We start from the raw sequence: 71,500 nt of genomic DNA, 5'->3' as shown, positions 1-71,500 counted from the left end.
ACAGGATTAAGCTGGCCAGTAGCCTTACCATTAGCCCTTATGGACATGAGATCCACTCCATCCCAAAGGCATAAATTAAGTCCCTTTGAAATTGTTATGGGACACCCTATGCGAGCTATGACTACCATTACTCCCGTTCCAGATTTGAACTTTACTCACAGTGCGCTCCTTCAGTATTGCAAGAGACTAATGCAAGCTGTAAGTCACTTCCATTCACAGGTTCGAGTCGCCTGGCCCACGGAACTCACCTCCGATGTTTGCCACAACCTCGAGCCAGGTGATTGGGTCTACATACGATGCCATCATTGAAAGCACGCCGTGGAGCCCCGGTGGAAGGGTCCTCATCAGGTACTGCTTACTACACGGACAGCCGTTAAACTATCTGGCATCGCAGCATGGATACATGCTTCACAGTGTAAGAAGGCACCATCCCCAGAGAACCAATCATCACCTCAGGACAACGCAGAGTCAATTTTGACTCCAGAAGAAGACGTAGAGGAACAGTCTGCAATACCTTACAATCTACGCTCTCGTAAGGGTTGCCAGAAGCAGACACTGTTCCTCGGCTGCTGGTATCTTACGGTCTGGGGAGACCACAATGACAATTATTTTATCCAGCAGCAGGTGTGGATAGCTCAGACCCTTAATATTTCTAATTGCTGGGTCTGCAGCCACATCCCAGCCCACTCTCAAACTGGTGTTCCTGTCCTGGCTATCCCACTCAAGTCCCCAGACCTCACTGGAGGGCCTCGTCCGTTTAACAAAATATGGAACAGCAATGGCAGTTGGGAAGCGGTGGGAACAAATGCATCTAAATGGATAAGTGTGGTGGAGGGAAAAGGTCATTGGTGTTGGGTGTGTAATGGGACAGGGCTGGATCTGGGGAAAAGCCGTTGCCTTCAGCATATTGTGGCCAATGGTGTATGAGATTATTCAAACAAAACTAAAAAGTGGTGGGCCGGGTATGTAGATATGAATTTTTTTCTCAACCTGGGATCAAACAGAGAAATCAATCTCATGTTCCCCCTACAGTAACCTTAGTGAAAACAATACAATCTTTCAATGTCATGCAAATAACACCACTCCGCGTAAGGAGAATTACCCTGTACCCTTTGGGGGATACTCCTCCTCCTTTGCAATCACCTATATGACAAATGGGTGCAACTGACCCTTCCTGGCCTTAATAGGCCATCACTGGGTGTGTGGGACCAGAGCTTATACCAAACTAACAGCTAATTGGTCAGGAACCTGTTATCCTGCCCGACTCTTCCCACAATTCCGAGTGCTAGGAACCTTCCCTCAAGAATGCCTCCGCAATTTCAGGTGAAAAAGAAGGGACTTAACAGATGCCCAATGGCACATAAATAGCATAAGCCCCTTAACCTGGGAAGAGGCCATTGGCAGTTCCTTAATACCATTAGGGGGAGTAATACACCATACAAAAAGGCTCCTAAGGTTACAAGCAGTAGTTGAAATAATGGCAAATGAAACCAGAGAAAGTTTAAGAGCCCTGGCCAAAGAAACAGGAGCAATGCGACAGATGGCCCTCCAAAACCGTCAGGCATTGGACATAGTTCTGACGGCAAAAGGAGGGACTTGTGCTCTCACTGGAAAAGACTGCTCTGTGTATATACCAGACAACACCAATGAGGTAACAGATCGTGCTAGCCACTTAGAACAAATCGCATATCTTCCCCACCAAGAGCCAAGTTCTTTATGGAAGTGGCTAAGTAACCTTTTCAATTTATCTGGCATAGGAAACTGGTTGTTTCAGGGAGCCCTAACTCTCCTGTTTGGAATCCTAATAATTTTTGTATGTTTTCAGTTACTTTCCTGTTGTATCCAAAATTGTGTCAGGCATGCTACACAGATAGCTGCCCCAAACCAGAGTGCTAATTTGATGATTTTAAATATCACTGATGAACAAAGAGATAAAGAACACTTGATATGTGGAACCCAGTCATTGTTGGTCATTGCGTAGCTTGACCAAAAGGAGGGATTGTGAAAGTAGAATGAATTATATTGAAATTATAATTCATTAAAGAAATGCTACTTGAAGGGTTTGTTGAAATATAGTTGTCAGGAAGAGAAACATTAAGGAGTGTGAGACAATGGGTCCTCAAACTAATTAACTTAGAGCTCCTACTGAGCAAGGAGATTGGTAAACGTTAGTATGCAAATAAGATATGTATGTATATTTGTCAGTTTCTGCTTTCTTTTGTCTCTTATGTTAAATTGGCTTTCGCTTAGCTGTATAAATAGGTTATCTTGGGCCTCAGAGAGGGGCTCACATCTGGGTGCATTAGCAAGGCGCTTTGCTAATAAACAGAGTGGTCTGACAAATTATGTGAGTCCTGAATCTGACTTTGACACTGCTTTTGACAGGGGTTAAAAAATGGCAAAGGGGGCGAATCGGAGGAGGGGGGTGGCCAGGGTCTGAGCAATGGGTGGAAATTTACTGGTCTGCGGGGGGCGGGGGGGGTCAAGCAGCTGGAGGCAGGATTAGGAGAGGGGCTAAAGAGCAAAATCAGGGCTGTGGGGAGGGAGGAGCAGGAGTTAAGCCCAGGAGTGAGGCGCTGGCAGAAGGTGACAGAGGGCAAAACCTGGCACAGGCAGGGGCACAGGGGGTAACAGTTACCCCAGTGGGACTGAGATACCAGTGTTTGCCAAAATGGTGGGGGCCAAAGGGGCTTTTTTATTTCCCCTCTCACAGACAGCATCTCTCAGCATCAGCTTCCCAGGGCTGGGTTCTTAAAGTCACAGGCATCCCAATGCCTAGTCAATGCATCTCCTCTTTGTCTGATCTAACCTACTGAGGCTTTGTCTACACTACAAATTTCAAAGCGCTGTCATGGGTACCAGTGCTCCTGGTAATCTACCTCGACGAGGAGATTAGCTCTGAGCACTGGGATCCGAGCCTTTCCACACTAGCGCTTTAAAGTGTTCAAACTTGCACTCAGGGGCGGGTGTGATTTTTCACACCCCTGAGCCAGCAAGTTAGAGCGCTTTAACTTGCCAGTGTAGATAATCCCTGAGACTTAATTCGGTGAAACATTTTACATATATCCCCTCAGAAACAAAGAATCCCTTAGCACTGTATCTGAATGCATAGAGTCTCCAAGCAGTTTCCCAAGTTGGAATTCCCTGAATTTTTAATTCTAATTTTTTCTTCTCATTTTTAGAGCAGACGTTTATTCTGTTGGATCATCTGACTTCCACTCTCTGACTGAATTTCTGGCCTATTGTCAAAACTTTTTTTTGAGTCAATCCACCAATGGTGTAAATATTGGCAATCAGACCAATAGTCTGCCTAATCTAGTATCCTGTCTTGTGACCGTGGCCAATGCCAGGTGCTTCTAAGGGAATGATCAGACCAGGGAATGACTCATTGAACCATCCCATTGTCCACTCCCAGCATCTGGCAGTCAAAGAACAGTTTAGGGACATGCAGAGCATGGGCCTGCATCCCGGATTATTGTGACAAAGTGGGAATTTTCTTAACGTTTCCTCTGAATACTGTAGGGGTGCCTCAATTTCCCCTTGTGGGGGCAATTGCTGTAGACCTAACCCCCTCCCATTTCTGCAGCTCCATCTATGCATTATATGCAAGGGCTGTAACGCAAGAGGCCTATAGGCCTGTATCCTTGGCTTGAGCTAAAGCATTGACGTATACTAGGCTGTGGCACTTGACACAAATAATGGACTAGGCCAATTTCTAACTAAATAAGAACCAAAGGGCCTCCGAAAAGTCCCTAGCTGTCCCTGGTATTCACCCTCCACCCTGCAAAAAGTCCCTAGTCAAAATGCTGCCACAGCAAACTGCAGATCTTGATAATGACAAGGTGCGTCAGCACTGTGCTAATTATGAAGCTGTTTTTCTATTTTCCTTATAAGGCTTTATTAATAATGCTTGAGTGGTGGAAAATTACTAATCGGTTCGGCTTGAACATGGACCTATATAAGACTGGTGTTATAGGGGCAGGGCAGAGAGAAATCAGGCTGGCACCTGCGAGTGACCATCTCTGACTCTCTCTCCCTGCATGCTTGTACTCAGTAAAAGGCCTCAGACTGTTTGAACCAAACAGAGGGTGTGACTCGTTTTCCACAACACCCTATGCATTTCTTTTGTCTCTAGGTAGTGGGATAAGGGGGTGTAATTGTTGCAGAGCAAAGGGCCAGTGTACATAAATGGCCGACACTGTCTCCTGACAACTGATGGCCTGGGCCCTTCCCCCCTGCAAAGTGATAGCTAAAGGGGTTGGAGAACAAAGGAATCAGGTGACCTCCTGGCCCGGGAAAGGGACAAAGCCCAGAGGAGGAGGGGCTGGAGAGTGGGTCAGTTTGGGCTGGCTGGGGACGAGGAGAGAAGTACAGATGTGGTTGTTTGGCTCACTGCCCCCCAAAATGGACCCGGCTGAGGGGTCCTGTTCTCTGTACCTACAAGCTCTATTTTAGACCGTGTTCCTGTCATCTGATAAATCTCTGTTTTACTGGCTGGCTGAGAGTCACGTCTGACCGCGAAGTTGGGGTGCAGGACCCTCTGGCTTCCCCAGGACCCTACCTGGGCAGACTCGCTGTGGGAAGCGCACGGAGGGGCAGAGGATGCTGAATGCTCCAAGGTCAGACCAAGGAAGGTGGAAGCTGTGTGAGCTTCTTGCCCTGAAGACAGTCTGCTCACAGAAAGGAGACTTCCCCAGAGTCCTGACTGGCTTCATAAGGAGCAGTTCCAGAGCATCACCCGGGGACTCCGTGACAATTGTCTTGGCTAATAGCCAATCTACTTATCCTGAGGGACTGATCTAATTCTTTGTTCAACCCATTCATAGTTTTTCCTTTCAATGATGAACACACATCTACAACCCCAAGATACCTTTATGACCCCCAGAATTCTAAATTCATGAGTTATACACCCTCCAGTTAAGAAACTTTAATAAAGAAATTATATCTTTTTTTGTGCCTCTTTGTTCCTGAGCCTGTAGGGTGCAGTAAGGCCAGTTCCAATGCCTTGAGCCTAAACACCTGAATGAATCTTAGTCTACCCTCATACTGTTCCTGTTTCCTCTCCCAAACATTTCATATACCTAAGGCCATATCTACACTTTAAGTGTGGGTTAACTCAAGTTATGTCAGCATAGAGTCACTACGGTTACTATGGCACCTGTGTGCATGCCTCCTGGAGTCCTTGCCTCAGCAGTCAGGGTACTCACCAGAAGCACTTGTATAGATTCAGAGTGAGGTGCACCATGAATAGATATCCCACTGTCCACCCACTGTATTTTGGGACGCTTTGGTTTTGCAGTAGATGCTGGGTACCAAACAGGTCAGACAAGGGTGGTTGCGGCCATGGGATCAAACTTCTTATAATGCATTGTTAACTATCCACCAATTTTATATGTATCCCATACATAAACGTATACATAATGTTTACACCTTTTTTTCTAAACCCACTAACCTGCCTGGCCCTTCTCACTGTCTGCCATCTCACACAGAATCATGGAGCTTGCATGGCTCGGCACTGTTGTCATGAGCGTTTTCACCCAAAGGTGCATGCTCCTTTAATATTTGCAGGTCAGCAAACATACATGTGGGGTCTCAAACACGCGGCCCGGGGGGTTCTTTCGTGCGGCCCGCCAAGCTCCCACATGCCCCAACTCCCGCGCGCCCCTCTGCCTACCCCCTGGCACCACGAGCCCCTCGCCGCTCCCTGAAGCGGCCGGTACCATGCTCCTGCGGCCCTGGAGGGAGGGGGGAAAGAGGGCTCCATGCGTTACTCTCGCTTCCAGGCACCGCCCCTGCAGCTCCCATTGGCTGGGAACAGGGAACCGCGGCAAATGGGAGCTTCGGGCGAGGTACCTAGAGGAGCAGCAAGAGCAGCACATGGAGCCGTGTGCCACCGCCGCCTCCCCCCCCCCCCCCCCCCCCCCCGGGATGTGGTTCCGGCTGCTTCCTGGAGCGGAGCAGAGTGGCGTGGGGCCAGGGGGCCAGGGGCCAGGGCAGGCAGGCAGTGAGCCTGCCCTGGCCCCGGTGCGTGCCACTGCCACCCCAGAACCACTCTAGGTAAGCAGCGCTGGAGCCCACATCTCGAACCCCTCCTGCACCCCAACTCCCTGCCCTGAGCCCCTGATGCACCCCACACCCCACCTGCACCCCAACTCCCTGCCCGGAACCCCCTGCCACACCCTGCACCCGACCCCCTGCTGCACCCCATACCCCAATTCCCTGCCCTGAGCCCCTGCCATACCCTGCACACCTCCTGCACCTCAACTCCCTGCCCTGAGCCCCCACCACACCCCATACCCCTCCTGCTCCCCCTGGGGGCAAGGAGGGGGCAGGGTTGGGGTGGGGACTTCGGGGAAGGGGTGGGAAGAGGTGGGGCGGGGTCTTATGGAAGGGGTGGAGTGGGGGAGGGGCCAGGGGCAGCAAGGGTGGGGTGTCAGTGATGCGGCCCTTGGGCCAATGCACTAGTCCTCATGTGGCCCTCATGGTCATTTGAGTTTGACACCCCTGCTCTACATTCTTTGTGAAAATATGCTTATGATATGGATATGACATAGCTAATATATACTTTATGCAAGATGGCTGATGTGGGGTATCATTGCAAAACTTAAGACCTATTGACTGTGTTTATCCAACCAATATGCACGTAATGTTTGTATCTGAGGCTAGAAATATTGACCATGTCTCTGTATCTCAAACGTGCTCTGTTGGATGAGGCCAGACAATGTTAGTGGCTTATTGAAGGAACACACAAACACATTACCCCAGGAACTGTGTGCAATAGAAACCTCTGAACGATAGTGCTATACAATGCGGACTGCTCAACCAAGATCCGATACCTCTACATAGTGGCTGTTTGACCCAGGTCACAGCAAAAGAGCCTTCTGGAAAGTGGGGGAAAGAAAGAAAAGGTGGACAATGGACAGCCTACAAGAACAACCGGAAACACCTGAGGTACAAAGACTGAACAGTGAGAAGTGATTGTCCCAGCAATCTGGATGATGGGAAGACAGACACTTCAGCTCAGCTCAGCATGCTGAGAACAAGAAGGATCTGACATTGTCACCCGCTGAAGAATAGTCCAGGTGAGCCTATTGGCCTCCTGTTCCATCAGCTTCTGGGCATGGTTAACCCTCCCCCCGGTCCTCCAGGCTCACCTCTGCCAACAGGACAGTGGAGGCCATGCATTTGCCCTCCTGGCTGGCCTGGAGGCTGGACAGGAGGAGCCACGGGATGCTCTTCAGGGCCTGCTTTGGGTGGATCACCATGGCCCTGGGAGAGAACAAGAGCTTGTGTTTATGTGTGCATGACAACCCTGCACATGCCGGAATCCGGCCTGGTCCCAGCCACTCCCTCCCATCTCTGCCCCACTAGGCTCCAGAGCGAGCACGTGACTCCTCCAGCCCCTGTCCTCACCTGCTAAGGAGAGCGAACCGCTCAGGCTGGGCCTCCTCTAGCAACTGCCAGCCTCGCTCCTGGTCCGTGAGCTCCACAACTGGCTGACTGTCCTTGAGGTGCAGCACCCGCGCCAGGGCCTGCACGGCCATGCTGGGAAGAGAAGGAGGCAGGAGATGGTGATGCGGGGATGCCTGCTCTCTGGGTGGGGTGGCGGGGCAGGACTCCCTTGATGCAGCACTGAAGGGATCAGGGTGGGAATAGAAGCTGCTCCACTTCTGCCTTTGGTTCCCCCGCCGCCAACTGTGGAGGTGGGGGGCGAGTGTCTGCAGATGTGACCTACACTCTCCTCCAAAGATGTGAAAATTGCCCCCCACCCCAGGAAACTGACCCTGGGGAGAAAAGTACATGCAGTGCCCCCCTGAACACCCTGCTGCCCTGAGCCCTGCCCCCATGAGCTGCCCACTCCGAGGAGCTCTCTGGCTCCCTGAGTATCCGGGGGGAGCTCTGCCCGCTCCTAAGCGTGAGAAGCCTGGCTGATCTGAACCCTTGGTCTCCCGAAGGCGTCAGGGGTCCCTGGACAACAAAGGGTCCAAGCAGGAAGCTTCCCCCAACTAGGGGCTAGCACAGACACTGCGTGGGTGCTGGGATCCATCAGCCCCACACATTACCTGTGGGGACTGGCGTCACTGGACAAGTCCTGCTGGGCTCCCGAGAGGTGCTGTGCCAGGGAGCAGGCGATGGCGAGAAAGCAAGAGGTGAACAGGTCGTCCTCGAGTCCATCCAGCGTGTCTGCTTGCCCCAGGGCCCCGACCAGCTCCCACAGGCTGCGTGTGGTCTGGAAGGGAACAAGATACAGTCAGAAGACCGTGACCGTGTGCAGAATGCAGCCGGGAAAGAGGGCTGAATGCCAGCACTGGGAACTTACCACCGGGGGGCAGCTGGGCTGGCTGGCAGCAGCTCCTGTCCTGGGTCTGTTTAGCATTAGCCCGGCCCTTCTCCGGGCTGTCATACAGCAGGATGTGCAGTACCTCCCTGATCAGCGTGGGGTCTGCACCTAGGAATCTCCAGATGGCCTTGGCCTGGCTGTGACGGACAGAGGGATGGCAGGTAAGGAATTAAACACAGAGGACGGGCCCAGTTGGTACACACCGGGGATGATGCCCTCCGAGGGGTGACGGGCCAGAAGCAGCAGATTGAGACTGCTCATGGCTGACCTCAAGGCCTTTCAGGCACTGGCCAGTCCTAAGGGGTTCATACCCTCCTGCCTGGGCACTGCCAGGGGGTGCTGTGTCACAGCAAGGGATGGGCGGAGATGGCCAGACTCACTTCTCCCAGCTGGGTGGCCCCCTCCCTCCCTTGCTGCCTTCTCCTGATGGGAACCAGAGGGGCTGGGGTTAGAACCCCCATGGGGGAAAGCAGTGACTCCAGGCTCAGGGGTGGGGGCTGGTGTCCAGAGGTGCTAGGGCTTGGTGCTGAGCTGGATCTCCTGAGCTGGGGGGGCACAGAGTGGGGACTGCGGGCAAGGAGAACAGGAGCTCCTTCCCCATGGGGCAGGGGGTTCAGGAGGAACAAGGCTCCAGTTCTGGCCACGCCATGGCTCTGGGGTGGGGGATTTGGAGAAGGCTGTAAAATGGGTACTGTGCTTGTCAGCTCTGGGCAGGATGCCGGGAAGGCGCTGCTGGCCCGGGGGAACCTGGCAGGCTGGTGAATCGGAGAAGACCAGCCCCTAGGGGTGGCATGAGGCGTCTAAAAGCGTGCGGCGATGGGGAAGATACCAGGCTGGGATTTTGGGGGGGGGGAAGAGGGCATTTCTCAGCTCGGGGAAGTGGGTGCCCCTGCGGGGACATGCTCAGTGTAGGGTCATCTGTGGGGGCGATGCAGTTAGGCTGGCCCCTCTCCTGCCTCAGCCTGGAGGGATGCCCTGCTGGGAGCGGAGGGCCATGTTGACAGAGGGGGTGACCCTGCTCACATGGGGTCTCTCCTGGTCTGTGTTGTGATGGGTCCCTGAAAGACTGTTCTGGCCTCCAGCCAGCCAAGCCATTGCACAGCCGAACCGGGAGGGGGTGGACTGGTTAGCACAGAACGAAGTGGGGGTGGGTGACAACTGTGTTAGGAATAGCTCAGCTGGCAGAGCCCTGAGACAGGGGTCCCAGAGCACACGGAGCCCTCCAAGAGACAGGGAGGCTAATGGTGACAGCATGCCAGGACAGGGCTGTTCCCTGGGGGCCTGTGTGCAAGGGGAGGATCTGTGCTGCGTGTAACCATGGTGCTGTGGAGTGACCCCATTAAGGGGGGGCTTGGAGGCTGGAGGGGGGTGTTCTATCCTTTCCCTGGGGCCAGCGCTCACTGCTCATGAGGCCAGGGCATCTGCAGGAGGATGCTGACCGCCGCCTCGGTATGCTGTTTCCCCCACTGCGGGATGTGTCTGGAGACCAGACACATTTCCCAGAGAGTGAGCCGGGCAAGCCAGACTCCTGGGATCAATGCCTGGAAATGATTACAGGGCTGTGCCCAGCGACCGCCCTGCAGACAGGGCATGGATGGGTCCCATTGATCAATGATGGTGAGAAGGGACGTCTCCTCTCCACATCCTCCCTTGTGCCCCAGGAATTCTAGGCATGGGGCAAGATGGAGCGGCCCAAGATGGCCAATGCCGAGCCATTACTTGGCCTTGTAGCTCTGATGCTCTCTCTCAGCACTGCCTCCATGATGCCCGCCAGCTGGTCAGCACACTCCCCCTTCTCCAGGAGGGTGAAGCTGAAGGGCATGAGGTCACGCGACGGCAGGTGCTTCGCGATGAGCTGCAGGGAAAGGCACAGGCTGAGTGTGAGCAATGAGCCCCAGCCCGGGGAGGTGGGTTTGCTCTTCGGGGAATGGGGACAGAGGCACTGGCAGCCTGCGCGCAGGGCTGTGTGAGTGGGCATTGGAGCCCATACCCAGGAATTTCCATCTGCCAGCTCCTCATCGAGGGAAGGAGAGAATAACACCCCCTTTCCCATGTGCGTGTCTGTCTCTCCAGCCACAGTCTCTTTTACTCACCATAGGAACATGGGCAGGGCTCTCTCTGCAGCTGGCATCCTTCTGCGTCTTGCTCAGCACGGTCGCCACCACTCCTGTCTTGGTGTACACGACGGCTGCACAAGAAACCAGCAGTGCTCAGGCAGAGCTCTCGGGGCCAGATTCTTCCCCCTCCCCGTCAAGCCAGGTCAGAGGTGCCAAAGAGCCAGACTCTGGCCGCAGCTGGGAACGCCCAGCTAAGGTGAGCTCTCAGCTGGCTCCTGGGCCAACTGCCCACCTATCACCCTGATGTAGAAGGTGTGTTTGGGCTGGGGTGGGATCAGAAGAGGTCCCAGATGGTTCCAGGCACCTGGTGAAGGGCAGATGCCAGGTCAGCCCGGTAGGTACCAACCCACTTTTACTCTGTGTCCCTCTGGTCAGGGATGGGATGAAGGCACCATGTTCTCTCTGCAGCCCTGCTCACTAGGTAATGGCTGGGGCTGTGGGGGCTGAGAAGTGGTGACCGCTTCCGCTCCATCTTACCTTTGCAAGGCATGAAGAGCCAGTAGACAGCCTGAGATGCCCAGTATCTGATGGCCCCCTGAACATTGAAGGCCTGGCTTGTCAGCAGCCCAGCCATGTAGCCCTGCTCTGCCATGGGTTTCAGGTCCTAATGGGCCACTGAACAGAAAATCAGGGCATGGGTTGGGGCAAGCCCAGCTCTGTCTGTGTCACCGCCCCGCCCCCCCACCATGAGTGCTGTGGGGGGGCAGCAGGGTCTGTGCTGCTCACCTTGGTGATGGCTTTGAAACGATAGAACATGAAGAGACCGGCGCTGGCTCTCACAGCTTGGCTCCTCTCCTGGGCCCAGGGAGAGCAGATCCACGGCTGCAAGTGCTGGGGAGCAGGGAGAAAGCCGTGTGAGCGGCAGCAATGCCGGGGTGACCCCCAGAACCTGCTTCCTGCCCCAGCAGGGAGAGGACATGGAGCATTTAACCCCTTCTCCTCCGCTTCCGGACACTGGAACTCAGCGCTCCTCTCCTGTCTGGGGGGCATTGGGACAGGTCTGAGGGTTTTGGGCTCAGCGCTTTGAGGATTCTCCCCATTGATCCTGTGGGCTCTCAGGGCTGTTTCTTTCAGGGGCAGAGGGGCACCAGCCCAAATTTAGGAGGCCAAAGTGACACCCCCTGGAGCAGGACTAGGATTGTCTTGCTTGATCCCAGGGTCGGGTGTATGCCCCGTGGGGACTGGCTAGTTCACAGCAGCTGGGAGGCCTGCTCAGCCCCCTCGGGATCAATTGGAGCCTTCCCTCTTGTGGTTCGGATAGAACCTGAACACCCGGCCCATCCCCAGATGGTCAATGCAAATGGGCCCCTCCCCCTCCTCATCATACCAGAAACAGACGCAGTAGCATTGTGGTGGTCAAGTGCAGCTCCAGGAACGTCTGCAGCACAAGATCCAGGCCATCCCAGGGCAGTTGTTGGAGAGACTGAAGCAGAGAGAAGCAGGGAAGTAAATAGCAAGGGAGGTGGGGTGCACGAGGCAGGGGAATGAGTGGATCCCCCATCTGGAGCCAGGTGCTGTTGCTATTCGGGGTTCCTTCACCCAGGTGATACTGATCCCCCTGCACATAGACATGGGTCTCACCTGGATCACAGGCTGCCCTTCCCCAAAGAATCCTTCCTCCCACCTGGGCTCCCCAACACATGTACTGAGCAGGGCTCTGGAGGGAAGGCCTCCTTCCTCCCCTTCTGGAGGGGTCCCAGCTGCCCCCCAACACCCCGCTGGCTTGCCAAGGGCTGAGCTGGTCATCCCCACTCCAGCCAATCTCTGTTTCTGTGGCAGGGCAAGTCATGGCCTGGCCATGTGGCTGTCCCGAATCCATGCTTTGCTCACTCTGCATCAAATGCTATTTAATGCTCTGGCCCAGATCCTTGGCTGGTGTAAACTGGGTGTAGGTTGTAGCTCCCTGTGCCAAGAATCCAGGGTAATTCTGTACAGTCTCACAGACATTCACCTCTACAGCTGTCCTCCCTGCCAACCCAACTGCAGAGTTAACTGCATAGCCACTTGTCACCCGCCCTTTGGAAAATAAACCGAGGGACTGGATTCGGCTGGACATGGAGCTCTCTGTATCAGGCCAGGGTCCAGCTCCTCAGCAGGGGGTGGCTGAGTTTCCCAGCCAAGGAGGCAGGTGGAAGCTACAGCTTTGTCCAGGCCTCACTAACCTCTGCCCGGATAGCAGAGCTTCGTGCCACCTCAGTCCCGCTCAGCTTCGCCAGGGCTGGGCACTGAATCATGGCGCTGGCGATACAAGGGCTGATGGTCTCAGCCTCCTGTTCCTTAGACAGGCGAGGCTTGAATTTCCTGATTGGAAGGAATGGAGCAGATGGGGGCATTAGAACGGAGACAGGTCCTGGCATGAGTCAGGTTGGGTTTGATGGCACGAGGGACAGCAACCCTCCCTAAGCAGCAGAGCTCCCGGGGGCATCTCCAGCAGAGCCACCGCCTAGGGAATGGTCCTGTCTGGAGGCGCCTATGCCCCCTGGGCCCAGCCGGCAGGGGCTCTGCGGCTGCACCCATTCACAGCACTCCATGCTGACAGGAGGGGCTGCCTCTTACCAGGCAATACGCAGAGATGGAGACTGGATAAAGTGACCTGGAGGCCAAGGAGGATATGGCCCATTAGTGAGCCACCAGGGAGGAGCATCCTCCGGTTCTTATTGCAGCTCGTCCCACCCCCACTTCCTCTCCCTCCATCTGCCCCTCCCTGGCTGCTGGGCTCTGCAGGTGAGTCAGGCCCCAGGGACATACCCTAAGTATGAGATGGCCAGCAGGGCATGCTGGTGATGGGGCTCTGCAGCCGAGCCAGGTCCTTGCCTCTGAGGATCTCCTGCAGCACAAAGCAGAGAGTCAAAGGCAAGAGAATTTGGGGGAGCCCAGTTACTCAGCAAGATGTGGAATCTCCAAATGCTGTTTGATGCCTACACCGACCCTCAGCCCCAGCGTGCAGTGGACTGGGGCATGGAGCTAGGAAGATGGCCTGGGAGCGGCCACATAGCCAGAATGCAGGGGACATTCACAAGAGCCCCTATTTTGCCATTCCTGACGGCACATCTGGAAACTTCAACATCTGCCATGGAGTAGGGAAGGGGTATCTGGGCAGAAGCAGTTTTGTGACGGGGAGCATTAGAGTCCTGAACAGCTGAGGTGTGATGTTATTGACATGAACTGGGACCGTATAGATCATTGTTGCAACCAAAGTCCTGTAGTGGCACCAAATCTTGTATAAAGGGGGTCAAATAGGCTGTCTAAGACAAGGTTATGGTTCGCTGGTTATAAATTAGCAATAATCATGCCTCTGTTCAACCTCACAGACTATGATACTAGTTATGGTTATGCTATCTGTATATGTGTATCATTTTTGTAGTTGAAGTTATGAATATTGGCTCTATACTGTCTGTATTTCAAACTTCTGCTATGCTTCTGGATGACACCCCAGACAAGTTGGTGTCAGCTCTGCCTAGCCTGCTTGATGGCCCATTAAGGACCATCAGCTATACAACTGACCCATTGAGAGAAGGCAGATATGCCTTGGGACTCAGCAAAGTATGCAGGGACTTGCCCATGTGACTCCAAACTCCATTTTGCTGTAATTTTCCACAGTAAGAACAAAGAGGTGTTCTTACACCTGGAAAAGACTATAAAAGGCTGATGCCTCTCCTCCATCTTGTCTTCAATCCTGCTTCTTTCCTCTGGAGCGACTTTGCTACAAATGGAAGCTCTACACAAAGGACTGATGACCCATCCCAGCTGGGTTTGTACTCCAGAGACTTGATTTGAACCTGCAATTTATTCTATCACTGCTACAAGACTAAACCAAGAACTTTGCCATTACTGTATGTAATTGATTCCATTTAACCAATTCTAGCTGTCATCTGTATCTTTTTCCTTTTATGAATAAACCTTTAGATTCTAAAGAATTGCCAGCAGTGTGATTTGTGGATAAGATCTGATTTGTATATTGACCTGGGTCTGGGGCTTGGTCCTTTGGGGTCGGGAGAACCCTTTTTCTTTTACTGGGGCATTGGTTTTCATAACCATTTGTCCCCATAACGAGTGGCACTGGTGGTGATACTGGGAAACTGGAATGTCTAAGGGAATTGCTTGTGTGACTTGTGGTTAGCTAGTGGGGTAAAACCAAAGTCTTCTGTTTGGCTGGTTTGGTTTGCCTTGGAGTGCATAGAAACCCCAGCCCTGGGCTGGAACTGCTCTGCTTTAATCAATTTGTCCTGAATTGGCACTCTCAGTTGTGTCCCGCCAGAACCAGCATCGTTACGAGGTCAAATATTTTCCTGCAAACCCAGGGAGGGCTGCACCTGTTAACTCCTCAGGATCATGTCCCAGAGTGAAAACCCTTGGAGTTAATCCCCAGGGCACTTTCTGGGTGCCGGGAAGATCTCTCAGAAGTGGGATGGGGAATCGTCCCAGGTGTAAGCAGCATGAATCTGCTCATGGAAAATAGTGTCATTTAATTCCTTGGGTTGGAATTGCACCAGAAGAATCTGGCATCAGCACTGGGTTTGCAGCGCACGATGTAGAGCCCTGGGCACCCAGTCGCAAACACAGCACATGGCCTTCAATGCCAGATACTCTGGCATGTGCATCTGACCTAGGGACCCCTCCCAGGACCCCAGCATGCTCACTCACCAGCAGGGGGTACAGCATGGCATATGTGTCCTGGCCCACCAAGGGAATCCTGCTCTTTTGGAGACAGCTTCACCCACCAGCACGAGGCTTCTCACAAAAGCAGATCTCACCAGTGGGTCCTGGGCTCACAGGCAGGAGTGGGAGAGAACAATGAGGAAACAGCCACAGGCAATGGAGAGCTGAGACACAAGGCTACAGGGCACGCCTCTACAAGGGAGCTGCTGTCCTAGGCTGGATTGCCCTCATGCCCTGAGGGAAAGGATCTGGCTTGCCGAGTGGAACATCTTTGCATTCCCTAGGTGAACATCTCTGGAGATGGATGCAAGGAATGGGCTGATTTCCGGAGGTGCTGAGCACTTGCAGTTCCCAGAGCTGTCAATGGGCCCTGGGGCTGCTCAGCTCCCCTGACAATCAGGTCATAATTGTCTGATCTGGGACAGGAATCTGCTGCTCTCTGGAGCTGGCTGGGCTCTCCCTACCAAGGCGTCCATTCTCCAAGGAGAACATTCAGTTAAACCAAACTAGCATCCCCTCTCCTTTTTGCTGGGATGCGCATATGGGCATTGTAACCAGCATAGGACTGAACGTCGGCCTCAAACCTCTAACGGCAAAAAAACAACTGAGAGTTATCTCAAAAATCCCCTTCGGCACCAGAGCCTGTCAACCAGGCTAGGGGCCTGAATCACACAGTGCGCCTTTCGTGCCCAGCTACACCATCGACTGCAGTGTGTGGGGAAACAGGCCCTAAATCTTTATCTTCTGATCCCTGAATGCAGCACAAGCCTAGAGGTACCAAACAGGGTACAGTCGTCTCTGGGACAATAGCGCCAAGTGATGCTCAGTTACACTCTAACAAGGCCCGGATGGGAGTCCTTCCATGGGCCTGAAATCAGAGATGAAGCTAATTGAGATGGGGGAGTCACGGCAAATAGTGCTCTCTTCCCATGTCTCCTGTCCCTCCTGGGGCAAAGGGCCAGCCCTCGGAGCTGAGTTTATGCAGAGACATAGCTCTGTGCTGCTGGGCACAGCCCAGGTAGGTGCTGCGTGGGCGGTCAGGGGAGGGCTCTGACTTACGTGTGGGCTCAGAAAATAGTGTTGCCCCATGGGAGACAGGATCTTGCAGCCTATGCTCTCTCAGATGAGATCCGTGGGGCCTGCGTGGACCACGCGCCCATAGGTGAGGAGCAGGAGGCTTCTCAGCTGCTCAATGGAAGCTGGCTCCTGAGAATTGCAAAGGAAAGAGTGAGGAGATGGGATGGCCCCCAGCTGCTCCTAACTCACAGATGGGGCCAGGGGAGGATTTTTCACCCAGCCGGCTTAGCAACCAAAGGCTATTCTGCTGAGCTGAAATGCCTGGACTCGGAGGCCCTTCCCAGCTCCCCAGGATTGGGTGGTCGAGGTGACCCGGCAGCCAAAGGGGACGCACTAGCAGTTGCTTTAATTCAGCCTAGCTCCAGAGATGTCACTGGGACTACAGTGGATTGCACTGTCCCAGAGAGTTACTGGGAAGCTGGTGGTGGAGGTGGGGAGGGGGGGTTGGGGGGGCAGAATGTCAGCCCTGGTGAGTCTGCCAGGAAGGTCTATGAAATAGCCCAGTTCAGGGGAAGACTAAGGGTCTGTTCTGCTGAGAAATGTGTCAGCTGGAGCTGATGGCATGGCAATGTCTTTTGGGCCCTCTCTGAGCCTTGTTTATGGAGCTGCGTGGAGCATGTCTGAGCTCCCCAGGAGATACCCTGAAGAGCTTATACAACAGGACCCACTTTCCCCCCTGGATCTACCCCATTGTGCTGTGATTGCAGCTCCATGGAGGAGTAAGGAAAGGGCTCCCTCCACGGAGGCTGAGCCACTGCTTGGAAATTCACCTCTTTGCTGACCAGGCTTCTGGGAAGCAGGGTCCTCCCTGGCAGGTCCCTTTACCTGCAAAGGCTGGTGAAGGGATGGATGAAAGAGCAGAGATGTTAGGTGGGACTGTACCTCCAGAGAGCCACCAGCAGAAGGCTGGAGCTGCACCCTGCTGACGAACTCCTCCCAGTGCTCCAGGATGGTGAAAATCTCACCTAGGTGTTGCCTGGCACACAGCCCAAGCGTTCGGGCAAATCTCTGAGAGACAGAAAGATGGAGGTTGGGAATGCTGAGTAACAAGCCAAGGGGCCAGGATGGGCTCTCAAAGTCATTGCCATGGGCATGGGTATAAGGAAGATCTTTTCAATCCACTGGACCTTGTCCAAGGCAGAACATACACATGTAGCATCAGTGGACTGACAAGGAACGAGGGCTCTCTTTCCTCTTCTTCTCAGACAGTGGAGGAGCAAAGACTGCCCCTCTCTTTCCTCTTCTTCTCAGAAATCGACCCTCTCCACCAGAAGCCATAGCTGGGGCTTGATGCTCTCTGCTGGAAAAAACATCAGCCTGGTGCCCCAGCACTTGTAGAGAAAGCTCTGCGAAAGAGACACCATCATGCTGGATGCATTGGGCACGGCCTGGCATGCACAGAGCCCACTGGGTATAGTTGTCTGCTTCACTGGCCCCAAGCTGCCCCTGGGTAGCAACTGCTGTTCTGAACTAGGCACTGAACCCCAATTCCTTCCAGGACACTGCACTTGTCATCAGGCTGCTTATCACTGTGAGCCAGCTGGCGCCTGATACTAGCGATGAACCAGCCCAGCCAGGTATGGTCCGAGATGAAGAAGAGAAGGTCTTCCAGGAACTGCCAGGGAAAGAAGAGCCAGTCAGAACCAAGAGGGGCCAAGAAACTGGTCCTCTCAATAGCTCCAGCCAGGAACCCACCACAGCTGGGAGGGGAGGGGAAGAGGGAGCATGCACTGTCACCCCCCACGTCTCTCCTAATGCTTGTGAATCCTTGAGCTGCCCCTGGTGCTTCTCCAATTGTATCTGCTGGGCTCAGCCACTTCCTCTGTCCCACAATGCAGTGCTGCTGAGGGGCCTCTTAATCCTGCCTCAGCGTGGGGGGGGCTGGACTAGATGACCTCTTGAGTTCCTTTCCAGCTCTCCATTTCTCTGACTCTTAACTGCAGCAGCTGCTGCTCCCACTCCCTCTGGCAGAAGCAGGAATTGTGATCTGGAAGGGATGGGCAGGTCAGTTTCCTTTGTGTTTAGACCCTTTTACTGGGGAGCAGCCTACAACATGGCTCTTGTTTGGTGGCGGGTGGGGAGGAGCTGCCGGCTCACGGGCCCCAAAGGGACCCATGGCTCTTTGCAAATCGCTGATGGACAACAATGCTCCTCAGACCCAGACCCCTTGATGTGAAATACCCAGGAGCTCTGCTTGCCAAGATCCTTCCCCAGGGTGTGAGGTGTCAGATGAAGGTTAGATACGGTTCTGGAAAGAATCCTTCCTGTCTAGGCATGGGGGGCTGGGCTAGACGAACCAAGGGATATGCTCCTGACGTGATCCTCTCTGATTCCAAGGTCACAGTTGTGGAAGTAGATAAAGGGAATTTGGATGCAGGCCTCTGTATTGAGCAGGAGTCAGGCTAACTCTAGCTTCAATATCGCGAGATTTGTAGAAGCGGGTATGGTGCGAAGTGAGTGGGAAATAACTGTGAAAGAGGCTGTTGTGACCTTGCATTAGATAAGACCAGAATGCTGACTCTATGAGAAATGGTAAGAAAAATAAGATATCATGAAGGAATATGTATAAACAATATGCAGTTGTTGCTTATTATTATCTGTAATAAAGGTATAAATACTTGAGAGAGACCTGCCTAGGTGGGGGAAACGCTGTGTCCTAGTGCACTCTCTCCCTCTGTGCAATTGCTTGAGGTAAGAAAGTGTATCTGATTTGCTGCACCCAACCTGAGAGTGAAAACTGTTTTTCTCCAACACAGCATCATATTATCCTGGATTCAGAGGGAGGCCCTGGCCTCTCCCTCTCTGAGCCCAGCACCACAGTGTCCTCTCCCTTCGCTCCTGCAAGGGGAGACACTCCCTCCTCACCTTCCACTTAGAGGAGCATATACATCATGCAGTTATCAAGAATTGGCCCGACCCGGCCTGGAACATGCTCATCAGCTGGAAGAGGAGGAACATGGCTGCCCTTCTGACCTGCACCATCATATACGAAAATGCACCGAGCACCTGGCAGACAGAGAGGCAGAGGTGGCTGTACCCCTCCCTTGCAAGGCAGTGTGAGAAGGGAGCTCCCTACAGGTGCAGGGGAAGAGCTCAGTGATGGAGGGAAGGAGACAGCAGGGAGGTGGAGCTAACAACCAGGACAAGACTGAGATGGATATTTCAGTTGATCAGGGACACTCCATGGACCAGCTATTGCTCCTTCCATCCTCTCACTCCTGGGCTGGCTCTAGCTCAGATGAAAGGAGACAGGATTATCCAGAGGTCATCAGGCAGCTGCTGGATCAGATCCTTGGCCTAGGTTAGAGCAGCACAAGGGGAGCTTGAAGCAGCCCAAAAGAGGCAGCTGGGCCATAAAGGGAATCCCCAGTTGCCCCTTGGTAAGGGAGGATGCTGGAGGCCAGGGGGCAGGAGGGGGCCTGCACAACAGTCCCTAAGGGCTCATTCCAGCTGGCTTATGTTGGAGCTGTCCGAGGGCTGCACTAACTTGTGCTGGCTCAGAGAGCTTGCTGGTTCTCTTAAATGCTGAGAGGCGCTGGGTCGATGTGCAATGAACGTGAGGAATGTGACTAGTCAGCTCCTCTAGGGGCTGCGGGAAGAAGAGCCACCACGCATTGCATGCCAGCTCCAGGAGTGGCCCCTTCCCACTGTGGATAAGGAAACCTCCTGGCTGCAGGTTACTCACCAGCAGCCGAGCCAGCAGCTCCTGTGGTAGAGTGGCCCTGGGGCTTGACCGACACCCTGTGAACAGAAAGGGGGGACATCCCATCAAGCTCTGAAGGGATCTTTGCATTCGTCTCTGAGCTTTACCTGTGCCCTTGACGGCTGGCTGTGTCCTTGCAGTGAGCCGGAACCAGAGCCAAGAGCTGATCCCCACCCCCACCTGGGGGAAGACGCCTCTCGCTACAGAAGGACTAAGGGAGGGTGGATAAAATACGGGGACTCACCTCTGTTCTCCTTGCCAGACCTTCTGGCCAAGGGCAGCCTGCCTTCCTCCTGCATCCTCTTTACCACCCTAACCGATGTCTGCAGGAGGAGAGGCAGGGCTAGCCCATGGGCTGCTGGGCTCAGTTGAAGCAGCAGCCCAGGCCATAAAAGCTGCAGAGCAGAGAAAAGCCATCTCAGTACGGAAATATCCTCTTCCTGCACCAGCTCTCTCTTTCCTACACTAGACAGGACCCCTGGCCTCGCCACCGCCAGCCAGACCTCTCTGCCCAGCCTGAACCATGCAGCGATCCCCACCCCCTCCCCCTTCACACCTGTCAGTGTCTGCCTCCAGCACCAAATCAAGTGACACATGACTGACCCCCCACCTTTTGTTGAGTGTAGCATCATCATTGACAGCACAGTATTTCATAACTCCAGTCCCACTTGGAAAGGCTGTGTTCTCACAGCGTGAACGCAACACACCAGCTTGATAAATAAAGAGGAGACTAGGAAAACCAATACTATCAAGTAAAACCATAACAGGCGCTCAGGGAGGTTTGAGCTCTGACCTTCACATCCACACACAGACCTGCGCCATTTGAACCACAGACGCAACTGCTGTCTGCTGTGTGGACAGGAGGGGGACTTAACACACACTATGCCAGAGGGTTACATTGCTAGACAGTATAGAATAGTGGAGATCAGGAATCCCCGGGGGTCTGTCCCCACCTGTAGTAACTAAAGCACGTATATTTGGCATGCTCAATCTGAAAGACAGTGTAGCTGAGTGCACAATACTTGGGTCTGCCTTATTAGAAATGTGGCTTCTAGTCTCAGCTCTCCCTGAAGTGACCTTGCGCAATGTCACTATTAATTTGTTCAGTGTGGGGAGGGGGCTGGCTAATACTTGACTGCTTAGGCTTCCGTTCTGAGGCCTGGGTCAGTAATGAGGTTTGTGCAGTGTGTAGAAACATAAGCAATAGTCAGCAGAGATGAGATTTGGATGTAGTGTCTCCCAGTTCAGTGCCTTAGGCACTAGGGTAGTGTGGCTGAGAGGCAGGAAATCCTGGGCTAGGGTTGGCTTTTGCAAAACAAGAATGTGATGGGCTGTATCAGCCCTGTAACAGCCAGGAAAAAGTTAACAGAGGGACCAGTGAAGAGGGACTGAGCTATGGAAGCTGCAGAACCAGCATGACTGACCACAGGGGATGCTGGAGCGGAAGAGCCCCTGTGACACCAAACCCTGGCATGCAGGGGCACTCAGCCGGTGAGTGTTCCCTGTTCCAAAGAATCAGGTCTGGCTCAGATCCGGGGTCCCTTTTACCCAACCCCATGATGTTCTGGAGTGGGAAGGCTCAGATAAATAAGTCTGATTAGGGCCTGTCTCATCTAAAAGCTCAGACCCAGAGAGGCCTGCATCCAATGGAGAGGGGGAGGGTCACTTACATTGGCCATTCTGGGAGAGTCACCCAGGGACTGCAGGGTGTTGGAGCAGAGCTGGCGGACCTCGAGCTCCATGGTGTGCCTCCCGTCTGCTTCCTCCTGATGGTGAGAAATAAGGGAGACACACTAGGATGGCAGAGTGAAGGGGTGAGGGTGGAGAGGCAGATTCTAATTCCCATCTAAAGAACAGGCCAGCAAACTGGATCAGTCTATGAGTGATGCCGAGGCTTTGGGGGCCATGGCTCACGTAGAAGCAGTTTGATGGGTCAAGAACCGAAGATGTGGAGCGTTGGAACAAGGTGTGGGATGCTGATGTTCCCAGTCAAAGGGGTTGGGGTGGGTGGGAGGAAAAGAAACCAAAGGATCCATCACCCAATGGGAACAGGATGAGGCAGGGACAGCAATTCCCACAACCTACCCAGTTTAAGCCAACAGGCCCCGGCATTTTGCCTGAGTGAGCCCAGCATCTCTTACCATGGAGTGGAGTGCTGGGAAGCGGCTGCCAATGTCCTTCCTCAGGGCAGTCTCATCCATGTCCCTCACGCTTGCAAGGCTCTGTGCAAGAGAAGAGACACAGGACATGGCGATGACGTGTCAGGCAGACAAGCCCCAATGTGTAGAGTCTCCATCAGCAGCTAGGTTACCACAACCCAGACTTGGAAGGAATAAAGTTATGGCCCTTACAGAGAGCAGCTTCCAGCTGGTGCCGGACTCACCTGTCTCTGGGAGGGGCATTTGACCCCTTTGTTTGCACTAGGCTAGTACCACTTATGGTTGATTCAACAGGATAGTTGTACCTGGTGCCAGCTGGGGTGGTGTGTGCTGAGGGGATGGCGGGGCCTGGTTTGGAAGAGTGGGGCCTGCCCTGATTACTTATCACTACTGATGTTATGGCAGTGCCCAGAGGCTCCAGTCAGGATCAGGCCCTGTTGCACTGAGTGCAGCACAGTGCAGACAGAGACAATCTCTGTCCTGAAGGGCTGACAGTCTAGAGACCCACACAGACAGGTCAGGGATAGGGAGACAGCATCCAAGGGCTCCTCCCTGCCCCCATGCTGGGGTGAGGAAACCACGGGGGAGCTTGGAAGGGAGAGCTTAATGTCCCTTCATGCGGCCTTACCAGGGGCCAAGGATCTGGCCCATTGTCTCTGCCTGCTCAGCTCGTACAATGGTCACTTCCAGAGTGTACCAGAGATGTATACTTCTGCTTTCTGGCCTTGGGCCAGCCACTTCCCCTCCCAAAACCTTGCTCTCTGCAGGTATAGGCTGGGCTAAAAGCTAACCCTGCCACGGGAGAGGTGAATGCACAGGACACTTTGGGGAGAGGTGAAACTCATGACGATGGTTATTTCTCTCCCTGGTTCCCTAATGCAGCCCATTGCTGACTAGCCAGCAAAGAAGAAAGAAAACAGAGCCAGGTGCTGGGAATGGAGTAGCCTCTCTCCTCCCATCTGCAACACCTGCCCTGGCAAGGGGGGGGTCAGAGCATGTTCTCTACGGCTAGAGAATGGCAGTGAATCTGGGAGCAAGCAGATGGGGAAAGGGGGTCAGAGCCTTAGAGGGTCAGTGTGTCGTGGGGAAGGCAGTAGGGGGCAGGAGTCCAGGCTGAGTTGGTGATGGAGGGAACCTTGTACCATCTGTGCCATGGGCACTTCCCCAGTGTGCTGTGCATTTCCCGCTCTCTCCTCACTCACTCTGGTCTTCCTTGGCCTTTCCTCGTCCTCGCTGATTGGGGCGAGCTGTCCCCTGGGTGACGAATAGGCCTTTCGTTTGGTGCCTAAAATGGACAGAAGGAAACTAAGTTTGCTCTTAAGCAAAGTAACCAGTCATGCGATTAGAGGGAAGGTCCTCTCATGGACTGTAGCTGGTTAAAAGACAGGTAAGAATATATTTTCAGTTTTCACGATGAGGTAAATAGTGGGGTCTCCAGAGATCTGTACTGGAGCCTTTGCTGTTCCGGGGTAAAATGGTGAGGTGCCAAAATCTGTGGATGATACAAAATTACTCACCATAGTTAAATCCAACGTTCCCTCTAATTTTTGACAGGCCATGTGTGCAAAAATTTTCTTCTGTGCAAATTTTTGAAGCAGAGTTCAAATTTGTGCACCATGAGGCAAATGCGCCCAAGCGAGTAAAATGCTTATACATTTAAAAAGTTTTAATTTGCAATTTGTGATAATAGTTTTACACCATGTTATTTTATAAATGTCATTTTTAAATACTTAGAAAAAGGAAATTTAACCATTCTTCATGAAGCAGAAGTTAGTTTTAAGCATTACGTTTTAGGATCTTTTTTATAACCAATCATGAGCATATATCAAGCACATATTAATCATGATCATTATCAGTCCATAGGCTTCTGCCCGTTGGTGTCCACTTTCACCTTTCATTCTATACACGTCCGAAAAGATTTTGATAAACATATAATAAAGACAATTTAATAAGTATGCCATTATGTCAATTTATATGGGTTTTCAGATAGAGACATCATAAGTAAAAAAAGAAAAACATGAGTTTCTATTTTGAATTAACAATTTTCCTAAAAAATATCAATAAATGAGTATCAGCCAAGAATAAGATATGTAATTACAAATGCATTTTAATTTCCTTATTGGTTGAAATGTCAAAAACTGCTAAACTAACCTTACTGTTTTTCCCTGTCATCCTTTTCATTTGCTCATTCAGTATAAACTCTGTCCATATCTATCAGTCCTCCATCCAGTTGGTAACTCTTAATACACATCAGCATGTCCAAATGATCTACTTGTAAACGATTCCGTAGTTTGCTTTTTAGCAAGTTCATTAAGCTAAAGCCATGCTCACAGTCTGCACTTGATGCTAGGAATGTTCCTCCAATATCCATCAACTCCGCAAGATCCTGAAACTGTTCGCTCTGGTGAGCAAATGTCACCATATTCAGGAAACTTAAAACCAATTGGCTTTTGATTCTTTCGGCTACTGCAAACTTGAAGTCATTGTACTGACTGATAACAATATCTTCAGCAAGAAAGTCTTTGTATTTTGAACATAGGGATTTGACCTGATGAATTACAAATTGAAGTCACACTTAACTATTGCTGCACAATCAAAAGTGGACCACTCCTGGACTTCATCCTCTGGAAACCTGTCTGCTAAATGTGCACACAAGATGTTTATGGAAGTTATTATGGAACCGGTATCAATTTCATTATTTTCTTGAGAGCTCATATCTAAGAGAGCCTTAACTTTGTCACTCCATAAGACTGAATCTCCAAGGTACTGTCTTCTGATCTTGTTCAGTTTACCTCAGGCAAGGTGAAATGCTTCAAGAGGTGTAAGACACCATTTCTGGAGCAGCGTGGATAGTGAAGCCAGCTCCAACAAAATATCATTCAAAACTTCTAATGTTATTTGGTATTCCATGGTATTCAGCTTTTTGTGGCACTATTTAGAAACTGGATCAGTATCTTTGTCTTGCTCAAAATATTCCAGAAGAGGATTATAGTTGCGAATAATTGCTCAACGTGTGAAGTGCCTAGATAACCAGCGCACTTCACTGAGTGGCCTGAAAGCCACTGACTCACATTCAGAAGCATCCACTATTTCCTGAAATTTGCATTTTCTCCTGGATGACCGACAGAACACCGTGTAGACAGTTCTCATTAAGGTTTTGATGTCTCTTATCAGTTTGACCTCTTTCCATGCATCAGAAATCCCCAAGTCTTCCTGGTGTGCAACACAATGTTGCTGGACTAAGTGTGGAATATCACGTTTCAGCTGAGCCACCACGCTATTGAGTTTGCCCAACATCATGGAGGCACCATCAGATGTGAACATCACCATTTTCATTAGATCAAGTTGGTGTTTTTTTATAAAACTCTTTGATTGCAGACACTATTGAAACAGCATCACATTCTTGCAATCATAATAGTTCACCAAACAAAGTTTTATAGTCTGCAGAATTTATGGATCTATATTTAAAGTAGAGTATCAAGTATCTGTTATTGGATATAGCAGTGCTTTCATCAACAGCTAGAGTATCAAACATTGCCGATGCTATTTCATGCATGAGGTCATTTTGGACAATGCAGTTGATAATTTCAAGAAATTCAAAAGCATAATTTTTACTTCTCCAGCTCACTGGTATGCACACATACTTTTCCATATGGTCATTAATATCCTGAACAGAAAACACTGAGTTGTTCATTTTAATAGCCAACAACACATTGTCAATAAGTACTGTGACAAAGCTCTGCCCTTGCCTCCATGGGTCCCGCATTTCCTGGTGGATTTCACTACCCTCAGAGGCTCACTGTGACCCTCCACGTAACCCTTCTCTCTCTAGAGAGAAGGGTCACAGTCTACTGAGCCATTTTCATCATAAGCCAGCAAGGGAGGTGAGGAGAAGTTATCCTTCCTTGCACAGTCTCTGTTGTCTCCCAGTCTCAGTGATTAATCAGGGGGCAAACGGGGGGGGAGCCTGGGCCCACCCTCTTCTCCAGGCTCCAGCCCAGGGACCCTAATAGTATCAGCTATGGTAGCTGACCTTTTAGAAACATGACATACACAATTCCCTGGACTACTTCCCCCACAGCAGCCCTCACTTCCTCAAGCTCCACTTCACCCTTACCTCAGGGCCTCCTTCCTTGTGCCTGATATGGTGTGGACTACTCAGTTTCTCTAACAGCTCAACTTCCTCCCACAGGTCCTGACATGCACACCCACCTGACTAAATGGGAGGCTTTTAACTAGTTTCAGCCAGCCCCGATTGGCTTCAGGTGTCCCAATCAACCTAGCCTTCTCCCTGCCTTCTGGAAAGTTCTTAATTGGCCCCAGGTGTCTTAATTGACCTGGAGCAGCTGCCATTTCACTTATCCTGGTACCAGGGATTTCTTTAGCCTGGAGCTAATATATCTATCTCCCACTACTTTTCTATAGCCAGCTGGCCTTGCCCCATCACAGTACATTGTCAATAAGTACCTTGATTTCTTCTGGGTTTGAGTGCTTGTGTTCAAGATTAATTTGCCTCCTCTGCTTTTCAACTGGACTTTCAAGAATCATGCTAAGCAATCCGCTCCGTGAGGAAGGGTTTTTGTTTCTAAGCCCGGTCTACCCTAGGAGTTTCGCAGCCACTGGGAATCGTCCCAGACCTGCAACACTATGCGATCCCACCAATCTGTGCTTGTTTCCCGGGCCCAGAATCGGCGTTCCACGGCATGAACCTGCCCCATTAGCACCATGATGCCCACATTGCCAGGGCCCGTGCTTTCAGAAAAGTCTGTGTCCATGTCCTCATCACTCTTGTCACCACGCTGACATTGCCTACTCGCCCAGTTTCGCTTTGGCAGGTTCTGGTGCTGCATATACTGCTGGATAAAGCACATGGTGTTTAATGTGCTCCTAATTGCCAAAGTGATCTGAGCGGGCTCCATGCTTGCCGTGGTGTGGCGTCTGCACGGAAATAGGCGTGGAACGATTGTCTGCCGTTGCTCTGACGGAGGGAGGGGCGACTGACAATATGGCTTACAGGGCTGGCTTATAGGGAATTAAAGTCAACAAAGGGGGTGGCTTTACATCAAGGAGAAACAAAAACAACTGTCACACAGAATGGCCCCCTCAAGGATTAAACTCAAAACCCTGGGTTTAGCAGGCTAATGCTCACCCACTGAGCTATCCCTCCCCCTGGTATTCCAGGTAGGACTTAATCTCCATTAAACTTTTCAAGGTACCCCTGACACACCTCACCAAAATGATTGTCGGCCATTGAATTCACGGAGGGAGGGAGGGAGGGAAGGGGGGAGCAAATGAATACAAAACAAATCTGGTCTATTTCTTGTTTTGATCCACTCCATCCATCTTTTACATCTTTGGCTGGCAGCAGACGGTGCAGTAGGACTGCTAGCCATCCTCATCTCCTGGCTGCTCGGCAGAAGATGGTGCAATAGGACTGCCGGCAGGACTAAAGAGAATGACCTGGTCGAGTCACTCCTATTTTAGTCCCTGCGCCCATGCCTGCCCAGGTGCTCCTGACCAACCTTACCGAGGCGGCCAAGAGCACCTCGGACATGATGACGATGGTTATCAGGCCTATTGCACCGTCTGCTGCCACAAGGCAATGAGCTGCTGCTGTGTAGCAATGCAGTACCGCGTCTGACAGCAGCCAGGAGACGTATGGTGACAGTGAGCTGAGCGGGCTCCATGCTTGCCGTGGTATGGCGTCTGCACAGGTAACTCAGGAAAAAAGGCGTGAAATGATTGTCTGCTGTTGCTTTCACGGAGGGAGGGAGGGATGGAAGGAGGGCCTGAAGACATGTACCTAGAACCACCCGCGACAATGTTTTTGCCCCATTAGGCACTGGGATCTCAATCTAGAATTCCAATGGGTGGCGGAGACTGTGGGAACTGTGGGATAGCTACCCACAGTGCAACGCTCCGGAAGTCGATGCTAGCCTTGGTACTGTGGAAGCACTCCACCGAGTTAATGCACTTAATGCACTTAGAGCATTTTGTGTGGGGACACACACAATCGACTATATAAAAACAATTTCTAAAAAACCGACTTCTATAAATTCAACCTAATTTCGTAGTGTAGACATACCCTTAGTCTTGTTACACCATCTACATGAGACTTACTTGACGGGTGACGCTTTAAGAAATCCAACTTCCATACATCGTTCCACATTCTTCCTGTTAAAAATTCTCCCGAAGCTCTGGCATCTCAACAATATACACAAACCACTCCGTTGTCCTTATCATATGTGAATATTTCACAAAGTTTAACAAGCATTACACTATGTGACTTCGGTGTAACCGTGTCAATAGTCTCATCCAGCCATCCAGATTTAAATGAAGTCTCTGGTTTTTTACGCTTTAGACCTCTAGACAGTGACATTTTGGGATTGATTTTTTTACCAAATTGGTTTATTTAAAATTAATACTTTTATTACATGACTACTATTTCAATGCGCTTAACAGTGTGACTGGGCAAAAGGGAGATCATTCAGATCAGGATACCAGAAGTTTGTGCATACCAAAAAAAAGCGGTAAAATGGTAAAACATCACGAGTAAATGTATGAAGTCCAATGCCTTTGAAAGATTTCAGTCACGAAAACAACACTTACCTTTGTTCAGTTCTGGGAAATCTTTGCAGTCCTTAGCAACTACGGCCAGGCATTTGACTTGAATTTGACAATTCGCACGTAATTGAGTTTGTACACAGCCAAATGAACAGACTACAAGGAGATGTGTGGATCCCGACAGTCAGCATTTTGAACGTGGAACATTGATCACATCGGGACGGTCGGGACCCACACATCTCTTTGTAGTCTGTTCATTTGGCTGTGTACAAATTCAAGTACGTGCAAATAAGTCAAAATGCCTGGCCGTAGTTGCGAATAATGTCAAAAGTCACCCACAAATGATATTTCGGCCTGGCTCCTATGTAGTATTTCATTTTTTGTGCGTGCGGTGTTTCACCGTGTGTGTGGGGTTTAGGATCTGTGTGCGCGCTCACACGCGCACAGCTTAGAGGGAACAGTGCTTAAGTCCCAGGCAGACTGCAAAGAGTTACAAAGAGATCTCGCTAAACTGGGTGACTGGGCAACAAAATGGCAGATGAAATTCAGTGTTGATAACTGCAAAGTAATGCACATTGGAAAACATAATCCCACGTACAAAATGGCGGGGTCTAAATTAGCTGTTATCGCTGAAGAACGAGATCTTGGAGTCCTTGTGGATAGTTCTCCGTAAACATCCACTCAATGTGCAGCGGCAGTCAAAAGAGCTAACAGAGTGTTGGGAATCATTAGGAAAGGCATAGATAATAAGACAGATAATATCATATTGCCTCTATATAAATCCATGGTACGCCCTCATCTTGAATACGAGTGCAGTTCTGGTCACCCTATCTCAGAAAAGATATAGTAGAATTGGAAAAGGTACAGAGAAGGGCAACAAAAATTATTAGCGGGATGGAGCAGCTTCCATACAAGGAGAGATTAAAAAGACTGGGAGTGTTCAGCTTAGACAAGAGACAACTAAGGGGAGGCATGATAGAGGTCTATAAAATCATGACTGGTGTGGAGAAAATGACTAGGGAAGTGTTATTTACCCCTTGACATAACACATGAACCAGGGGTCAGCCAATGAAATTAATAGGCAGTGGGTTTAAAACAAACAAAGGGAAGTATTTCTTCACACAATGCACAATCAACCCGTGAAACTCATTGCCAGGGGATATTGTGAAGGCCAAAAGTATAATTGGGTTTAAAAGAACTAGATAAATTCAAGGAGGATAGGTCCATTAATGGCTATTAACCAAGATGGTCAGGGATGCAATCCCATGCTCTGGGTGTCCCTAAACCTCTGACGGCCAGAAGTTGGAACTGGATGACAGGGGATGGATCCCTTGATAATTGCTCTGTTCTGTTCATTCCTCTGAAGCACCTGGCATTGGCCACTGTCAGAAGACAGGGTACCAGGCTAGAGGGACCATTGGTCTGACCCAGCATGGCCATTCTTATGAAGAGCCACTGGGGAGCTAAGCTGGTAGAGGGAGCTGCCTGGTGGGTCAGTTCCCCCTTTACTGGCCCCCAGGCTGCCCGGTGGTGATTCCAGTGCTGCCCTATAGCAGCAGGCCTTTAGCCCAGAGTGGAGATGGCATGGAGGTGGGCGTGTAGGGTGGAGCACAGGGCAGTGGCTTATGTGCATGTGCAGAGTAGGGCACAGAGCCTGGGTGGAGTCACTTCTTGCCCTCTCAGCACTGGGGTTTTGCTGTCACTGTGACTACTTTCCCCCCTTTTATTCCTGGCACTCAATACTGAGCATGGGCCTACCTGGATCAGGAGGCTCAGCACAGAAAGTGCTGCAGTGGCTGCCCACTCCTGCAGCTGGGGTTTGTGGTCCCGGGTCTTGTTTTTGGGCCTCCTTCTGCTCCTCCGTGTTTGTGGATACAGGCAGAGAGTGGGTTAATTTCCTGCAATCACGGTCACTGATAGAATGCCCTGGGGGTGACAGGGACGTACAACTGTGTGGGAACTGTCTGCACCTTACAGAACCCCTGGCAAGGGATTTCCACCAATCACTGCCTGGAAAGTGTCATATTACTTAACACCGAGATTGGGCATTTCCTCTTCCAGTCCCTTTACAAACATTACCCACACCTTCCAGACCCCAGTGAAGATTGTGAGTCTTGTTAGCCCCGTTATGAAGCTAGGAAAACTGAGGCAGTGAATGACCCTTTGTGCACTGGGATGGAACTTCCTGCCGGGACAGAAATAGAAATGTGGTGACTTGTCACAGCGAAAGGCTGCTGACTCCTACCTGGGGCAGAAGAGTCCGTGGGGCCTGGCTGGCTGGAGTCCAGATTTGTCCTGTCCATTTGGAGAGGTGTCCATCCTGTCATTCAGAAGGGCAGTGGTGGGGTGAGGTGTCATGTGACTGATTCTATGTAAGGGCAATAGGAATCAGAGGGGAACTGGGATAAATCTGTATTGTGCAGGACTCTTCTGGGCAGAATTCCTACTCACCAATAGTCTGAGTCAGCCTTTGTCAGAGACGGTCCAAAAGCCCCATATTGACTCCTAAGACAAGAACCAATGTAAACAGATCACAGGAGTTTCTCTTCTACTGCACAGACCTCAGAACATTCACACCTCCCTCTTGGGAGGCCAAGCTAGCGCTCTGGAGCCCAGTGCCCTGCATTGCCACGTGGAATGAGACCCAGGCTCAATTCTCTGTGCTGGTCTGCGGCTCCCAAGATGGCTGGAATTGCTCCAAGTGGGGGAACCTCCATTTACATGGGGAGGCTCTCTGCTTGATTAGGGGCTTTGAAGGGGATTCCGTTGGGTTCCCCCGAGCCAGAAGGACGTAACCCATGAGCTGGAGAGCCCCAAGGAGCCAGAGACATTGCGAGGCTCAGCTGGAGGTAGATGCAAAGAGCTGCAGCACTGAAACGTGGGATCCCCCTTCCTTGGGGATAAAACCTTTGTGGTACCTCTCCTCTTCCTTGGGATTCAGCACGGCGGCACTACCATCATTTGGTTCCATGAGGTATTTGAGTTTATGAGGTATGTTCTGACCAAGAAGTGACCTATTCTGGCCCACCGCATTGCACAGCCACCAAACCAGCAGTGCTTGAGACAGCATCTGATCATGACTCACAAAGCCGTTTGTAATATAAATATGAAAAACTCGGGCATCTCAGTCATGAAAAATGCATTGGCGTCTGTTTCCAGCAATGGCACGTGTGGGGCTCGGTAGCACCCACAGTTCCAGCCCCAGCCGTGGTCGCTTGACACACAGTCAGCCAGTTACAGATCACAATGATCATTTGCACAAGCAGTCACCGCAACTGCTTGGATCATTGCTGCAACCATGCACACAAGTTAAGAAGCAGTTGTGGACATCCTTCTGAATTTTGAGGTTGATGAGACATTTACTCTCATAATAACAGTAGTGATTCTCTAATATAGCACCCTGCGTTAATATACCACTGTTCACCCAGAAGGATCCCACAGGAATTATACTGACAGGTTTCAGAGTAACAGCCGTGTTAGTCTGTATTCGCAAAAAGAAAAGGAGTTATACTGTTTGCACAAGCTAGAACTAAACATTATATTCGTTTATGTGTCATTATATAATGCCGGCATCTGTAATTTTCACTCCATGTGTCTGAAGCAGTGGTTTTTTACCCACGAAAGCTTATGCCCAAATAAATCTGTTAGTCTTTAAGGTGCCACCGGACTCGTTGTTTTTGTGGATACAGACTAACCCCTGATACTAAACATTATGTTGATTCTGTAAAAGACATTGCAGATGAACAGCAACTTTGGCCTTGGAAAGGAATTCTGGCTGTGTATCACGCCGCTTTCTGCCTACCTGGACCAGGAGACTCTGCGTCAGGTGGCTTGCCATCTCTGGCTGACACTGCAGTCTCTTGCACTGCTGTGTCTGTCAATAGAAGAGAAGGGTTCCATTTCTGGTTGAACCCCCAAGGGAATGCTCTGAATGATAGTGCTGAGGGGAGGGGACTTTTCTGTACCCAAAGCAGCAGGACTTCCCCAGCTCTGCTTGTCCCCGCTTCTCTAGTTAATAACAGATCTCCCTCAGGAGACAAGGAGAGTGCAGACAAGCCCGGGATGGCCCATCAGAGAATTCCCTGCCAGTCCAGAAGGGCTAGAAATGTCTTGTGACACTTCAAAGAACCTGATTTCCCTGAATAACAAATACAGTCACACCTGGGTCACCAAAGAACTTTCTCAGTTACAGAGAACACCTGTGTGACCCAGAAAGGAGCAATTCTCTAAACAGAGGCAAAGCCACCGCAGCTCTCCTTCTCACTGTCACAGGTTGGTGCCAACAATCACAGCCCCCGACTCCCACACAGACTGTGCAATGGGGTCTCAGCAGTGCAGGGGGTGGGGACTAGCTTGCAGCAAACACAGCTTGGAGGGTTTAGAAATCTACCGCATGCAGTGCCTGGGGAGGGAGAACTGCAGGGAGATGGAGACTCCAAAAGCCCTCCTCATTCAGGCAGTGCAGACCACAAGGCCTCTGGAAAAGTTGAATGCCAGGCAAAGCAGAACCTCAGTAATGGGAAGGAGGGGGCTGACCCACTGGAGGGAGTTGGCAAAGGGCAGGTATAGCCTATAGGTAGCGCCCTACCAAATTTACGGTCCATTCTGATCAATTTCATGGTCATGGGATTTGAAAATCATTTTCAGGGTTTCAGATGTTTACATCTGAAATGTCACAATGTTGTAGTTGGGGTTTAGCCCCAAAATGGAGTTGTGGAGGATTCGCAAAACTGTTGTAGGGGCGTTGTGGGATTGCCACCCTCACTTCTGCACTGCCTTCCAAGCAACCAGGGTATGTACCCGGAGGGGGGTCTGATCTCTCCCGCGAGGCTGGCCGTGCAGGGGAAGTGCAAGTTCTGTCCCTCCCCAGCCCAGAGGGGACTAGCAGCTGGAGCCAGGGGCATGGTAGCCTGCCCTTCCCCGCCCCTCCAATAGCCAGATTTCATGGGGGAGGTCTGATTTCATGGTCCACGACTTTTTCATGGTTGTGAATTTGGCCTACCTATGGGATGGTTTAGGTTAAGAAATAAGTAGAAAATAGGTTTTTGGCCTAAGTTAACTTAAGTGTAGAAGAGTTTAGAAAACTGAAGTTGTTAGTGTGAGGAAAGTTAGCAATAAGTTGGAGATCCTGTTATGGGAAAGTAAGAGTTAGCAAGGACATGGCCCGGGGTTATGCTACTGTTAGGTTTTGGTTATAACTGGCTTAAGCAGGGTTTTTAATGCGTGTTTTTGAGAATTGTAACTGTTTTATTAAAATGTTATCTATACTAATAGTATGGGAAGGATATTGGTGCAGATGTTAATGTAAACCACGTGTAATGTAAAGAGTCAATAAGGAGGCGATGGAAATATAATTAGTGTAAGGGACAGTTGCACGTTCAATAGTATGAGAATGGCTTCTACTGGGAGTTGTTTTGTTAATTCGGTGAGCACTCCAATTAACACTCCAAGGATACCGTTATGTCCCAGGGTTCTAAGGCTATATTTCACGCTGTTGTCAGTGAACTGATCCCGCATTGATCCACAATACAACAATTATACACACACTCAGTGATGACAATGTAAGTGGTAATTGTGCACCTGTTTGCTTGACTAATCATTTTCCTTTTGAATGAAGTTTGGTTTTATCATTCATAGTGTTGCCTAAACACATTTTCTGTAACCGACCTAGATGCTTGAACCTGGGTTTTGCTGCAGCCTTTCTGTAACAACTTACTATGAATTGGAAACATTTCAACATCAAGGTTACAGAAGGTTATGCAGGGAAAGGGGTGAATCTGAGGAGTCTATACCCCTGTTTCCTACTTACCTGAAGCAGCAGGCCCAGACAGGGAAGGGCTGCAACTCCCAGTGGCTGCTGTATCTTCCTTCCCCTGGTCTGTGGCTGTGGATAAGTGCAAAGGGGAGGGGGTCATTTCCTCCTTTCCTGGTCACTGATAGAAACCCCAGGGGGTGAGGTAGACAATACAGATGTGTGGGGAACTAATCACACTGCACGGAACCTCTGGAGAGGGACTGCCACCAGTCACAGCCCAGAGCATTTATATTGCACACCCATCTCCAAGGCATTTGACAAACAACTAACCCCACAGGTAGGGAGCCAAGATAACATGGGCAGGGGCAATAGGGGCCAGGGGGAAATCTGGGAAGAATCTGCCCCAAATTCTTCCCAAACCAGCAGGATTCCATTAGAGATTTTAGCCCAAGAGGCCAGGACTTCCCCAGCTCTGCTTGTCCCCGCTTCTCTACTTAATAACAGATCTCCCTCAGGAGACAAGGAGAGTGCAAACAAGGCCGGGATGGCAGTGCTGCATTGGGGTCCCATCAGAGAATTCCCTGCCAGTCCAGAAGGGCTAGAAATGTCTGGGGGTTTAAATAAAGCTAAAATGCTCCAAGGAACCTTGGAGAAAACAAACCTCCTCCATCAGGAGACCCTGACTCCCCAAGCACATGGAGATTCCGTATAGATTCCCAGTAGTCCCCTGCAGGTACCTCTGGAGAGGACAGCAATGGGGGGAGAGGAGGGTCCATTTCTGGGGAGAATTCCTACTCACCTCCAGACTGGACCAGCAGTTGGCAGAGGTGGCCTTAAAGATCCATATCGGCTCCTAAAACAAGAACCAACATGAATGAGTCCCTGGGGCTTCCTTCCCATGACACAGACCCCACCCTACTCACACATGGTTCTAGATGGGCCAAGGAGATCCAGATTTAGTTTTTTTGCTGCCTGCCTGGCTGGAGAGGCAAGATCGCTATGGCGAGACCTCAATATTGATGTAAAATTTTTATTAATAGCATTATTATAACTTATTTTTATAATGTTAGGTCATTACAAATATGTTTGTGCCTTTACTGAACATTCAAATATACCTATAAGTATATTATCACCAGGATGCTTGAAAATATAAGAGTAGCCCAGTTTTAGTTAGCTAGGTTATAAAATGTTCATGCTAATCAAAGAAATTGCAGAAGGCTTCAGCTTTCTGTCATCCAGAAACAAGCAAATGTCCGGAAAATAACATCTCCTTGACCATAAAACTGTTTATGCCCCGCAAGAGTGTCTGTACAAACTTTAAAAGGCAGCTGTCCTCATTTTAATCTGCTTTAACTTTTATACTATTTTCTTTTTGTGCTATGTTTAAAATATGTGTTGATTATAGGCATTTGTGCTTTGTACAAAATATTTTAATAGAAGTTTAATTGCTATAGCAAACCACTTGTAACTCTAAGGAACTTGGATCATGAATCAAAGCACCCAAAAGAGTGTTTTATCTACACCAGAACACCTCCCTCTTCTATAAACTGCCAGTTTATTATAGATCTAATCCTTTACCTCAATAAAATAAATGTTATAAAGAAAAATGTTTTAGGAAAGATCTGGCCCCATAGGAGAAAGTGAGGATGTTATTTATGTTGGATATTCCAAAATGAATTTAGGAATGTGTTAGAACAATAAATCTAGGCTGTAAAGTGGGCTCTACCAGCCCCTCTTTGCAAGAAAACCCTCTGCTTGTGTCCTTAAATTTTTTAGTGAAAATTGTGTGTAGTTGAGAAAAAGTTTTGTAGAAAACCTTAGTTGATTTCTAAAATATTGAAATGACAAACTGTTTTGGAGGGCATATTTGCAAAGTATTTTAACTGAATGCAAAGTATTTAATGTGGTTTTCTAATATCATTGCTACGTGTAGTAAAATGCATTATGTACTAACATGAAATCTAATGACCTTGCTCAGCTGATTACCAATATAAGAAGACATTTAAGTCTAGACCATTTATTATATTAATGGGGAAGTAATTAGTTACTGGCAGAGCTCTAGCCACTCCTTCCCCCAACTCAGAAAAATAGGAAGAATCATCATCAACAATTGTTCTAGAGAATCAACAACTTCTTCAATCACTATTTAAGCTAAAGACTCGTTAAGAATGATTTAATTTTAAAAGACTGCTTCAAGAACTAAAAATCTTAACATAAACCACAGGTTTGGACTTTTTAAAAACAGAATTTCATTTCCTGTTGAACCCTAATGAAACTGAAGAAATATCTCAGAAAATGAACTGAATAAGTTAAGAGTTAAAGACTAAATTTGAAGATGTTCTGAGAATCTCTCCAACAAAAACAAAGGAAATATAACTGTCAAGAAAGACTTACAACCCTAACACATATATACATTAACAAACTACCTATCCATAAGATGAAGAGGCTCCATGAATGTACGGAGCCAATGAAAGGGCAAGAGAGGTGTGTTTTTCTAAACTTGCATAGAAATAGGGAAGAGACAAGCATAAAAACTCTAAGTGAGCACCCTGCACATGCTCTGCTACCCTCCTCAAACTCAACTCATCTTTTCCCTCTCTACAAGCAAGCTGACACAGACAGAAGAGAGAAGACTTGCGAAGAAACCAGCCCAAGGAAACCTCCCCAAATCTTCAGCATGTGTTGCTAAGAGAAGTTAACTAGAACCCTGCCAAGGGATTAGAGTTATAAACTCTTATAACAGTTTTGTTGTGATATGGAAATGCTGTTGTAATTTAAGATGTTAACAGTTTCTCCTGTTAACCACTAAATAGTTAGACCATGCATTTGGGAAAGAGACAAAGGCTAAACATTGGGAAATGGAGAAATAGTGGGATTTAACTGAATTTAAGATTCTAAATATTTTGTTAATTGGCCACTCTCAAGACAGGTCCTTAAATGGTTTCTTCTAAGTAATTTAACTACTTTCTTCTTTTTCAGAGGATTTAGTTAAAATTGCTTACTTTGCCCATCTATATAAACAGTCTGGTTATTAATAGGATCCGCCTGCTCTTAAAATTAGTTTGCCCATCCATAAGCATTCTTAGTATCTATGACTCACAAAAATTTGGGGAAATAAGACCTTGGTTTCAATTTACCAAAAGAAAAGTGTCCCATCAAAGGCAAGCCTGCTCACAAAGGTGTCATCTGTTAAAAGCTCTCCAGAGAGAAGCATACAGATGAGACTGATCAGAAATCAGCCTTTTATCATTTGTGTTCTGTCTTTTGTTGTTTTGTTTAGTGTTTTCTTTTCAATAATAATAAATAGTTAATAACTGTGATTATTTTGCTTGGCTTTAATCATGGTGTCCCCTAAGGTATGTAAAAGAACCCCTGTGACTAAAATAGTGGAGTAACACCCTGAATTTTCAGAAAAAAAGATAGTAAGAGCTAGCCTAGCATTTCTTGTTTCTCTAAACGAAATATTTTTACTAAGTTGCAATTCTTCAACAAAAAACTTCAAATACAGACTCCAACAAGAGACTGCTGAATTGGAATTAATTTGCAAACTGGATACAATTAATTTAGGCCTGAATAGAGACTGGGAGTGGATGGGTCATTGCACAAAGTAAAACTATTCCCTCCCCCATTTCTCAAAGGTTTTTGTCAACTGCTGGAAATGGCCCACCTCAATTATCACTACAAAAGGTCCCCCGCACCCCCGCTCTCCTGCTGGTAATAGCTCACCTTAAGTGATCACTCTTGTTACAGTGTGTATGGTAACACACATTGTTTCATGTTCTCTATGTATATAAATCTCCCCACTGTATTTTCCACTGAATGCATCCGATGAAGTGAGCTGTAGCTCACGAAAGCTTATGCTCAAATAAATTTGTTAATCTCTAAGGTGCCACAAGTACTCCTTTTCCTTTTGAAATGAAGAAAATATTCTCTCTGAATCTGCAGAAGAGGCTACTGCCATCAAAAGAGGGTTTAGCATTTCAGCAAACTCTGGTTCCTTCCAAGTGGTTAGTCAGTGACATCTACCAGATCAATGTTTTTGAATTTCTTTAAAACTCTGACAGCAAGCACAGACGTCTAGAATATTTGCTTATTTAATTTCAGTTATGTTAACAGATTATATTAAATTTAAGCCTGAATATAGGTTGTCATACTTTTTACATTTAAATTTTAAATAGATTTATCTGTAAAAATGTATTTAATTTGAAGAAAAAAATCTTTTTACAATAAAAATAGCCAATATTTTTTACTTTTTAATTGATTTTTTTATCCACCCTCATTCATGGAGGAATCAGGAAGAGAGAGGAAGGGGGCACTGAGGGAGAAGAACGAGGGTGCAGGGAGATGGAAGAAGGAAGGGAAGAAGAGGAGAGCTCAGATTCCTTTTCCCAGCCCCTCACTGGAATGTTTCCTCCAGATCAGCCTGCGGGAAAACTGGAAGATCCCCCCTTCCCTGTGTAGTATCTGGAAAGGTCCCTCACCCCTGTGCTGGGATGGTCGAGCCACAGAAGAATTTTGATGTCTCACATATAATCGCAGATGACAGTGAGGATGTGGATTCCTCCGCGAGTTCTGTGTAAACAGGTGCTGTACACTCCAGAAAATGCTCCCAACTGGCTGAAAAGCAGAGCCCAGACAGCCGTGTGCTCCCTCCTCCAGCTCCCAGAGCACACTGAGCCACAGGGCCTACCCCCTTTGTGGCACAGGGCCCACCCCCTTTGTGACACAAGGCCACTGCTGACATCACAGAGGCAAGGTGGGCTGGGGCTGTCTGGCTAGGGCCCTTGGGGTTTGCATCCCCCAGATTGGATTAAGGGAGGATTGCTCCTGGCTTTTGTTGGGAATTTTAATCCAAGGGAGCCCCAAGGCCTCCCCACAAACCCTGTCTGTATAATGTGTCATGAGAAAAGGAGATTCAACCACAAGGGATCTTGGGATTTTGGAACACACAGACATTGGTCTGCTCAGTAGCACAGCAAACACCCAGTTAAAAATCTGTGTAACCTTTTATTAAAGACACAGAACAAGAAGGAAACATTTCACACATTTGAAATGTAGCATATTGAGTGAGGCTTTTGTTTTAACAATATTCTTTTGCTATAGAGAGTTTTTAGAAGGGAAAAGCCCTGTCTGAAGGTCTCTTTGATGGTATTAAAGATGGTAATAACTGTCTTTTGTTTTTCCCTTTGTTATTTTGGGTTTTTGTTTGCTTTTGTTTGTTTGTTTTTTGGTAAAGAGAAGGGGTTAGCTAAGATGGGCTGGATCTGTTGTTGCAGACGGATGCTATTTCCGAAAAGATGGAACAAGCCAAAAAGACACAAAAGGGAAGATTGAAAAAGCAGCTTCAGTTTCCGGTGTTGACTTTCACTTGCAGCCTTACTGCTGGCGAACTAAAGGCACAGCACACAGTCCGATCAGCCACTCTGAGACCTGGCAAACTTGTACCAGCATTGGGCTGCTTAGAACATTGCTTTTTGCTGCCTCTTTAGTCACAGGATCACAGCGGTGTAGCAAAGTATGCAGTCTTGGCCAGCTCAGCCAGACTCTTACTAAACAGAAGGCAAAAGGAGATGGAGAGGAAAGAGGAGAAATAGGAGGGAAGGAAAATGACACACAAAGGTGGGGGCGGTGGTGACATCAGGAACCAAAGTCTTACATCCCAGGTGGTGTTTGGGATTTGGCCGGAGCCAGTGGAGGTGGCCGTGTCATCTGGGTCCCTCTGTCTCAGGCCTGGTCTGGACAGGACATTTCTCAGGATCAGGATCATGAAGGCCCAACAGCATTACAATAGATCCTGAGGTCCCTAGGACATTGTGGATGTGGCAGCCATGCGATGAAGCTCACTTCTTCCTGTCCACCCTTCTCCCAGCTAGTCAGAGCACTTCATTCTCCCCCAAAGGTCTTTTTTCTAATGGACCCCAAAAGGAGCGATGGGTGGAATAGTCCTTCCTCTTATTATTTTGTCCACCAATTAGACCTCATTTCCGACACACCAGTTTTCGTCCCTTGATTTCCAGCCCCACAGTTCTCTTGTTGACCAGGCATGATCTTAACACTGTCCTTGAGTTACTAGTTGGCCTTTCTGTTTGGGCTCATTCGGTCTGTTTCCCTTTCATCAACATTCCCTGTTATGAGTTATTGGAACATTTAATCAACTTTTTATCCACTTACCCAAAGTTAAGCTTACAATCGGGGTAGGCGTATGAGGCCCAAATTATTACAACAGGCTCCACTAGCCCGGCTGGATCATAACGTGGTGGCTTGTCTTGCTCTCTCCTCCCCTTGAGCCATTTCTTTATCCCTTCTTCTCTCTATGATTTTCATTCCCCCTTCATCTTCTCCCTCTCTCTCTCTCATTCTTTTCTATTCTCTTCCTCTGCACCTCCTCCAACCCCTTTCCCTGGGGCCTGTGAGCTCTTCCCCTGAGTTTCCCCAGCTCTCCTTCACTCGAGGCCTCCCTGTTTTCTCTCTCTTCTCCCCCCACCTCTTTCTTTCCTTCTGTCCCTGTTTGACTCTTCCTCCCCTAACCCACTTGCTCCCCATTCCCCATGGGTGTCTTTCCCTCGTGCATGTCTCAGCTCCCTGCCTCCTCTCCCTGCTTTTTCCTACCCATATAGGTACACACCCATCTACTTTCTCTCTGTATCCACACACTCACACAGAGTGACTGAGGAAGAGTCTAATTTAGAATGAATCAAAGCTCTTGACTCTCTTAAGGAAAAGTCACCCAATTATAGAATGGTCCAGCTTTCTGATCATCTCAATGTTCCCTTGTAACAAGAGTATCTTGTCCTCCCAACCCCAGGCAGTATTGTCAGGGGCATCTGCTCTTCCAATGTGCCACTGAGGAGCAGTTTAGTGGCCATGAGAGATGCAAAGGCAGTCTAGAATTGTTCAGTGGATGCATATTTTCACTGGGCATTCCAGGGACTCAGTCAAAGGGGTGGGAAGCAACATGGCTGCTGATAGGTCTCTTTGATCTGTGTGTGAAGAAATTTCCTCTCTCTCTCTACAGTCTCTCCAAAAAGCACTACCAAGTGTTCATCATTCAAACTGCTTTGGCAAGGTGGGTGAGGAATATTATCTCCATTTTACAGGCAGGGAAATTGAGGCACCGAGACAGGGAGGTCAAAGTTCTCAAAAGCAGCTACTGATTTTTGGGTGCCCTCATTTCTTGTGCCCAACTGGGGGCTGATTTTCAGTGGGGCTGTGGAGCCAGTGCTCCCATTGCCTTCAACTGAATTTGGGGCTAGAGCAGGTCTGGAGGTAAAAGGCCTCTGCATGGAGAGCCCTGGCTTTCTGCAGTGCTCTGGGGATGTGCAGGGCTTGAGAGTGGGCCTTGTGGCTTTGTTCCCTCTTCACCCACCACCAGGATGATGTGGAGGTATCTCAGCTAGGGTCTCCTCATGGAGATTTCCTCCCCCAGAGCCTTCTACCATGGGTTTCACCATGGGGGTGGGATGACTTAGCCCCAGAATCCCAAGAAACTGCATCCAGAAAACAATTCAGGCCAGATCAAAACCCTCATTGGACAAAGGATCACAGTACAGTATGAGTGAATGGAGAGAACAAGCAATGGCAGTGTGAAACTTTCCGTATTCTGCTACTTTCGGGAAGCCAAATTCTGCAACATGGGAAATTCACAGGGCCCAAATTCTTCTCTTACAGAGATGTGTCTTTAAATGACTCCCCTTGTCTGATTTCTAGCCACATGATAGCCAATGCTTATTAAATTCTTAGGGAACAATGTGCATGCCTATTTAGCACATTTGCAGAAGTGCAGATAGAGAGTGTATATTTTAATACATGATTGAATTCAAGCTTCTCTGGCTGCTCGCATTTCTGGGAACAATTTCAGCAACTGTTTTGATCATCAGAGAAGTTGTCACAATGAAGGCCCCGATCTTACAAGCTGATCATTGTGGGTGGCTCACTGCACCTAGGATGAAGCTCACCGAAGACTCCGCAGGCATCCACCTACACGGAGCTGCTAGCAGGGTTTGAGCCTGAGTGTTTGAAATGGGGTCCCCTTTCTACCTATGATTCATTTACAATGCAGCTGATGTAACAGTGACAACATAGTGGTGTGAGTAAAAATATCTGAAGGTGTAAAATTGCCATTCAGTGGGGTCAAACTCAGTAGAAGTCCCAGTGCTATCACTAATTAAAATGGATTAATCATCTCTCTTGCATGCAGTGGTGACTATAAAGTAGCACATTAAAGGGAGATGTTTGTAAATGCTGAGATGAAAAAGCTGTATTCTTTCAGAGGTCCCAGTTTTACAATGAGATGAGTGTGGGTGGACCCCTGTGGCTGTACGGAGCTCAGACAAGTTTGGGAGCCAAAGTCACTGATCCTCTAACTGATCCACATGGAAGGACTTTTGTGCATGTGCAGAGCCGCAGTGAAGTCAAATAGACTAGTCACATGAGCAAACTCATGCAGAAGTGACACAATCCTGCAAACGGGTCCACTTGGGTGGATCCCTGCATGCATGTGGCAGACCCTCCTTGGCTTCCATGGAGCTCCTTGTAGGTGTAAGGACTCAAGTACATAGGGTAGCTTGTGGAATCCTGGCCAGAGTTTGCAAGGACAGGGCCTGATTTAAAACAAGATGCAACAAGTGAATTATCCATGCATACCTCATTCACACACCTGAACTAAGTTAATGAGGTTACAGCAGGGTTTTGTAAATTGAGTAAGAATTTTAAAATGGGGTTTTAGTTACAATATGGAATCTTATTAAAACAAGTGTAATGAACAATTTAGAATGTGGGCAGGCAAACAGGAGTTACAATGTTAGAACAGTGAAGTTTGGTTTGTTCATTTGATACAAAATAAAGTCATATTAATAATAGTAATTAAAGAAAAGAAAATTTCATAAATTCAGCTCTACACTGACCCGCAAATGACCCGTCAATCCAGAGGTATTGAATGGGTCACACTTTATGTAATGATCTCAAGGCTATATAATTTTTTTGAAACAATCTGAGCTGGTGGTTTCAGCATGCAACAGAACATACCACACATTACAATTAACATTAAATTTATCAGCATAAAGAAAAGAATAATTGGCTGTAACAATTTTTAAAGTTGAAGACCAAGAGGGGGCCCATCCTTTATGAATATCATACCAATAGTGTGTTATAATTTGTTCTGCTGGTGCAGATACTCTTTATAGTTCAGATCCCTGATGTAAAATAGCCAAACTGCGTGTCTGAACCTGGGCCTGTGTGATTTCAGTCAGTTGGATAATTTGGTTATTTTTCTTCATTAGTTTCTACAGACTTGTCCAATTGACCCACAAAGAAAAGTTAAAAAGTTTATAATATTACTGGTATCCAGTGTGTTAGTTCTTTTATCCTCATGAGTTGGGAAGTAATAGGTTAAGGTGGGAGTTTTTAACATAGTTATATTACACATACATTGCTCTACTGGTGGTTCTTGCCACAAAAGCTCCTCTAATCCAATGGCACGGTAGCAAGGTTGAGACTCACCAGTACAGCGCCTCCTGCTGGTCATCTAGGGAATTAGCTCTCCAGTGTACAGAGCGCCTCCTACTGGCCAGTGTCTCGCCTGCTGCTGGCGCCCATGTCCCTGCTGGACCCTGGTGCCCTTTACCTTGGGGTGCTGCCCCCTCAGTAACCCCGTATTCTGGGTTTCCCCTCCCAGGGGATCCCCCCAACCCTCTAAACCCACCTTGCATCAGTGGCTACTGCCACTCATCATCTAGTCCCCGCTCACTGGGGCAGACTGCAATGTAATGGCCACTCATCATTGGCAAGGTGTTAGGACCTGCTGCCTTTGCCTATCCCTGGGCTGCCCCTCTGCAGCGCCAGTACCTTTTCAAAGGCCTTCATCAAGGCCTGCAGCCTGGGGGTTTAACAGGCTGGAGCTCCCCAGCTCCCTTTCCCAGGACTGCTCCACTTCAGGTACCTTACTCCCCTTCCCACTCACTCCAGAGATAGAGTGAGACTTCTCCAGCTTCTGGCCCACAGCCCTCTTATCAGGGCCAGCTGGGCCCTAACTGAGCTGGCCACAGTTGTGTACCATCCAGAAACGTATGTAAGGAAAAGGTTATTTTCATGTTTTGTCAGCAGAGGAGTTAAGACTGTCATATCTTTAGCTTGTACCCAATCCATCTCACTCCGTTAGCATAATAGCTAATGTTGTTCAGAACACCACAAGGCTAAGAGGTACGGCCCTTCGCAGCACTCAGGAACTGCTAATGGTAAGAATTCACTAAGGCCATTTGATGTAGCTGATTCCTACAGATAGCAGTCTCACATCCCGCTGGTGCGAGAAAGTGCTGTCTGCAGGAATTCGCTTCATCACATTGCAGTGTCACAGGTAGCACATCCCTATAGTTTGCAGGAGCAACAGGTCCAACTTTGCTAAAAAAAGGTGTTTCAAGCAGTCTCACGTGTAAAACCAACCTGATAGCTTTCTCTGACAGTGTAAAAAGCCTACAAGCAGTAGATGGGGTATATCTTGCCTTTAGCAAGGCTTTTGATACTGTCTCCCATGACCTTCTCATAAACAAACTATGGAAATGAAACCTAGATGGACATGAGGATAAATAAGATGGGCATGACGGTGGGGTTCTCCAGGGACCAGTTCTGGACATGTTTCTATTCAAAATCTTCATGATTGAGATAAGGGCATAGAGAGTACACTTCTAAATTTAAGGTCTAGAAAACATGACCTAGGTAATGGCATAGAGAGTACACTTCACAGAATATCAAGGTTGGAAGGGACCTCAGGAGATCGTCTAGTCCAACCCCCTGCTCAAACCAGGACCAATCCCCATTTTTTGTTCCCGATCAACTTAACAATCCCCTCAGGGATTGAACTCACAACCCCGGGTTTACCAGGCCAATGCTCAAACCACTGAGCTATCCAAAACACGACCTGTGAGAGAAGACTGAAATATGACAACGGTTTTCAAGCATGGACAAATAAAGTAGCATCTTTTTGCAAAAGCTGTTTCTTACAAGCTGTATGTGTCGCTAACTGCTACACGTAGCAATTTCACATCCACTACCGTGCAAGAAACTGCTATCTGGAGGCATCTGCTACGGCAGGCAGCAGTTTAAGACAATAGCCGTTTCTGACCATGGGCACGTCTCGAGAAGTGCTGGTAGCACATTCCTACTCGCCGGGCAGGCAGCGCCGCTTCCCCCGGGAGGCTCCGCGCAGGTCCCGGCTTCCGGGAGAGCCCCCGGGCCGCCTCTTTGCTCGAGGTCCTGGCGCGGCGCGATTTCCCCCGGAGGCTCCTGGGGTGGAGAGTCTGAGGGGGCCCCAAGGGCTCCCGCTGCACCGAGGTAAAGGCGAGGCGGGGGGCGGCATTGCAAAATAGTCACCGTGCCCCCGGGGCGGGGGGCTGGGCAGCCACTCAGAGAGCAGACACGGGGCTGGCGCTCCCCAGACCGGGCGGGGGCTGCGGGGTGGCTGAGCTGGGTTGCGCCGGGGCTGCGAGCGGGGACTGGGCCGGGCCCTGCTCACGCCGCGCGGCCTTGGCGCTGCTGGGTAAGTTGCGCTCTGGACTTGGGGGCGGGCGGCCTGTGAGAGGGGCCGGACCCAGCCACTGCCCCCCCCCCCCCCGCCAGTTCACAGCGCGGGGCAGGCAGGAGCAGAGCACCCCCGGCACCCCCCGAGAGTGTCCCAGTCACTGCCCCCCGGCAGCACCCCCTGTGCCCCCGAGAATGGCCCCTCTCCCCTGACAGCGCCTCGGCAGCCCCGCCCTCGGGAGCGCCCCTCTTCCCGCTCTGGGAGCGCCCCATACCCCCTCCTGAGAGTGCGCCATACCCCCACCCTAGGGTGCCCCCCCGCCCAACAGCGACACCGTGAGCGCGTCCCCTGTGCCTCCCCCAGGAAGGGTCCCGTACCCCATGCCCAACTGTGACACCGGGAGATTCCCCCCACCCATACCGCCTTGCCTGACAGCACCCCACCTGACAGGAATGCCACCAGACAGCCCTTGTACCCCCGCCATCCAATAACGATGCTGCGAGAGCAGCCTCATATCCCAGCTTGATAGTGCCCTGGCTGTACCCCCCACCCAAGAGCGCCTCCCATGCCCCCTTAGAGCATTTTCAACTCCCTTGCCGAGAACACCCCCCCCCCCGTGCCTCCTGATAATGCTCCCCTAACCCCCACCTGGTAGTGATGGCAGAGGAGTGCCACTGTGCCCCCTGAGAGCACCTCCTGTGCACTTGAAAGCAACACCGTGAGAGCAACCCTGTATCCCGATAGTGATACCATGAGAGTGCTCCCCGTAGCTCCCCCCAAAAAGTACCTCCCATACATCCTGCCCAAAAGTGCCCCATATACTCAGAGTACCCCGTGTACCCCCACACAACAGTGATGCTGCGAGAGTGACCCCCACATCCCCTACCTGACAGTGGCACCACGAGAGTGCCTGTCCTCCCCGAGAGCACCCCCATTTCCCCCACCTGGCGGAGATGCTGTTAAAATGTCCCCCACACTTGCCCTGGGATGCTTGGAGACGGTTGCTAGAGCAGGCTCTATCCATGCTGTGAGAGGGGTTCTCTCGGGGCCATGCTGGCAGCCGTGGCACTCTTTCTACATAAATTGCATGGATTGGATTTTATTTTCATTCCATAATCTGAATTTCAGAAGATGTCCGACCCACAGGAGCAGCAGCGACAGTTTGGAATTATGTCCGAAATCCCTGGTGAGGTCAGGGGCCTAGCCAGAACTAGGTGCCCATTGTGCACAGAGCTCTTCTTGGCCCCCAAAATCCTGCCCTGCCTACACACGTTTTGCATGGCCTGTCTTGAACAGCTGGAACCCTTTTCAGTGCTCGGCTTCCAGGCGGAGGATTCTGACTTAACCTCAGATGGATCATGGCTCCAAGATCATAATCAACCACCGCTCAGCGTCCTTTGTCCTGTCTGTGACACAGAGGTGGATTTGCCACCCGGCGGCATTAATGACTTGACCACTGACCACCTGGCCATGAATGAGGTGCTACTGGAGACCCTGCAGGCGCAAGGCCCAGGAATGCTGTGTGACCTCTGTGTGGATGGGGAAGCTGTGAAGCACTGTCCTACCTGCAAAGCCAATCTCTGCCACTTCTGCTGCCAGGCTCACAGGTATGGGAGGAAGCACCAGAGGCAGAGAGCAGACGTGTAATCAAGCCCTTCCAGGCATGAAGACTCCATTGCTGTTTCTGGCCTTACACAACCATATGTAATATATATACGGTGCCATCTGTCCACCTATGCATGGTAACCCCTTAGGCCAGAAGTGTCCACTTAGGTGTTTGGTGTCTGATCTGAGCCTGATTTTTTGGAACCTGTTGAGCACCCACCACTCTAAAGGAAGTGAATGGGAGTTGTGGTTGCTCAGCATCCTTGGGAGTCAGGCCCTGGATGTCTGAGGTGGGTTCCCAAATATCGAAACACCCAAATTAGTGAACAATTGTGAAAGTTGTACGGTGCCTCGCCCATTGTGGCCACGGCTGTCAGGAACCTGCCCACACATTCTCTTCCTCCTCATAGCCGAGGTGGGGACAAACAACAGAGTGGACCGTGTGGGAGAGCTGCGCTCATCTACCTAGGCTGATCTGGTCCAGAGGCACCATCCGCCAGTCAATAAGTCCAAACTTTTGGGGGATGCTCCAACAGATATTGGTTTATTTTACATTTAAATGAATGTAGCACAGCAGAAAAATAAGAGATTGACAGCCCTGGAGACTGAAACCTGCTGTTCCCAGAGCAGGTATAGCCAGGACAGGGGCAGTGCAAACTCCCTGCTTCTTATCCAGCCCTGTCCTGGAGAGACCCCAGCTCGAGAGGAGAGAGGGCAGTTGAGCCTCCATTGGGGCCTGTCTACTGAGGTTGCCTGCAAAGAGGCAATTTTTAAAGCAATAATTGTTTGTGTGTATGTTTTAAAGTTACTTCTGTGTGAATTTGAGAACTGGTGTGGAAAATTTCAGCCCCAGAGGAGAAAAGGGTAGTGTTGTGCAAGTCCTGATGTTAGCTTAACTACAGGGCTTACTTCCAGTCAACTCAGTCCATGTACCCTCTGGGTGCCCACAAACATTCATGAACATATCCTCACGGTGCCCTGCAAGCCAGGCAGCCAGTAGCTGTAACACAAGCAAATTTCCCTTTGCTTTGCAGCATTTAAGGCAGTTGTAGAATGAAGCTGCGGTAGAGCGAGCGAAAACTGAAGAGGTGTCAGCAGGGGGGAAGAGAGATGTTTCCAGGTGAGGTTTGAAAAGAGCCAAGAGGTGATGAGGCAGAAGTACAGCGTGGCTGCTACAGATGTAGGTGCTGCAGAGGAGGTTGTTGCATCAACAGTGGTGTGACTGTGTGAGGAGACAAAGAAGTGCAGTGCTAGGGGAGAAAAGAGATGAGATCTGTGAGGCCAGCTGGAACATGTATGTACATGGTTGGTGGGGACTGGAAAAGGACCAGTTTAGAGCCATTCTGGCAGCTCTAGACTGGCCAGGGAATTCCGCTGTGCTGGAGTAGCGCTCTGGGCCTGTTTCCTCCTTGTTTAGTGCCCTCCAACATTGCCAGAACGTTTCAAAGTGTCTTTTGCACTACCAGAATCAGGCTAGATTCTCTACTGCCTCGCCAACATGTAGACACTTACACCTTTGCAACAGGATCTTGATTCCCAGTCGCCCTGCACTTTGTACAATCAGTTACACCAGGGCAAAATGTTACTATTTCTACATGGGTAACCTCTTACACCCAGTTTGACTACACAAGATGCTGGACAGCAAGGAATTGAGCCCCAGAACAGCAGCTTTTCATACTGATATAAATAGCCATCCAAGGTGCAAGGCAGTAGAGATTCTAGCCTAAGGGGCCTGACTCCAGTCTCATCTTCTGATATCACTTGTACACTGGGGTCACTCCATTAATATCAGTGAAGCTGCTCCCGATCTACACTGGTGTGAGATCAGGCCCAAGGAGGACCACTGGGAACTGGGTCATAGGGCGCCAATGGAGTTTTGTGAAGATGGGAGTGCTGTTGCCATGCTTCTTGGTATTACCGGTGAGGGATTTCAGCAGAGGTGACATCCAGGGGGTGTTACAGAAATGCACAAGGTAGCTGTGCAGACATAACACAAGTAAGAGGAAGAGAAGAGTTCAAAGAATGAGGCAAAAGGAGAAGTCTGAGAGCGCCCTGCTCTGCCCTGTGGTGGTTTTGTGCGGCTCGGGTGGTGCAAAGCAGCTCTCAAGCTATCCTACTGTCTCCTGCAGGATTTCCCCTGCATTGGAGAATCCTTGGCTGGTATAGAGCCACCTTAGCATCTCCTACCCCTCCTCAGACACTCACAGCCATTGGTGTAGGGGGTATGGCTAGGACTCCGTAATGCCCTATGGATCCCCCAGCTGCTAAATGTCCCCTGGGGGCTGTTGGCAGGCAGCGTAAAATAGAACAACATTGAGACTGCTTTGCCATGTGTTTGGTACTGGCCTGGCAGCTGGATAGCCCCGGGAGCTTTCTGCCGTGCCCCCACCTCAGCTGTGCTAAGCAGCCACAAACCCTGAGCCTAGAAGGGAGATGGCATTTGGATTTAAGAATATTTAGTATGTTACCATAGGTCCTTATTTGACTCTTGCCTGGTCCTGATCTCCCATCTCCCTGTCAAGGGTATACGAGTTTGTGTTTGAGTGAATAAAAGGCAGGTAAAAAGAGCCAGATTGACAGGTAAGGAGCCTGAGATCCCCTAGTCGTCCACGGAAGAGGCAGTGGCTGAGCAAACTTATCCATGCTGCTGCCCGCCAGCCCTCACCTGGTGGCACCCACCACCTTCCTGCTGCACTCATCACAGTGGGCTCTGGGGTCATTGCAGCTATCCTGCTTCTGTCAGGCTCTGTAAGGAGAAACTACCTGCACCAATGGTGTGACAGTTACCCCCCTGGTCCTCATATAACATTCTCCCATCTGAGAACAGCATTGCCAGCATGCAGGGAGCCAGAGAGCAGCTAATAATTAGCACAAAGTGAAGGCAGGTTGCAGATGATGTCATCTTTCATATGGAGGTGTGACTCAAGGAGATTAAAGATCTCATCATGTAACATCGCCATCTACTGAATCAGGCTGGAGTATCATATGTTGTGGCTTGTGGTCCATGAAGGTCACAATGTGAGGGGGTCATTGACTGCTCTATAGGAATCTGCGGGTCACATGTTGCAAGCCCAGGTTTATCTCTTATACTTCCTTCTAGGAGACAGAAGAGAACAGCTTCCCATGCTGTGGTGGATCTAGAGGACCTGAAGGGCTACAGCCGGACTGAGAAGCCAATTCTGTGCCCTTCCCACCCTTCAGAGGACCTGACGCTGTTCTGTGAGCAGTGTGAGCAGCCTGTGTGCCGGGATTGTGTGGTGGGCAAGCACCGGCAGCATCCATATGCCTTTACTGCCAGTGTCATCCACAAGCATGGAGATTCCATGCGGGACCTCCTCAAGAGCACCCAACTGCACGTGGACACCCTAGAAGGGGCCCTACACCATATTGAAGGAGTCAGCAGTGCCATCTGCAATCATGTGGAGGCAGTGGCTGGGGAGATCCGCACATTTGCAGATGGATACATAAGGGCTATTGAAGAACACCGGGACCAGCTGCTGAAGCAGCTGGAAGGCTTGAAGGTGCAGAAGGAGACCCTGTTGCACTTACAGAAGGCACAGCTGGAGCAGCTACTGATGGACATGAGGACTGGGGTGGAGTTCACTGAGCGCCTGCTGACCAGTGGCTCAGACTTGGAGATCCTTATCACCAAGGGGGTGGTGGCGAGCCGGCTGAGAAAGCTGAACAAAGTGGATTATAGCATCCACCCTGGAGTGGAAGATGGGATCCAGTTCTCTCCCCATGAGAAGGCTGGCCAGTGCTGTGGCTATGAGGTTTTTGGGACCATTCTCTATAAGGCAGTTGATCCAGCCAAGTGTGTCCTGCAAGGGGAAGGTATGGGGACAACTTGATTCTGATTGACCAATGATAAAAGTGGGGGGGATTAGGGTGAACCCTAAAAAACCCTATTATAGATGTCATTCCTTAACTGAAGGGCTGCATAACCACCCTGGGGGCAGCCCTGGAGACCAAAGACCATAGTTTATCCAGGATAGGTACAGAGCATGCAATAGTAGGTCAAACTTCTTTACCATTGCTTCTTGTCATTGTCCCTCATCTCTGAACTGGATAGACCAACTCTGGCTGATCAAGTAGTTCGGTCTCCAGGGTACAGATAGTCCTTGGCCTCTGCTGAAACTGACCACAAGTGGGGACCAGTTAGTACATATTGTAATGTAGACAACTGTCCACCAAGAACTTTGTGAGACTGTCAGATGCCTTTCATACAGGCCACTGAGCATCTGTCAGATAGCACTAACTTTGGGTCACTCATAGCCTGGGCTAGATTTAGGAAGAAAGGTTCCTTGTCCCATTCAGCCTCTTCCGTATTGACTGCAGATGGAAGTGTGGCCTGCCAGGATGACAGTTCCCAGTATGCAGTGCTCTGTCTTGATCGGAGTAGAAGGTCACATTGCACAATGGGACGTAACATCTGCAGTCCCTGCCTCCATGTTAAAGATGGGGAAGGGGGCTGTACTCGGCCCTGGATAGCAGTTAAGCTATCACTATCCTATAGGTTTACTTCACTGTACATCTCTAGTGTCACTGCTTTTTAAAAGAAGAAATAACCGCTATTACGTTTCCTGAAGCAAACTGGTGATCATTCTACACTGGTAAGTCTGGGGTTATGTTCTTTAGTCTAGGATCCCCTGGCCTCTGAGCTGTAACAAGTGAACTCTTTCAGGGAAAGGGAGGGAAAGAACCATGGCTGTCCCAGCCCTTTGCAGTCAAAAAGCCACTCGTGTGCAAGGCCAGCATCCTATAGAGGCAGCTCACCCCAAAAGCCCTCGTCTCTGCTGCAGCCCCTTTACACCAACAATGGCCCTAAGGGACTGGAAAACCAATGGAACCGGCTCTTGGAGAATATCTCCATCTCAGGAGAAAATCCTGCTTCTGTAGAGCAGTGGAATGGCTCTGTATCCCTCTCTGCCATGCAGGGGCAGGGTGTATATTGGGGGTGTAGCTGGGTAAGGGGATGAGACTGGAGTGTCCGTGCACTCTGGCTCTTTTCAGCTGTCACAATGTTTGCTTCGGAGCTGAGCCTAAATTAGAGCAATGCTTGTTCTGAGGACTGAAACAATCGCCAGCCCAATTCACAAACCAAGGGACTGCAAAGGGGCATACAGCCCACTTCTGAGCTGCACCTTCCAATCAGGGCACGCTTGCCATCTGTGGGAGGGCTTGGCCAGCAGGACACTAGAAATGTGTTTGGTTTTACTTTTCATGGAAGGGGCTCAGCGAAGGGGAACCTTGTAAAATCCTGGTTAGACAGAGTGAAGTACAATGGGATGGTTGGGAGTTGGAAAGCTGCTGGCTGATGTCAAGCCAGCAGCTGTATGGAACAGTAAGGGACAGTTTGCTCTATCTTTCAGATCTCCACAGTGCCCGTCAGAATCAGCTGGCCAGCTTTACTCTGCTGTGTAATGACACATCGGGAGAGCAGATGGGTAGAGGTGGAGAGCCCATCTGGGTCACTATCATCCACAAAGACAAGAAGGACTGGTTGGTACTTTCCGTGGGATGACCAGAATGGTTTTGTTTGCCTTCTGTCTTGCTTTAAAATCTCTGCTACACACTTTCTTAGCCCCTGTCTCTATGTACCTCCATGTTTGCATTCCCCTGTAAGTAAAGAGCTTCCATGGGCAGGCCAGGATTTACAGAGAGAATGACATAATGGTGCTTCACCCAAGAGCTGTGGGCCCAAGTACAGCCCTGGGGTTAAATATGACCTTATGGAGGTCTAAAACAGAGCTACCTCCTCATGATTTTATCACAATATATGGGCATTTTTAAAGGCATAGTGGGTGTAAATCACTCTGATCTGGCAACATTTTACATCTACTGCACACTGGGTGTTTGCACATGATCCAAGGCAACAGAGAACGAGGACTTTTGTTTCTGTTAACACCTATTTAAATTAAATGAGTGATTAACATTTTGTATACAAGATGCCTTTGTTAAAGCATCAGTAATCTCTGTCCTTCAGTTAAGGTGACTGAGCTCAAAGGAAGCTTGGAAGTCTTCCATGAAAACCAGGGAAGCCGAAACTTGCCATTCCAGGTATTACTAAGGCAAAAACACAAGCAAAAGAATTTCTTTTGAAAGATGCTTTGAGGCCATCTTTTGTATCAAAAAGCAGCAAGAAAGGACACAAGCCCAATTTAAAAAAAGCTTTTGCAGGTCACCTTTAAGAATGTAATCTGTTCCATTTTATGAAAGTTAGGTACAAGCAAGGGCAAGTTGCCAACATGGCCATTGTTTTGGTGCCCTGATGTAGAAGAGAACATAATGCTAAAGTTCTCTGTTATAAGGAAGAATAAAATAATTTAGCATTCAGGACTCCAGCTTTTGCCATATATAGTCTGATGTGGGGTTTATGCCTTGGTACAGGGCAACACCACAACAGTTGCAGCATAGTCAAAAATCAGATAAAGGATAGGGAAACAACACTATATACATAGCTATCTGTTGATCAAGGAGCATTGTCAGAGGACATGTCTCCAGTCCTTCCTCCTGCACTCTGCACCATTCAGGATGAATGAGATGTGTATGCCACAATGCTTAGAGGGGAGTAATTTTGTCTGGGGACAGAGATGGATGAAGTCACATTAGCTTGGTTTCTCATTTCTGTGTATATATGATCACTTCATCCACTGCTGAAATCCAGTCAGCCCTAGGGTGAGACGTAACAGCTATGTAGTAACATAAAGCAACACTTATAACACAGTTTATGACAGGAAGTGAGGTAGGCCACTGTATTCAGTTGAACCAATAGGGGAAAACCAAACCAAGATTTCAGAAAGATTATAAACGGTCATGCTTCAGGGCACAATCCATTCTAATTGATGGTGGTAAGGAAGAAATTTTCCCCCGGGCAGGCTGTTCCATAATTGTCTGCTGCTGGGTTTCTTGCACCTTCCTTTAAAGCAGAACAGTACTGGCCACTAGTAGAGACAGGCTACTGGACTAGTTGGAGCACAGGTGTGATTGCGTATCGCAGTTCCTATGTGACTACCTCGTGATTTCACTGGGATTTTCACCACCCTGGTTCCCTGTGAAACCGGAATTGGGTTAATTTCATAAAGGGACAGCCTGCCAGTAATGATCAAAAATAGGGTCACAATGTTAAAGATAAGAGTCATAGCCCACATCTTGATTCTTAAGTTAGGTGACTCAGCCCTCTGCCCTTCTTGTCCCTGCTGCTTCCTAACTGGCTTTTCTGCAAGCAGCTACTCTTTGAGACAGAGGCCTGGTCTATACTACAGAGTTAGGTCAATGTAAGGTGGCTTACAGCAACCTAATTATGTCAGTGAACACACTACAGTTTTGCTCCTGCCGATGTAAGTGCCCTACTATAATGACTCCATTTCCATGAGAGCCATAGGGCTTATGTCGGTGTAGTTGGGGTGATGGAGTGTCTGTGTAGACATTACCTTACTTACATCCGCTGTTGGCTAAAATTCTTGTCAATTCCGCGGCTCCATGCTGGTGCCATGAAATTGACAAGAAAACCGCTCACAGGGCTGTCACCCTGGGGCAGGTGGGGACTCCCCAGGCTCCCCACTACCAGCTGGGCTGCTGCCCAGGCTCCCTGTTTAGAGCCAGGCTGCCCCAGGGGTCCCAACTCCCTATTCCCAGCCAGGTTGCTGCCTGGCGCCTCACTCCCCATTCCCCACTGGGAGCCCGAGTGCTGTCTAGGCTCCCCACTGGGAGCCCGGCAACCACCCAGGCTCTGCTTGTGGAGCTCCCCACTGAGGCAGCTGTCCCACTCCCAGCAGGGAGCCAAGAGCAGGGTGGGGACAGCCAGGCTCCTGGCAGGGAGTGGGAGCCGAGAGGGGGAGGAGCAGCTGGGTTCCTGACAAGGAGCTCCAAACAGAGCTGAGAGCCTGGGCTCTCAGCCCCCCACATTGCCTCTCTTAAGTCAGTGGAAGTGCTCTTGGTGAGGATGCGCACCACTGACAGAAGGAGGGCAGGGTGGACGTGACTCATCACAGTAAGTGGTGGCTGTAAGTCGAGCGAACATGGGTCCATTTATTTTGTAGTGTAGTTATGCCCTGAGAAGTGACACTGTGTCCAATGCGTCTTATCTTATGGGATAAGCTGCCTTTCCTTTTCTCTTGTATTTTTCCTCTGATCTCCTCTCTGTCTTTGTCCCCTCCCTTCCTTAGCTCCCTTCCCCAGTTCTTCTCCCACTCTCTCTCTTCTATGTTGAGATGGTAGTAGTAGTTGTAGGGTCTAATTCAAAGGTTTACTCTGGCTGCTTTGTGCCACTTCAGTGATTCAAAACAGCTGTAAACCAGATTAACTGCAGAGTGTCACAAAGCAGCAAGAGTGCACCAGTTTAACTGGGCCCATATGTCTCATGAATGATGCACTGCCAGCACTCAGACATCAGATGCAAATAGAGTTGCTAGCAATCCCACTGAGACAGCATGTGCCTTGCTGTCCCAGGTGGTGGGGGGCAGTTATGCAGAGTGAAATGATCCTTACAAGATCATGGTCTGAGAAAATTAATAGATTCAGAGTTTTCAAGACCAGAAAGGACCATTGTGATCATTTAGTCTGAGCTCCTGTACAACGCAGGCCATAGAACTTCCCTAAAATAATTCCTAGAGCATATCATTTGGAAAAGTATCCAATCTCGATTTAAAAATTGTCAGTGATAGAGACTCAACCACGATCCTTGTTAAATTGACTAATTAGTCTCACTTAAAAATTTGCACCTTATTTCCAGTCTGAATTTGTCTGCTTCAACTTCCAGCCATTGGATTGTGTTATATATTTCTCTGCGAGATTGAAGTGTTCTTTATTAAATATTTGTTGCCCATGTAGATTCTTACAGACTGTAATCGAATCACCCCTTAACCTTCTCTTTATTAAGATAAATAGATTGAGCTCTTTGAGTCTATCACTGTCTGGCATGTTTTCTAATCCCCTAATCATTCTTGGGTCTCTTCTCTGAACCCTTTCCAGTTTAATCAACATCCTCCTTGAATTGGAGACATCAGAACTGGATATAGTATTCCAGCAGCAATTGCACCAGTGCCAAATATAGAGATAAAATAACCTCTACTCCTGCTCAATAATCCGTTGTTTAGGCATTCAAAGATTGCATTAGGCCTTTTTGCCACAGAGTCATACTGGGAGCTCACATTGAGCTAATTATCCACCACGACCTCCAAATCTTTTTCAGAGCCACTGCTTCCCCGGACAGAGTCCCCCATCCAGTAAGTATGGGATACATTCTTTGTTCCTTAAGGTGTACATTTACTTTTAGCTGTATTAAAACACATATTGTTTGCTTGTGCCAGTTTACTAAGCAATGCAGACCACTCTATATTAGTGACTTATCCTCTTCATTATTTACCCCGCCCCCAATTTTTGTGCCATCTGCAAACTTTATCAGTGATAATTTTATGTTTTCCTCCAGGTTATTAATAAAAATGTTACAGCGTAGGGTCAAGAACTGATCACGGCAGGACCTTGTTAGAAACACATCTGTTTGAGGGTGATTCCCTGTTTATAATTACATTTTGAGACCTATTAGTTAGCCTGTTTTTAATCCATTTAATGTGTGCCATGTTAATTTTACATCTTTCTCGTTTTTGTTCAAAATGTCATGTTGTACCAAGTCAAATGCCTTACAGAAGTCTAAATATATTACATCAATGCTATTACCTTTATCAAACTTGTAATTTCAACAAAAAAATGTCAAGTTAATTTGACAGAATCTGTTTTCCATAGATTCATGTTGGTTGGCATTAATTATATTACCCTCCTTTAATTCTTTATTAACCCAGTCCCATATCAGCTGCACCATTACCTTGCCTGAGATCGCTGTCATATTGAAAAGCTTATAATCAACCATGTCATCCCATTTACAGTAACTTCTCGCTTAACGTTGTAGTTATGTTCCTGAAAAATGCGACTTTAAGCAAAAAGATGTTAAGCAAATCCAGTTTCCCCATAAGAATTAATGTAAATAGGGGGGATAGGTTCCAGGGAAATTTTTTTCAGCAGACAAAAGACTATATATACACACACACAGTATAAGTTTTAAACAAACAATTTAATACTGGTACACAGCGATGATGATTGTGAAGCTTGGTTGAGGTGGTGAAGTCAGAGGGTGGGCTATTTCCCAGGGGATGCCTTACTGCTAAATGATGACCTAGCAGTTGGCTGAGCCCTCAAGGGTTAACTCATTGTTGTTAATGTAACCTCACACTCTACAAGGCAGCACAAATGGAGGGAGGGGAGACAGCATGGCAGACAGAGACACACACCCTGTGTGTGAGAGAGAGAGAGATGCGCATTGCTCCTTTAGGTATGCTGACCCCACTCTTAAGTACACTGCCTTTTTAAGTTAATCAGCAAGCTGAGATGGCAGCTGCTGCCAGGAAGCTCCCTCCGTTCTGAGCCTTGTTGTGTGTCCCTCCTGCTCTATGGAAGATGGGGTAAGCGGGATGGAGGAGCAGGGGGGAGGGGGACACCCTGATATTAGCCCCCCTCTTCCTCCACCCCCACAGCATGGAGGAGGCTCGGGGAGCAGCTCCAAGGCAGAGGGCAGGAGCAGCACATTTCAGTGGGGGGAGGGACAGCTGAACTGCCTGCAATATTGATAGCCTGCTGGGCAGCTGCCGCACAGGGAATTTAGGGGAGTGGGGAACTGATGGGGGGGCTGTGGGTCCACCCTGGTTCCAAGTCCCCACCAGCTCGCTGCAACGGGCTGCTCTTCCTGCAAGCAGTGGACAAAGCAGGCGGCTGCCAAACAACCTTATAAGGCACAACTTTAAACGAGCATGTTTCCTAATTGATCAGCAACGTAACAACATTAACTGGAACAACTTTAAGTGAGGAGTTACTGTACTCTTTTTTTAAATATTGGCACAACATTAGCTTTCTTCCAGTCTTCTGGAACTTCCCTGATATTCCAAGACTTATTGAAAATCACCATTGATGGCCTAGCGAGCTCTTCGGCCAACTCTTTTAAACTCATGGATAGAGATTATCCAGACTCGCTGATTTAATGAGTAATGCCAGTGCTGATGTTCATTACATCCATGACTGAGTGGAACAGTGAATGCTTGTCAGGGAGAGGAGTGGTGTGGTGTCCTCGATGAAAGCTTCAGCTTTTCCATACTGGCTGTAGGTGATGTCTCCATCCCTGTTTTTGTCTCCTGTGTGGCCCATGTTGCCCATCACTGTTGTATCGAAGCACTGTGATGATACAGCTCTGAGCAGGGTTTTTTATTGTGAGAACTTGCAGTGGATACAGCTTGCAACATATGCACAATCTTTTGGACAGGCCCTGCTGCTTTCCAGGCTCACTAGTAAGAGTGAGAGCTGGCCTTTAGCCTTTGCCCGTAGGAACTGAAAAAGCTCAAGTTTTCCTTCTTAAGATCAAGAGCTTTGCCACTTCCTCTTGCATCCATGAAGTAAGAAAGAGAAGACTCCATCTGAAATCCAGATGATGCTCTGACATTGCACCTGTCTTCCTTCCTCTGCTACAGTATTTCTGCTTCTCCTCTTTCCATACTCACTGGGTTGTTGCAAATCATTGCAGTATAACTGATTTTCTTTGATCTTCTTGATATGGTACTGTGGCCTCTGATAGCAGGTATGGGTGTGAAATCTACAGCACATTCATCATCATTCAGGGGTCTTTTATACATGTACACTTTAGATCCCTGAACTGGGGCATGGGGTAAGTACCTTCCTATAAATCTAATTCACTAAATGATTACCTATTAGATCAGTTTTTTACAAGTTACTGACCTTGCTTCCCTCTCTTTTTGTATTTATAGTATAATCAAGCCCAGCGTGTGTGATAAGAGGGATGGGACTTACCACATTTCCTACACCCCTGAGGAGCTGGGCACATATACTGTCTGCATCTGTGTTAAAGGGCAGCATGTACAGGTAGCCTTTCAACTTACTGTGATTGATGTAGCTCAGGGGTTCTCAAACTTCATTGCACCTCAACCCCCTTTCGACAAAAAAATTACTACACGACCCCAGGAGGGGAGACTAAAGCCTGAGCCCGCCCGAGCCCCGCCGCCCCAGGCAGGGTGGCCAAACCCCAACCCCAAAGGCTTCTGTCTGGGTGGGGAGCCTGTAGCCTGAGCCCCGCTGCCCAGGGCTGAAGCCAAAGCCTGAAGCCCCCAGGCGGCAGGTCTCGGGCTTGGGCTTAGGCCCCAGGCAGTGGGGCTTGGGCTTTGGCTCTGGGCCCCAGCAAGTCTAACGCCAGCCCTGGCAACTCTATTAAAATGGGGTTGCAACCCACTTTGGGGCCCTGACCCACAGTTTGAGAACTGGCATAGGGGGCAAGGCAATAGTGAGTCAAGCCCAGTGAGCTATTCCCGTAGGTAATCCCTAAACCTCCTAACTCCCTCTGCCCTAACCAAAGATGCTTTCTGCCTTCTCTATTATGTAATAGGCATTATTCCGTCGGTACCCCATCTGCATGCCCTGTTCTTCCCAGTGGAACTGAGGAACTTGACTCATCCCCTGCACCAGCTTTTTTCCCAATTCCCACAGCACCTAGTTAAAATCATTCTCCCACTTGCTGGTCTCTCCCAATAAAGGAGCCTACTGCAGCCTCCTGGAAAGCACCCCAACTGTTATACCAATAAAATAATAACCAGCAGGATCTTATTAAAGGGGAAAAGGCAAAATGCCACATTGATTGTGAATACAGAAAGAATCATAGTAAGCAGTTAGTTATAGCTATAACATTCCATTCAATTTCATATTTATTCACACATTTATTCATACACACACACACACACAGGTTCTGCAAGGTTGTTATCATAGTTACCAGCTTTAGAGTTGCTCATGCCAAGCCACTGTCCAGGTGGCCTGGACATGAGGAGGGAGCAGGGCCTTGTCAGATGCTCATCTGATGCTCCTGGAAGTTGGTTTACAGAATCAGACCCCAAAGTTCTCACTTTCTAGAGTCCATTTTTATAGGAATTTCTTCCTATGCCAGTCTATGGGAATTGCTTCATCATGCTGTTGCTGAATCAATCAGCAGATGGCATATTCCTGGTGGCTCCATGCTGCCAGATGTTATCTTGTTCTTTGGTTCTCCCATTCCTGAGGCTGTTGGGTGGATTCCAGTCTGCCCCCCCCTCCCGGGGGTCCTTTGGTTATTTCCACTTGACGCCTTCTTCAGCCGATGGATGCTGGATTCTTAGGCTGGCACCTCCCTGATCATTCAGTTATTATCCACACCAAGCATCCATCCACATACATCCTCTATCTCTATTTTAATCACAATTGTTAACAAACTGAGATGAATACAACAAAAGGGCGTGGAGTCTTTGGGTGCTGTTTCTGTTGTTACAGAGTATTGCTTTGAGTCTCTCTCTGTGAGTAGTTGTTGTTACAAAGAATTGCTTTGAGAACAGACTCTGTCTTAGAATGTACTTTAACACAATTAGCAGCTTGCAAGTTTCACACATAGAGGGAGAGAAACAGTACCAAAAACCAAGAGACCTCTTAATTAGTAATACCCTAGAATTTAAACTATGGGGAATCAAACTCATTTGTGATTTTAGAACTTCTTTAATATGATCCAACATAATCCCCCTTTTGACACTAAGATTTATAATAGTCATTGTCACTTTCTATGTAGCCTATTCAAGAGAAGGTACTGTGAGGCAATTTGAGTTTGTGATTCCAGTTCATCCCACATACATGATCCAAGTGATGTATCTTTACTACAAGGTTCTGGGGCAACAGGCAAGGTGAGGCATACCCACTTTTGAGGAGTCCATTTGGTACAACCTCTAGTGTCCAATAGCTTCCCTCCCTCCCTCCCCAGCCCACTGGCTCAAGGTCCAGGGTAGTCAGAAGAATCCCATGTGTAATATGGGGAGTGGGCTAACCTTCAATACCTTTGCCTCCAAGGATTGTTGGTGTGCAATTTTGACAACAATTTCTCCCATTAACAACTCTGGTTTTACAATACTGGAAACGTATTGCATCCTTTCATATTGATAAGTGTCAAACAATGATCTCTTTCTTTGTTTTAACAAATGCATCAAACCCTTAATATTTCTCAATATGACCCAGAACATTTCCTGTTCCAAAGTAGCTAGGGCAAGTATCTGCATTTCAGTGCATCCCATAGCTATGGCTGTGTAGTTTCCTATTTCTAAATTTTTTCTTATGCATAAGCCATGTGGTAGTATTAAGCCACTGCCAAAGATTCCATCGGGCTTTTAGGTTACCCAGACCAATTTGGACCAAGTCTACATTGGCATGTACTTGTTTTTGTATCAGGCTGTCCTGTAGCTGGGACAGAGAGCTTAATTTATTTTTAATTACCTGCAGGTCTTCAGTATTTTTTTTATTTTGTTTTTAAACACACAACAGTGCTAGCAACAAGACAAAACATAGAACACAAAACACAATTTCTATTGTGACAGTAGATTCATGGTATTGGGTTGCTCTTCAGCTGGCATCAGCTCTTCCTGATTTTCTGAAAGACAAAAAGAACATGTTTCTACCCCTTTTTGGGGTGTCAGATTATTGCTTAAAATGTTTCTTTTGCAAATACCCTTGCTGATTGCAGGCAAAACAGAGGAATTACCCCCATATTTTCCTGTTTTTTGTTCTACAGGTGGGCCAGGTTTCAATGGCTTCTATCTTTTAAGGGTTATGGGGAAATTATCCCACTGTTTAGTCATTAAATCCATGAGGTGTGGTACCTCAGTTTTCCTTCTTATATAGCAGACCAAGTTTATAATGTTTTTCCTGCTGTGTTAAGCTTTAAGTTTATTTACAGGTAATAGCTGCGAAGCATCATTATCATATGACCTTAAAGGATTTTTTCAAAAATCATACACACTATACATTGCTACAGGGGTACTTATCATTAAATTTATTAAAGTTATCTTGTTATCCCATGCCTTTTATTTAGACAATTTGTTTGCTGACCAGGTGTGTCCTTTATCTGCAGCTCCTTTGTGCTGCTAGTTCTTTCCTTCCTTTATCATTTAGGTCATTTGCATTTTCACAGACGCTTCCTGCTTTTGCATTTAAAGCCATCAGCAGCTCAGAGACTCTATCTTAAAAGGGACACAATCAACTTTCACCAGAGTTTTGATCACTTTTAACTTCTGCTTCCAAAACACACAGCAATCTGAAAAAGAAAACCCAACCTATTGTGGCTCCCTTTGGAGCCCTAATAGCATTTTAATGAAGTAGCATGGTATATTTGCATTTCTTTTGCCCCTGCTACAATATACCCTGCACACGTTCTGGGGCAAATGCACATTCCTTCCATAGTTTAACTTCTATAACATTATCCATATCAATTTTTACATAAGGTGTAACTATTCCTTTTTTTTTTTTTTGCTTATAGAGTTTTCATGTACCTTTATCAAAGTGACAGTCTGATTACTCAGAGCCATTTTAAGGCTCAGTGTTTGTAACATTGCTTCTTTTTGTTTTGTGCACCTCGCCCCTGCTTTTGCTTCAGAGGGGCACTGTCTTTTTTAATTTCTTATTATTTATTTATTTACTACAGCTCTCATCTGCTAATTTGTTACAAAACCAAACAAACAAAAACCAAACAAACGAACAAAAAGAATCCAGAATTTTTTTTTCTAGTCTCCTGATTTTGACTGCCCTGCTGCAGCCACAACTTAAAAACATTTTAAATTTTGTAAAGCGTTGAGTTACCTTTTAAGGGTTAATGCCAAATCCCAAAGCCAAACAACACTAATTACCTGTGTCTAGCAAAAAGGTCGGTCAGTTTTGCAACTTTGAATTAAAGAGTCAAATGGATTTTTAGTGGCATTATTGAAAACAAAAACAATTGGTCCTTAGAACTTTACATATTTACACACGCACAGATAGATACATACATTTTCTTTTCCTTAACTTCCCTTCCACACTGCTCTGTTTTTTACATCTTACATTCCCTTTATACATTTGAGGCAGTTAAGTTCCAATAGAACTCACTTCTGTTCTTTTAGCAAATTTGACTAAATTGTCCAGTCAAATGATTTTAATCAGAGAGTTTATTTTTGCCTGGCTCATTTACAGACATTCCTTTGGAAAAGGGCCCATTTTTCCTTCAGAATGGCTGCAAAGAAACCAAGAATGCTCTTTCTCCAACACTTTTCCTTTTTAACATTTTCACAAAGTTTAGCTGCTTAATTCCCTCCAGCCTCTGTAGAGTTAACTTTTTCACTCTCTTTTCACTATTCGACATTGGTGAGGCCTCATCTGGAGTACTGTGTCCAGTTTTGGGCCCCACACTACAAGAAGGATGCGGATAAATTGGAGAGAGTCCAGCGAAGGGCAACAAAAATGATTAGGGGTCTGGAACACATGACTTATGAGGAGAGGCTGAGGGAACTGGGATTGTTTAGTCTACAGAAGAGAAGAATGAGGGGGGATTTGATAGCTGCTTTCAACTACCTGAGAGGTGGTTCCAGAGATGATGGTTCTAGACTATTCTCAGTGGTAGAAGAGGACAGGACAAGGAGTAATGGTCTCAAGTTGCAGTGGGGGAGGTTTAGGTTGGATATTAGGAAAAACTTTTTCACTAGGAGGGTGGTGAAACACTGGAATGCGTTACCTAGGGAGGTGGTAGAATCTCCTTCCTTAGAAGTTTTTAAGGTCAGGCTTGACAAAGCCCTGGCTGGGATGATTTAATTGGGGATTGGTCCTGCTTTGAGCAGGGGGTTGGACTAGATGACCTCCTGAGGTCCCTTCCAACCCTGATATTCTATGATTCTGTGATTCTCTTTGTAATTATGCCTGGGGGTGCCGTACATAGGACCTTCTCCCCCTTCACCTGCTGTAATGGCTGCTACCTGTTTAGAGGCAAAGCCCAATTTTTGTCTCAGACTCTTAATTAGTGATTCACAATTACTATGATTTGCAGGTGCTCTGCCCTGCTTCAAGGTTAATTTCTTTACCATACCTTGGAGCACATGATTCTCTCTTTCACTTTTCTCAGAGGCTTTAGCTTGGTCTGCCAGGAATCTTTCTCTCTTTTTTGTATTCCTGGAGTGCCTCTTTCACTATTTTCAGCTGACTTTGGGTATTTGTAGCCAGCACCTTCCAATTGTCTGCTCCCTTTTCCATTTGTGCCTTTTCCTCTTTACATGAAGACAAGCGGAGGTAAGAATCCTTACATGCCTCCCACAACAACCAAATTGCTGCTGCATCTCTTTTGGCAGCACTAGAAGGTTTGTATATGAGGATATACTGAGCCAATCTATCCTCTAGGTCCAAAATAGTGCAGACATCAGCTAGGGCTTGTTTAGTCCAAGGACTGTGCCCAAATTTTTGAAGGATTTGTTTAAAAGGTGTAATTTTTTTTTAACGAAAGGCGAGGCTGGAGCGCCTTTTGGCTTCATTCCTCCCTCTCCACCTGCTTTACCCTGTGTTTTCTTTAACATTCTAACAAATTTTTAACTTCTCTGTCACTCCTGATTTTATTCAGCGAGTGGCTTCTTTGTCTCCCCTGGTTTTACTCAGCGGGTGACACAGCCTAGATTCCCTGAACCTGCTACTCCTTATTTCAGCGAGTAGCTTAGCCTGGCCCGTGGACCTTCTTGCTGCCCCTGATACCTCAGTGAACAATAGGACTTAGGTTTAGCTTAATCGTAGCTTAATCATACAATCATAGATTTTAAGGTCAGAAGGGACCTTTATGATCATCTAGTCTGACCTCCTGCACAATGCAGGCCACAGAATCTCACCCAACAACTCTATATTCTTTCCCCTGCTACCTTCCCGGAGGCCAGCAGGTCTGGTCAGCCTGCTTTCCCCTGCTACCTTCCCGGAGGCCAGCAGGTCTGGTCAGCCTGCTTTCCCCTGCTACCTTCCCGGAGGCCAGCAGGTCTGGTCAGCCTGCTTTCCCCTGCTATCTTCCCGGAGGCCAGCAGGTCTGGTCAGCCTGCTTTCCCCTACTACCTTCCCGGAGGCCAGCAGGTCTGGTCAGCCTGCTTTCCCCTACTACCTTCCCGGAGGCCAGCAGGTCTGGTTAACCTAATAGAAATGCCTAGCTCAATAGAGCTGGCGGTGTGCACACCAATATTTACAATAACTGAGGTTTTTTACCAATATTCCCCCTTTCGCAATTCTCCATCAAAATGTTATACCAAAAAAATAATAACCAGCAGGATCTTATTAAAGGGGAAAAGGCAAAATGCCACATTTATTGTAAATACAGAAAGAATCATAGTAAGCAGTTAGTTATAGCTATAACATTCCATTCAATTTCATATTTATTCACACATTCATTCATACAAACACACACACACAGGTTCTGCAAGGTTGTTATCATAGTTACCAGCCTTAGAGTTGCTCATGCCAAGCCACTGTCCAGGTGGCCTGGACATGAGGAGGGAGCAGGGCCTTGTCAGATGCTCATCTGATGCTCTTGGAAGTTGGTTTGCAGAATCAGACCCCAAAGTTCTCACTTTCTAGAGTCCATTTTTATAGGAATTTCTTCCTATGCCAGTCTATGGGAATTGCTTCATCATGCTGTTGCTGAATCAATCAGCAGATGGCACGTTCCTGACGGCTCCGTGCTGCCAGATGTTATCTTGTTCTTTGGTTCCCCCATTCTTGAGTCTGTTGGGTGGATTCCAGTCTGCCCCCCCCCCGGGGGTCCTCTGGTTATTTCCACTTGACGCCTTCTTCAGCCGATGGACACTGGATCTTAGGCTGGCACCTCCCTGATCATTCAATTATTATCCACACCAAGCATCCATCCACATACATCCTTTATCTCTCTTTTAATCACAATTGTTAACAAAGCGAGATGAATACAACAAAAGGGCGGGGAATCTCTGGGTGCTGTTTCTCGTGTTACAGAGTATTGCTTTGAGTCTCTTTCTGTGTGAATTGCTTTGAGAACAGACTCTGTCTTAGAATGTACTAACACAATTAGCAGCGTGCAAGTTTCACACATAGAGGGAGAGAAACAATACCAAAAACCAAGAGACCTCTTAATTAGTAATACCCTGGAATTTAAACTATGGGGAATCAAACTCATTTGTGATTTTAGAACTTCTCTATGATCCAACACAACCCTGGCCCTTCCAACTTTGCTGCAGCCTGCTTTGACCCCTCTCAGAACTCCCATGATACTCAAGCTCCCCACTGATCTATTGCACCTCCCCGCTGCTGATTCCCTGGTCTGCCTCCTGCTGCCCACTCAGCCCTGGCTGATTCGCTTTATAATTATCTACCCATTATCACTACCAAGTTTTTAATTGCCTTTTGTGAGGGATTTTGTCAAAGGGATTTTGAAAGCCCAAACAAAAGGGTTATCAGTTCTCCTTTATCTGCTATTTTGGCTTGCTCAAAACATTCTAGTAGATTGCAGAAGCTGGGTTTTCGTTTGTGGAAGTCATGCTGGTTTTTCCCTTTCACATCTTGTTCCTCTAGCACAGTGGTTCTCAAACTTTTTTTTTCGCAGACCACTTGAAAATTGCTGAGGGTCTCAGCGGACCACTTAATGATCTTTCCAAATGTTCTTTGTACTGTTAGCTAACTATTGTAAAGTGCTTTGGATAAAAGCGCTATATAAAAAAATTAATAGTTTTTTTGTTCTAAAAATAAAAGCATACAACTCATATCCATAATCTTATCTTTCTAATGCGATGGATGTGCCCTCTCTTGCCCACCACCGCAGCTCCTGAGCTGGGGTTGGGAAGGGGAGGGGTCTCTCCCTTTCTCCTCCACCACAGCAGCCCCTGAGCTGGGTCTGGGAAGAAGGGGGGGTCTCTCCCCTGCCATAGCAGCTACAGAGCTGAGGCTGGGAAGGAGGGTCATCTCTCCCCAGCAGCCACAGCCCTAGAGCTCGGGAAAGTTGCCTCTTTCTCTGGCTGCCACATCCCTGCACATTCCAAATTCCCCCCACCCCCTCTTCTCACCCCACTACCCCCTCCCAGCTACCCCCTATTTCCCCAAGGCCACCACCTCACCTTACATGTGCATCTTCTCCAGGATCCAGGCACCTAATTAGTGGAGCCACGCCTGCGCGGCTCCACTAATTGGATGGGTGGTCCTTCATTCTCTTGTGTGCAGCCACTCATGCACACACCTTAGAGGGAACTATCCGCGGACCACCTGAATGGAGCTCATGACCACTGGTGGTCCGCGGACCACAGTTTGAGAACCTCTGCTCTAGCAGATTTGGTATTAAAGTCAGGTTCACTAGTCTGTAATTGCTAGCATCACCCTAGTTAAAATTTTGGTACTTTTGACACCCTCCAGTGCCCTACTACGGTAGCAGGGTATGCTGGGCACACAATTGCCTCTCTGTTCTCTTCTGCTCTGCAGGGATCACCATTCACTCTGACTGTGAAGAACAAATTCCGCAAACACCAGGGTGTGTTTCATTGCTGCACGTTCTGCTCCAGCGGAGGCCAGAAAGCCGCTCGCTGTGCTTGCAGTGGGACCATGCCAGGTGAGCTTTTACTAAGGCCCAGATCCTCATAGATTCCAAGGCCAGAAGGGACCATTGTGATCATCTAGTCTGACTTCCTGTGTAACACAAGCCACAGAGCAGATCTTTTAGAAATAATTCCTAGAGCAGATCTTTGAGAAAAACATCCAGTCTCGATTTAAAAATGGCCAATGATGGAGAATCCACCATGACCCTTGGTAAATTGTTGTCAGGGACCACAGGTCTTGAACATTGGTCCACAGGGCTCTTAGGCACCAGTAAGTTCAGACATGCCACCCAGTGACTGCTAACAGTCACCAGAACTAGAAGCTGAACTCTGACAGAGGACTCCAGGCCTGGGATGTGGCTGGTGGAACTCTGGGGGTCCTGACTGGGTCCTTGCTTGTATTTAAACTGCACAGGAACAGGAAGTTGTCCATGCAATTGGGTTGGCTCTGCTTAAGATTATTTTTCTTGTACTATCTGCTTCTATTGCCTGACTCTGATCTCCTGGTAACCTGACCCTGCCTGTCTCCTGGCACCTAACTGTCAGTTTGCCCTGTGGCCTATCTCGGACTCTTATCTCCTAGTATCTGACCTTGCCTGGCTCCCAACTCCCGCTCTGACCATTAGGTCAGACCGCCCATCTCCTGGTCATGACAGTTGTCCCAAATGTGTGCTATATTTTCTGTCTGAATTTGTCTAGCTTCAACTTCCAGCCACTGGATCATGTTATACTTTTCTCTGCTAGGCTGAAGAGCCCATTTTTGAATATTTGTTCCCCATGTAGATACTCAAAGGTATTCTGGTACCTAACTCCGACTGAAATCGAAGCAGGTCTCCCAAAACTGTTTGAGCCAAGAGCATTTGCCACATCCCCTCCCCTCTCACGTAGCACTGTGTTTATAATCACTATGGGCCCACTTCAGCCACGGCACGCACGCCAGAGTGCCACTGGTCAGCAGGAGCGTGAGTACATATTGTCTGGTAGAATCGTGCCATGACCAAGGGATGGAGAAAGTGCAAACAGCTCTGTTCAGACAGAATTTTCAAAATATTCAGCTTCTCTTGACCTTGTGGGGCTGGAACGCTCTGAGCTCTGGCTCTATCCATGATCCCTGGGGCCTCTTGAGAACATTCTTTCAAAGTTCAGCTTGGTCACTCATTTCATCAGAGCTGGTTTCCATGGCCCTGCACAAGACTCATGCTTGTCTTTGTACGGTTTGCCTGTTGTCAAAGTAGAAATGACTTCTTCCATCCCCCATACCTGACCTGTAGCCAGCTCTGGCAGGAGCACACTTCCAATCCGTGAGGTCTAGGGGGTGGTACAGGCTGGCACGGTGGGATTCAGCAGAGCTAAGGTTCATGATACATCACAGGCAGTGCGAAGAGCATGAACAAGAAGGCGCACGTTTCTTAACAGTGGGGGTTGTCACAGTTCTACAGGATATGTGCTACCTCCCAGTCTCTTGGAGGAACCCTATCAGTGTGCCAGATCCCCAAGGGGCCCCACTCTTCCTGAAGAGTAGGCCCTGCAGTCTCACCGCCTCTTAGGCTGAGCCTCTGGGCTCCAGCGCTCCCTCTTCTCACCGTAAGCTCTGCTCAGCAAGTCCAGCTGAGATAGACTCCTGGTACAGACTGGTACACACATCAGGGACTAATGTACCGCAGCCAGTATTTGCAGTCACACCCCAAACAGCGTTTTCAAAGCAGAATAGGATTTATTAGCCAGCTGGAACAAAGCAGGGGAAGTCCTTAGGTTAGCACGAAGCAATAAAGGTTAAAGCATAATCCATTTTGGTCAAGCTAGAGCAATTGACCAGCCAAGCTGTAGTGAGTTCCATTTCCAGGCTCTCTCTCTCTCACTTCCTCAGTCAGTTCCAGTAGAGAGCTCCCAGCTTCTTCCAGAAACTACCTCTTTATTCCTGCTGGACACATCTGTCCTTTGTTCTCCAGGCAGGGCCGCACACAGTTCACAGCACTCCTGGCTGGAGCTTCCTGCTATTGAGTTTCAAATCATGAGTCACTGGAGCTTGCATTTTCTCTCTAGACCCCTTGTTGATCTGAGTCAGTTTCAGCCACTGCGTTAATAACTCTATTCCAGCAGTTCTCAAACTGTGGGTTGGGACCCTGTTTTAATGGGGTCACCAAGGCTGGCATTAGACTTGCTAGGGCCCAGGGCTGAAGCCTGAGCCCTACCACGCTGCGCCAAAGCCCACAGCCCCCTGCCCAGAGTGGTGGGGCTCAGATTATAGGCCCCCCCGCCCGGGGCTGCAACCCTTGGGCTTTGGCTTTGGCCTCCTTGCCTGGGGCGATGGGGCGCGGGTGGGCTCCTGGGGTCATGTAGTAATTTTTGTTGTCAGAAGGGGATCGCAGTGCAGTGAAGTTTGAGAACCGCTGCTCTATTCATTCCACCGGGGGGGGAGACACACCTTTGTCTCTTAATCTGCCCTGAGAACAAACTTAATCCTCTCTTTTCCCCCCCCACCCAGTGGATAGCAATGCAACATATGGGGGGAAACTGAGGCACCCATAGGACTCATAAAAATATTTTTAAAATTTCCATTTAATCACAGGAGTAATATAAACCACTGGAACAGTTTACATGGGCCGTGGTGGATTCTCCATCAATAGCAATTTTTGATGTTTGTTTAAAAAATCTTCTCTAGGAATTATTTTGGGGCAGTTCCTTGGCCTGTGTTATACAGGAGGTCAGACTAGATTATCACAATGGTCCCTTCTGGCCTTAGACTCTATTAATCTATTAATAGCTTTTTGTTGGGGATTACTAGGGTGGTCAGCCCGTGTTTTGTCCCTATTTGTTTGAAGGATTCTGGCCCTGCCAGCCCAAGGCAGGAATACCTCATTGTGTGTGCCATGCCCTCTCAACAGGGCTCTCTCTGGCTGTCAGCCAGCTGTGAGTCGGGAGCACACTCAGGAAGTCACTAGCAGCTGGAACTGTCTCTATATGCTATTTTCAGCAATGCTAATGTTGTTTCTCCTCTATCCTTGTGACGGGTAGGTGGGTACCAAGGCTGTGGTCATGGTCACAAAGGTCACCCCGGCTGTCCCCACTGGTCCTGCTGTGGCAAAGCAATTGAAAACTCTGAATGCTCGGCTGTGCCGCCTGGTGAAAACTTGCAGAGAAGCTTGCTCAAAACGGTGGCTCTCTGACTGGCGGGTAGAGTCTCCTAGAGCTGGGGGGTCTCCGCTGGCTGGGACTCAGGCCTAAACCAACAGAAGTACAGGGACTGTCACGTGGTCCTCATTGCCAGGGAGCACCTTACCGAGATACAGAGCTGCTGTGTGGGCTGGGAAGGGAGACATGTTAAAATAAAAATGTGCCTTATATTCCATCCTGGGGCTGTGTGAGACCAGTTATTTCATGTACGGTCGGGGGAGCCCTGGGAGTCATGTCACTGACTTCTGCACAGTGAGGAGAGACTGAGGAATTCCACAGTCAGTCTCTAAACTCCATGCCTGGGAGAACAGGCTCAGAGAGGAGATAGCACAAACAGCCACCTCCTAGAGGGTCAAGACACATCTTGTTCCATGGGGTCAATGTTCCCTGCCTCTGCTC

At 48.6% G+C, this 71,500-nt stretch overlaps 1 protein-coding gene across 2 annotated transcripts; it reads left to right on the top strand.

Moving 5' to 3' along the window:
- Positions 1-45,492: 45,492 nt before the first annotated feature.
- Positions 45,493-71,252, top strand: TRIM45 (tripartite motif containing 45). 2 transcript variants are annotated; one of them, XM_077807346.1, is made up of 7 exons: positions 45,493-45,611; positions 47,009-47,494; positions 50,593-51,326; positions 52,865-52,994; positions 59,300-59,414; positions 67,815-67,941; positions 70,943-71,252. In XM_077807346.1, exons 1-7 carry the CDS (start codon positions 45,493-45,495, stop codon positions 71,092-71,094), a joined length of 1,863 nt encoding a protein of 620 aa, XP_077663472.1. In that variant the 3' UTR covers positions 71,095-71,252. The 2 variants fall into 2 exon arrangements, with proteins under 2 accessions (XP_077663472.1, XP_077663471.1); XM_077807345.1 differs by lacking the exon at positions 45,493-45,611 and adding an exon at positions 45,619-45,700 and having other exon boundaries at positions 47,016-47,494.
- The last annotated feature ends 248 nt before the right edge of the window (positions 71,253-71,500 follow it).

The sequence above is a fragment of the Eretmochelys imbricata genome, chromosome 1, assembly GCF_965152235.1.
Source record: "Eretmochelys imbricata isolate rEreImb1 chromosome 1, rEreImb1.hap1, whole genome shotgun sequence".
Taxonomy (NCBI): Eukaryota; Metazoa; Chordata; order Testudines; family Cheloniidae; genus Eretmochelys; species Eretmochelys imbricata.
Note: the sequence above shows the minus strand (reverse complement) of the source record. Positions and strands in the feature narration are given on the sequence as shown.

Coding starts and splice junctions, on each gene's coding strand:
- TRIM45 (XM_077807346.1), top strand. CDS start 45,493: ATGGGCACGTCTCGAGAAGTGCTGGTAGCACATTCCTACTCGCCGGGC. Junction 47,495..50,592: donor TTCTGCTGCCAGGCTCACAG/GTATGGGAGGAA, acceptor ACTTCCTTCTAG/GAGACAGAAGAGAACAGCTT. Junction 51,327..52,864: donor GTGTGTCCTGCAAGGGGAAG/GTATGGGGACAA, acceptor TCTATCTTTCAG/ATCTCCACAGTGCCCGTCAG.